The sequence below is a fragment of the Anomalospiza imberbis genome, unplaced genomic scaffold (genome assembly GCF_031753505.1).
Source record: "Anomalospiza imberbis isolate Cuckoo-Finch-1a 21T00152 unplaced genomic scaffold, ASM3175350v1 scaffold_94, whole genome shotgun sequence".
NCBI lineage: Eukaryota > Metazoa > Chordata > Aves > Passeriformes > Viduidae > Anomalospiza > Anomalospiza imberbis.
In genome coordinates this window covers 184471-249628 of record NW_027100560.1, presented here as the reverse complement: position 1 = coordinate 249628, position 65158 = coordinate 184471, and the positions used below count along the sequence as shown (strand labels likewise).

General features: G+C 50.7%; 1 protein-coding gene across 1 annotated transcript; it reads left to right on the top strand.

Moving 5' to 3' along the window:
• The first annotated feature begins 6030 nt into the window (after nucleotides 1-6030).
• Nucleotides 6031-62198, top strand: LOC137467991 (maestro heat-like repeat-containing protein family member 1). The gene is made up of 20 exons (XM_068179415.1): nucleotides 6031-6206; nucleotides 7746-7825; nucleotides 13270-13390; nucleotides 15048-15143; nucleotides 17204-17308; nucleotides 25032-25167; nucleotides 28544-28656; nucleotides 31452-31604; nucleotides 34726-34880; nucleotides 36938-37079; nucleotides 39464-39636; nucleotides 43797-43934; nucleotides 46511-46625; nucleotides 47431-47577; nucleotides 48379-48567; nucleotides 50938-51090; nucleotides 51175-51309; nucleotides 53803-53905; nucleotides 58456-58521; nucleotides 61991-62198. Exons 1-20 carry the CDS (start codon nucleotides 6066-6068, stop codon nucleotides 62074-62076), a joined length of 2547 nt encoding a protein of 848 aa, XP_068035516.1. The 5' UTR covers nucleotides 6031-6065; the 3' UTR covers nucleotides 62077-62198.
• Nucleotides 62199-65158: the final 2960 nt, after the last annotated feature.

The following is a 65158-nucleotide window of genomic DNA, read 5'->3' as shown; positions in this document are numbered from 1 at the left end:
GGAAATTTTCTGGGAATTTTCCAGGAAATTTCTGAGAATTTTCTGGAAATTTTCTGGGAATTTTCTGGATTTTTTCTGGGAATTTTCCACTAATTTCTCAGAAAGTTTCTGGGAATTTTCTGGGAATTTTCCAGGAATTTATTTGGAAATATTCTGGGAATTTTCCATTAATTTTCCAGGAATTTTCCAGGAATATCTTGGGAATTTCTGGGAATTTTTGGGGGATTTTTTCAGGAATTTTCTTGGAATTGCCCAGTAATTTTTTCAGGGATTTTCTGCAAAATTTGGGGAAATTTTTCCGGAATTTTCTGGGAATTTTACAGTAATTTTCCAGAAACTTTATGACATTTTTTGGGAATTTTTGAAATTCTTCCAGATATTTCCCAGGAATTTTTCAGGAGTTTCCTGGGAACTGTCTGAAATTTTTTGGGGAATTTCTTGGAAATTTTCCTGGAATTTTCTGGGAATTTTTCATGGATTTTCTGGGAATTTTCTGTGAATTTTCTGCGAATTTTCTGGGAATTTTCCAATTTTTTTTTTTTTTTTTTTAAATTTTCTTGGAGTTTTCAGGAAATTTTTCGTGATTTCCCGGGAATTTTCCAGGAATTTCTTGGGAATTTTCTGGGATTTCCCAGGAATTCTCCGTGAATTTCCCAGGAATTTTCTGGGATTTGGTGAGAGGTTTTCCCGAAAATTAAAAAAGGAAAGGGGCGGGGTCATTCCCGGGGTTTCGGCGGTTTTGAGATTGGCTTTCAGCCAAGGAAATTTGGGGAATTTTTTTTCTCCCTGGAATTTCGGGTTGGTTTTTTTTTTCCTGAGGGGATTTCGGATTTTCCAGTGGAATTTCATTTTTTTCCCAACGGGATTTTGGGTTTTCCCAATGGGATTTTTGGCTTTTTCCTGATGGAATTTTGGCTTTCCCCGACGGAATTTGGGTTTTCTCCCCCCCCGCCCCGGAATTTTGGGTTTTCCCAATGGGATTTTGGCTTTTTCCTGATGGAATTTTGGATTTCTCCGACGGAATTTGGGTTCCCCCCCCACCACCCCGGAATTTTGTTATTCCTGATGGGATTTTTTTTTTTTTTTTTCCCCGACGGAATTTCAGCTTTTCCCACTGGGATCGGCTTTTCCGACTGGAATTTTGGTTTTTCCCAATGGGATCTGGTTCTTTCCCCGCTGGGATTTGGGGTTTCCTGATGGAATTTGGGTTTTTTTCCAAGGGAATTTTGCTTTTCCCACGGGAATTTTGTTCCTTCCCTTTGGGATTTTCCTGATGGGAATTTTGGTTTTTCCGCCCGTTCAGGTTCTGGGAATCAAAGTAGAGACCAAGGTAGGGAATTTTGGGATTGGCCTTGGGATTTTCCCTCTTTCCGCCTTTTCCTCTCCTTCCGGGCTGGAAGCGCTTCTCAAGAAAACAACGGAATTCCCGGGGAAATTCCTGGGAAAACTCCCGGGAAAAAGGGATGGGAAAAAGGCCTTTCCTGGTGGGTGGGGCTGGACCCAGATGATCCCGGAATTCCACGGTCCCAGAATCCGAGAATTCTGTGATCCAAGAATTCCGCAAATCCACGATCCCGGAATTCCGCGAATCTTAAATCCCATGATTCCAGAAATTCCACGATCCCGGAATTCCATGAACTTCGTGAAGGCCACGATCCCTTGATTCTGGAATTCCGCTATCCCGTGATGCCGTGATCCCAGAATTCCGTGATTCCCCGGTTCCGGAATTCCACGGTTCCATAATTCAGGGATCTCAGAATTTCATAATTCTGGAATTTTGCAATCCAGCAACTCCAGAATTCCATGATCCCGAATGTCCTGGGGTGACTTTCCGCAATGCCATCAATTCCACGATCCTGGAATTCCCTGATCCCAGAATTCAGGAATTCCGTGATCCCAGAATTCACTAATTCCACGGTCCCGGAATTCCCTGAATTCATAATTCCACGATTCCATAAATTCCGTGATCCCGGAATTCCATCATTCCATAACTTCCACAATTCCGTGAATCTGGAATTCCATGATTCAGGAAATTGTATAATTCTGGAATTCCACAATCTCGTCATTCCATAAATTCCATGATTCCATGATCTCGGAATTCCGTAATTCCCAGATTCTGGAATCCCGTAACTCCATGAATCTGGAATCCCGTGATCCCATAATTCCATAAATCCCATCAATTCCACGATCCCATATTTCAGTAATTCCATTATTCTGGAATTCCGTGATCCCAGAATTCCGGAAAATCCCCTGGAATTCCCGATCTTCCCAAAGGCCTCCCCAGCCCTGGATCCATCCCAAAATCCCCCCAGGAGCTTCCCTCGGGATAAATCCCGAGGTTTTCCCCATCCCGGGGATTCCGAGGGCTGGGGTTGGGACATTCCCGGGGTTTTCCATGGAATTTTCCCGTCAGGAATCCTTCCTTGGGCTCCTCTAACGCCTCTCCCCTGCTGGCACTAACGGCTTCCGTAAAGAATTCCCAGACTTTTCCAGAATTCCCGGATTTTTTTCCGGGATTCCTGGATTGTTCTGGCATTCCTGGGTTTTGCTGGGATTCTCGGATTTTTCCCAGATTTTTGTTTTGTATTCCGTTCTGTTTCGTTTTGGTTTTATTTAGGTTTTATTTCATTCTATCCCAGACTTTTTAGCGTTGATCCCGGTTTCCAAGCTGATCCCAATCCCGATGATCCCAGTCCCACTGATCCCGGTTTCCAAGCTGATCCCGGTTTCCAGGATGATCCCAATCCCGATAATCCCAATCCCGCTGATCCCGGTTTCCAGGATGATTCCAATCCCGATAATCCCAATCCCGCTGATCCCGGTTTCTGGGCTGATCCCGGTTTCCAGGATGATCCTAATCCTGATAATCCCAATCCCGCTGATCCCGGTTTCGAAGATGATCCCGGTTTCCAGGATGATCCTAATCCTGATAATCCCAATCCCGCTGATCCCGGTTTCCAAGCTGATCCCAATCCCGATAATCCCAATCCCGCTGATCCCAGTTCTGGTCTGATCATGGTTTCCGGGATGATCCCAATCCCAATAATCCCAGTCCCACTGGTCCCGGTTTCCGGGATGATCCCAGTTTCCAAGCTGATCCCAATCCTGCTGATCCCGGATACTGGGATGATCCCAATCCCAATAATCCCAATCCCGCTGATCCCGGTTTCTGGGCTCATCCCAATGCCGATGATCCCAGTTCCAGGCTGATCCCAGTTCCTGGGCTGATCCCAATCCCGATGATCCCGGTTTCTGGGCTGATCCCAGTTCCGGGCTGATCCCGCTGATCCCGATCCCAGTTCTGGGCCAATCCCAGTCCCAGTTCTGGGCCAATCCCGCTAATCCTGATCCTGATGATCCTGATTCTGGTTCCGGGACAATCCTGCCAATCCCGATCCCAGTTCTGGGCTAATCCCGATCCCAGTTCTGGGCTAATCCTGATCCCAGTTCTGGGCTAATCCTGATCCCAGTTCTGGGCTAATCCTGCTGATCCCGATCCCAGTTCTGGGCCAATCCCGATCCCAGTTCTGGGCTAATCCTGCTGATCCTGATCCCAGTTCTGGGCCAATCCCGATCCCAGTTCTGGGCTAATCCTGCTGATCCTGATCCCGGTTCCAGGCCAATCCCGCTAATCCTGATCCTGATGATCCCGATTCTGGTTCCGGGACAATCCTGCCAATCCCGATCCCAGTTCTGGGCTAATTCTGCTGATCCTGATCCCAGTTCTGGGCCAATCCCGATCCCAGTTCTGGGCTAATCCTGATCCCAGTTCTGGGCTAATCCTGCTGATCCTGATCCCAGTTCTGGGCCAATCCCGATCCCAGTTCTGGGCCAATCCCGATCCCAGTTTCAGGCCAGTCCCGCTGATCCTGATCCCAGTTCTGGGTCCCGCTGATCTCGATGCTGGTTCCGGGCTGATCCCGATCCCATTTCGCGGCCGATCCTGCTGGTCCCAATCCCAGCTCCAGGCCAATCCCGCTGATCGTGATCCCAGTTCTGGGCCGATCCCAATCCTGGTTCTGGACCGATCCCAGTTCTGGGCCGATCCCAATCCTGGTTCTGGACCGATCCCGCTGATCCCGATCCCAGTTCTGGACTGATCCCAATCCTGGTTCCAGGCCGATCCCGCTGATCCTGATCCCAGTTCTGGGCAGATCCCAATCCTGGTTCTGGACCGATCCCGCTGATCCCGATCCCAGTTCTGGGTCCCGCTGATCTCGATGCTGGTTCCGGGCCGATCCCGATCCCATTTCTGGGCCGATCCTGCTGGTCCCAATCCCAGCTCCTGGCCAATCCCGCTGATCTTGATCCCCGTTCTGGGCCGATCCCAATCCTGGTTCTGGACCGATCCCAGTTCTGGGCCGATCCCAATCCTGGTTCCGGACTGATCCCGCTGATCCCGATCCCAGTTCTGGGCTGATCCCAATCCCGGTTCCAGGCCGATCCCGATGCCAGTTCTGGGCCAATCCCACTGATCCCAATCCCGGTTCCGGGCTGATCCTGATCCCAGTTCCAGACTGATCCCCACATCAGTTCTGGGCCGATCCTGCTGACCCCGGTGCCGGTTCTGGCCGATCCCGGTGCCAGTTCCAGCTGCCGGTCCTGCTGATCCTGGTGCCGGTTTCGGTTGATCCCGGTGCCGGTTCCAGCTGCCGGTCCCGCTGAGCCCGGTGCCGGTTCTGGCCAATCCCGGTGCCGGTTCCGGCCGATCCCGGTGCCGTTTCCGGCTGCCGGTCCCACTGATCCTGGTGCCGGTTCCGGTTGATCCCGGTGCCGGTTCCGGCCGATCCCGGTGGTGTTTCTGGCTGCCAGTCCCGCTGAGCCCAGTGCCGGTTCCGGTTGATCCCGGTGCTGTTTCCGGCCGATCCCAGTGCCAGTTCCGGCTGCCGGTCCTGCTGAGCCCGGTGCCAGTTCCGGCCGATCCCGGTGCCGGTTCCGGCTGATCCTGGTGCCGGTTCCGGCCGATCCTGGTGCCGGTTCCAGTTGCTGGTCCTTCTGACGCCTGTGCCGGTCCCGCTGAGCCCGGTGCCGGTTCCGGTTGATCCCGGTGCCGGTTCCGGCTGATCCCGGTGCCGGTTCCGGCTGCCGGTCCTGCTGATCCTGGTGCCGGTTCCGGCCGATCCCGGTGCCGGTTCCAGCTGCCGGTCCTGCTGATCCTGGTGCCGGTTCCGGCCGATCCCGGTGCCGGTTCCAGCTGCCGGTCCCGCTGATCCCGGTGCCGGTTCCGGTTGATCCCGGTGCCGGTTCCAGCTGCCGGTCCCACTGATCCTGGTGCCGGTTCCGGCTGATCCCGGCGCTGGTTCCAGTTGCCGGTCCCACTGATTGCGGGTGCCGGTTCCGGTTGATCCCGGTGCCGGTTCCGGCCGATCCCGGTGGTGTTTCTGGCTGCCAGTCCCGCTGAGCCCAGTGCCGGTTCCGGTTGATCCCGGTGCCGTTTCCGGCCGATCCCAGTGCCAGTTCCGGCTGCCGGTCCCGCTGATCCTGGTGCCGGTTCCGGCCGATCCCGGCGCCGGTTCCAGTTGCCAGTCCTGCTGAGCCCGGTGCCGGTTCCGGTTGATCCCGGTGCCGTTTCCGGCCGATCCCAGTGCCAGTTCCGGCTGCCGGTCCCGCTGATCCTGGTGCCAGTTCCGGCCGATCCCGGTGCCGGTTCCGGCCGATCCTGGTGCCGGTTCCAGTTGCTGGTCCTTCTGACCCCTGTGCCGGTTCCGGCTGATCCCGGTGCCGGTTCCGGCCGATCCCGGTGCCGGTTCCGGCTGCCAGTCCCACTGATCCTGGTGCTGGTTCTGGTTGATCCCGGAGCCGGTTCTGGTTGATCCTGGTGCCGGTTCCGGCTGCCGGTCCCGCTAATCCTGGTGCCGGTTCCGGCCAATCCCGGTGCCGGTTCCAGCTGCCGGTCCCGCTGATCCCGGTGCCGGTCCCACTGATCCCGGTGCCGGTCCCACTGATCCCGGTGCCGGTTCCGGTTGATCCCGGCGCCGGTTCCGGCCGCCGGTCCCGCTGATCCCGGTGCCGGTTCCGTCCCTCAGGACCCGGCGCTGAAGCTGAGCCTGGCCCGGAGCATCGCCATGATCGGCCGCGCCCTGGCCTGCGGCAGCGCCGGGAATTCTCCCGGGACTTTTGGGAATTTTCCCGGGAAATGTCCCGGGAACGGCCCCGGCGGCTGCGGCAGCATCGCCCACAAGGCCGAGCTGGTGGCGCTCATGGTGGTGAGACTGGGAGGGACTGGGATGGACTGGGAATGGATACTGGGAATGGACCGGGATGGACTGGGATGGACTGGGCTGGATACTGGGATGGACTGGGAATGGATACTGGGAATGGATACTGGGAATGGACCCGGATGGACTGGGATGGACTGGGCTGGATACTGGGATGGACTGGGAATGGATACTGGGAATGGATACTGGGAATGGACCCGGATGGACTGGGATGGACTGGGCTGGATACTGGGATGGACTGGGAATGGATACTGGGAATGGACCGGAATGGACCCGGATGGACTGGGATGGACTGGGCTGGACTGGGATGGATGCTGGGAATGGATACTGGGATGGACTGGGATGGACTGGGAATGGATACTGGGATGGACTGGGATGGACTGGGATGGACTGGGATGGACTGGGAGGGACTGGGAATGGATACTGGGAATGGACCGGGATGGACTGGGATGGACTGGGCTGGATACTGGGATGGACTGGGAATGGATACTGGGATGGACTGGGAATGGATACTGGGATGGACTGGGCTGGATACTGGGAGGGATACTGGGATGGACTGGGAGGGAACTGGGATGCATGCTGGGATGAACTGGGATGGACTGGGAATGGATACTGGGAATGGACCGGGATGGACTGGGATGGATGCTGGGATGGACTGGGAGGGAACTGGGATGGACCGGGATGGACTGGGAATGGATACTGGGATGGACTGGGAATGGATACTGGAATGGACCGGGATGGACCGTGATGGACTGGGATGGACTGGGAGGGACTGGGAATGGACTGGGATAGAACTGGGATGGACTGGGATGGACCGGGATGGATGCTGGGAATGGACCGGGATGTACTGGGATGGACTGGGATGAACTGGGATGTACTGGGATGGACCGGGATGGACTGGGATGGAACTGGGATGAACGGGGATGAACAGGGATGGGACTGGGATGGAACTGGGATGGATTGGGAATGGACTGGGAGGGACTGGGAGGGACTGGGAGGGACTGGGAATGGACTGGGAGGGACTGGGATGGACTGGGATGGACTGGGAATGGACTGGGATGGAACTGGGATGGACTGGGAGGGGACTGGGATGGACTGGGAGGGACTGGGAATGGACTGGGATGGAACTGGGATGGACTGGGAGGGGACTGGGAGGGACTGGGATGAACGGGGATGGGACTGGGAATGGACTGGGATGGACTGGGAATGGATACTGGGATGGAACTGGGATGGACTGGGATGGACTGGGATGTACTGGGATGGATACTGGGATGGACTGGGAATGGACTGGGAATGGATACTGGGATGAACTGGGATGAACTGGGATGGACCGGGATGGATGCTGGGAATGGACCGGGATGGACTGGGATAGACTGGGATGGACTGGGATGTACTGGGATGGACTGGGATGTACTGGGATGGACTGGTCTGGATGCTGGGATGGCTGACGGATTTCTCCGGAGCCCTCGGGATGCCCGTGGAACGTTCCGGAGGGGACATTCCAGAGCATTCCGTCCCCGTTCCCAGGAATTCCTCCGGGCGGAGCCTCCGGACGCGCTGCGGACGCGGCTGCGGCAGCGAGCGCTGAGCGCCTGCGCGCACCTGGTGTATCCTCGGGAACGCCGGAATCCCGGGAATTCCGGGACCGGGATTTGGGATTTGGGGTTTGGGGTTGGATCCTCGGGAACGCCGGAATCCCGGGAATTCCGGGACCGGGATTTGGGACTTGGGGTTTGGGGTTGGATCCTCGGGAACGCCGGAATCCCGGGAATTCCGGGATCGGGATTTGGGACTTGGGTTTGGGGTTGGATCCTTGGGAATCCCCAAAATCCGGCAATTCCAGGATTGGGATTTGGGATTTGGGGTTGGATCCTCGGGAACGCCGGAATTCCGGGTATTCCGGGATCGGGATTTGGGACTTGGGGTTTGGGGTTGGATCCTCGGGAATCCCCAAAATCCGGGAATTCTGGGATGTGGATTTGGGATTTGGGATTTGGGGTTGGATCCTCGGGAACGCCGGAGTCCCGGGAATTCTGGGATCGGGATTTGGGACTTGGGGTTTGGGGTTGGATCCTTGGGAACGCCGGAATCCCGGGAATTCCGGGATCGGGATTTGGGACTTGGGGTTTGGGGTTGGATCCTCGGGAACGCCGGAATCCCGGGAATTCCGGGATCGGGATTTGGGACTTGGGGTTTGGGGTTGGATCCTCGGGAACGCCGGAATCCCGGGAATTCCGGGATCGGGATTTGGGACTTGGGGTTTGGGGTTGGATCCTCGGGAACGCCGGAATCCCGGGTATTCCGGGATCGGGATTTGGGACTTGGGGTTTGGGGTTGGATCCTCGGGAATCCCCAAAATCCGGGAATTCTGGGATGTGGATTTGGGATTTGGGATTTGGGGTTGGATCCTCGGGAACGCCGGAGTCCCGGGAATTCTGGGATCGGGATTTGGGACTTGGGGTTTGGGGTTGGATCCTTGGGAACGCCGGAATCCCGGGAATTCCGGGATCGGTATTTGGGACTTGGGGTTTGGGGTTGGATCCTCGGGAACGCCGGAATCCCGGGAATTCCGGGATCGGGATTTGGGACTTGGGGTTTGGGGTTGGATCCTCGGGAACGCCGGAATCCCGGGAATTCCGGGATCGGGATTTGGGACTTGGGATTTGGGGTTGGATCCTCGGGAATCCCCAAAATCCGGGAATTCTGGGATGGGGATTTGGGATTTGGGATTTGGGGTTGGATCCTCGGGAACGCCGGAATCCCGGGAATTCGGGATCGGGATTTGGGACTTGGGGTTTGGGGTTGGATCCTTGGGAATCCCCAAAATCCGGCAATTCCAGGATCGGGATTTGGGATTTGGGGTTTGGGGTTGGATCCTCGGGAACGCTGGAATTCCGGGAATTCCGGGATCGGGATTTGGGACTTGGGATTTGGGGTTGGATCCTCGGGAATCCCCAAAATCCGGGAATTCTGGGATCGGGATTTGGGATTTGGGGTTTGGGGTTGGATCCTCGGGAACGCCGGAGTCCCGGGAATTCCGGGATCGGGATTTGGGACTTGGGGTTTGGGGTTGGATCCTCGGGAACGCCGGAATCCCGGGAATTCCGGGATCGGGATTTGGGACTTGGGGTTTGGGGTTGGATCCTCGGGAACGCCGGAATCCCGGGAATTCCGGGATCGGGATTTGGGATTTGGGGTTTGGGGTTGGATCCTCGGGAACGCCGGAATCCCGGGAATTCCGGGATCGGGATTTGGGATTTGGGATTTGGTGTTGGATCCTCGGGAACGCCCAAATCCCGGGAATTCCGGGATCGGGATTTGGGACTTGGGTTTGGGGTTGGATCCTCGGGAACGCCGGAATCCCGGGAATTCCGGGATCGGGATTTGGGATTTGGGTTTGGGTTTGGATCCTCGGGAATGCCGGAATCCCGGGAATTCGGGATCGGGATTTGGGATTTGGGATTTGGGGTTGGATCCTTGGGAATCCCCAAAATCCGGGAATTCTGGGATCGGGATTTGGGACTTGGGGTTTGGGGTTGGATCCTTGGGAATCCCCAAAATCTGGGAATTCTGGGATTGGGATTTGGGATGTGGGGTTGGATCCTCGGGAACGCCGGAGTCCCGGGAATTCTGGGATCGGGATTTGGGACTTGGGGTTTGGGGTTGGATCCTTGGGAACGCCGGAATCCCGGGAATTCCGGGATCGGTATTTGGGACTTGGGGTTTGGGGTTGGATCCTCGGGAACGCCGGAATCCCGGGAATTCCGGGATCGGGATTTGGGACTTGGGGTTTGGGGTTGGATCCTCGGGAACGCCGGAATCCCGGGAATTCCGGGATCGGGATTTGGGACTTGGGATTTGGGGTTGGATCCTCGGGAATCCCCAAAATCCGGGAATTCTGGGATGGGGATTTGGGATTTGGGATTTGGGGTTGGATCCTCGGGAACGCCGGAATCCCGGGAATTCGGGATCGGGATTTGGGACTTGGGGTTTGGGGTTGGATCCTTGGGAATCCCCAAAATCCGGCAATTCCAGGATCGGGATTTGGGATTTGGGGTTTGGGGTTGGATCCTCGGGAACGCTGGAATTCCGGGAATTCCGGGATCGGGATTTGGGACTTGGGATTTGGGGTTGGATCCTCGGGAATCCCCAAAATCCGGGAATTCTGGGATCGGGATTTGGGATTTGGGGTTTGGGGTTGGATCCTCGGGAACGCCGGAGTCCCGGGAATTCCGGGATCGGGATTTGGGACTTGGGGTTTGGGGTTGGATCCTCGGGAACGCCGGAATCCCGGGAATTCCGGGATCGGGATTTGGGACTTGGGGTTTGGGGTTGGATCCTCGGGAACGCCGGAATCCCGGGAATTCCGGGATCGGGATTTGGGATTTGGGGTTTGGGGTTGGATCCTCGGGAACGCCGGAATCCCGGGAATTCCGGGATCGGGATTTGGGATTTGGGATTTGGTGTTGGATCCTCGGGAACGCCCAAATCCCGGGAATTCCGGGATCGGGATTTGGGACTTGGGTTTGGGGTTGGATCCTCGGGAACGCCGGAATCCCGGGAATTCCGGGATCGGGATTTGGGATTTGGGTTTGGGTTTGGATCCTCGGGAATGCCGGAATCCCGGGAATTCGGGATCGGGATTTGGGATTTGGGATTTGGGGTTGGATCCTTGGGAATCCCCAAAATCCGGGAATTCTGGGATCGGGATTTGGGACTTGGGGTTTGGGGTTGGATCCTTGGGAATCCCCAAAATCTGGGAATTCTGGGATTGGGATTTGGGATGTGGGGTTGGATCCTTGGGAATCCCCAAAATCTGTCAATTCTGGGATCGGGATTTGGGACTTGATCCTCAGGAACCGCCAAAATCCCAAGAATTCTGGGATCGGGATTTGGGATTTGGGGTTGGATCCTTGGAAATTGCCAAATTCTGGGAATTCTGCGATTGGGATTTGGGATTTGGGGTTGGATCCTCGGGAATCCCCAAAATCCCGGGAATTCTGGGATCGGGATTTGGGACTTGGGATTTGGGGTTGGATCCTTGGGAATCCCCAAAATCTGGCAATTCCGGGATCGGGATTTGGGATTGGATCCTCGGGAACCACCGAAATCCCAGGAATTCTGGGATCGGGATTTGGGATTTGGGGTTGGATCCTTGGAAATTGCCAAATTCCGGGAATTCTGCGATTGGGATTTGGGATTTGGGGTTGGATCCTTGGGAATTGCTGAAATCCCAGGAATTCTGGGATCGGGATTTGTGAATGGGCTTGGATTTCGGATTTGGGGTTGGATCTGTGGGAATTGCCGAAATCCCGGGAATTCCAGGATCGGGATTTGGGATTTGGGGTTGGATCCGTGGAAACTGCCAAAATTTCAGGAAATCTGGGAATTCTGGGATTGGGATTTGGGATTTGGGGTTGGATTCTTGGGAATCCCCAAAATCCCGGGAACGCCGAGACTTCTTGGAATTGAATAATTCCCAATTAATTCCCAATAATCCCAAATAATCTGAAATAATTCCCAATAATCCCCAATAACTCCCATTAATCCCCAGCAATCCCCAATTAATTCCTAATAATTGCCAGTAATTCCCAATAATTCCCAATTAATCCCCAAAAATCCCCATTAATTCCCAATAACTCGTTAATAATTTCCATTAATTCCCATTAATTCCCAATAATCCCCAAGCATTCCAATTAATCCTTATTAATTCCCATTAATTCCCAATAATTCTCAATCATTCCAATTAATCCTTAATAACCTCCAATAATTCCCAATTAATCCTTAAAAATTCCAATTAATTTTCAGTTGATCCTTAATAATTCCCTTTAATTCCCATCAATCCCCATTATTTCCCCATTAATCCCCAATAATTCCCAATAACTCCTTAATAATTTCCATTGATTCCCATTAATCCCAAATAATCCCCAATCATTCCAATTAATCCTTAATAACCTCCAATAATTCCCAATTAATCCTTAAAAATTCCAATTAATTTTCAGTTGATCCTTAATAATTCCCTTTAATTCCCATCAATCCCCATTATTTCCCCATTAATCCCCAATAATTCCCAATAACTCCTTAATAATTTCCATTGATTCCTATTAATCCCCAATAATCCCCAATAATTCCAGTTAATCCCCAATAATTCCCAATAATTCCCAATTAATCCTTAATAATTCCCAATAATTCCCAATTAACTCCCATTAATTCCCAACTATCCTGAATAATTCAAATTAATCCCCAATAATCCCCAATAATTCCCAATTAATCTTTAATAATTCCCAATGATTCCCAATTGATCTTTAGTAATTGCCAATAATTCCCCAATAATTTCCATTAATTCCCAATAATCCCGAATAATTCCCAATAATTCCCATTAATCCCCAGTAATTCCCAATAATTCTCAATAATCCCCAATAATTCCAGTTAATCACCAATAATTCCCAATTAATTCCCAATTAATTCCTAATAATCCCTAATAATCCCCAGTAATCCCCAATAATTCCAATGAATCCCCAATAATTCCCAATTAATTCCCAATAATCCCTAATAATCCCCAATAAGTCCCAATTAATTCCCATTAATCCTCAATAATTCCTAAATAAATCCTAATTAATTCCTAATAATCGCTAATAATTCCCAATTAATTCCCATTAATCCTCAATAATTCCTAAATAAATCCCAATTAATTCCTAATAATCGCTAATAATTCCCAATTAATTCCCATTAATCCCCAATAACCCCCAATAATTTCAAATAATCCCTAATAATCCCCAATAATTCCCAATTAATTCCTAATAATCGCTAATAATTCCCAATTAATTCCCATTAATCCCCAATAATCCCCAATAATTCCAAATAATCCCGATATTCCCCGATAATTCCCAATTAATTCCCAGTAAATCCCCATTAATCCCTAATAATCCCCAATAATCCCCAATAATTCCCAATTAATCCTCAATCATTCCCGAAAATTCCCATTAATTCCCGTCCCTCGCTGCCGCTGGGGCTTCCCGTTGGCGGATTTTCCCTTATCCCGGATTTCCAGCGCCCTGGAGCCGCCGCTGAGCGATGCCGAGCGCTCCGAGCTGCTGGACGCGGCCCTGGCCTCCGTCCTGGGGCTGCCCCCGCCCGACTCCGGGAAAAGCCCGGAAGAGCCCGGAGCCCAGGTGGGAATGGCGCGGGATCTGGGGGGAGAAACGGGAATTCCGGGCAAGAAACGCCTCGGTTCCCATCCCGGTTATTCCCGGGGGACGATCCCGATGTTCCGGCTTCTTCCCGGAATCTTTGCTGGGGTGGGGCAGCCCTGGAATTTCTGGGAATTCACTCCCAGGTGGGAATTCCATGGGATTTGGGGGAAAAAAAAGGGAATTCTGGGAAAGAACCGTCGCAATTCCCATCCCATTCCGGTGGGATGATCCCGATATTCCGGCCTCTTCCTGGGGTGGGGCAGCCCTAGATTTTCCAGGAATTCTGTGGGATTTTGGGTGGAAAAATGGGGAATTCCGGTAAAAAAACCACCTCAATTCCCATCCCCGTTATTCCCGGGGGATGATCCCGATATTCCGGCCTCTTCCTGGGGTGGGGCAGCTCTGGAATTTCTGGGAATTCCAAGGGAGTTTTGGAGGAAAAACAGGAATTCCGGTAAAAATCCACCTCAATTCCCATCCCATTCCGGTGGGATGATCCCGATATTCCGGCCTCTTCCTGGGGTGGGGCAGCTCTGGAATTTCTGGGAATTCGCTCCCAGGTGGGAATTCCGTGGGATTTTTGGAGGAAAAAATGGGAATTCCGGTAAAAATCCACCTCAATTCCCATCCCGATTATTCCGGTGGGATGATCCCAGAATTCCGGCAGTTCTCCCCCCCCTTTCCCAAAATCCAGCAGCTGCTTCCCGGATTTCTCCCTGGAATTCATTAATTAATTATTCTAATTAATTCCGTGACCGGAATTAAGGGAATTTTAACGATGGGTGGGAGCACCGGGAAAACCGGGAAGGAAAATTCCAATTTTTTTTTCCCATTTTTTTGGAGCTTTTTTTGGAGATTTAATCCCAAAAAGGAAAAATCCTTGGATTGGGAATCCCTGCTCCGGACTTTGGGACGTGGGAATGGGACAGGTTTGGGGGTGCCTGATCCCGAAAAATTCCGGGGTTTTCCGGGATTTTATTCCTGCCCAAGATTTCCAAAGCCACATCCACGAGAAATCCCAAAAAAATCAGGAAAAATTCCAAAATTCCCATTTTTTTCTGGGATAACGCTGCCCTGGGATGGATTTGGGAATTCCAGGAATTTTTTCCGAGCCCAGAATTCTGGGATTTTCCAGGATTTTATTCCTGCCCAAGATTTCCAAGACCTCATCCGCAAGAAATCCCCCCCAAAGAAAACGGGATAAACCCCAAAATTCCCATTTTTTTCCCGGGATAACGATGCCCTGGGATGGGTCTGGGAATTCCAGGAATTTTTTCCGAGCCCAGAATTCCGGGATTTTCTCCTTTCCCAAAATATCCCAGAATTTCCAGAGCTCATCCACGAGAAATCCCAAAAAATCGGGAAAAATCCCAAAACTCCCATTTTTTTTCTGGGATAACGACGCCATTGCATGGATTTGGGAATTCCAGGATTTTTTTCCAAGCCCGGAATTCCGGGATTTTCTCCTTTCCCAAATTATCCCAGGATTTTTCAGGGTCTCTTTCAAAGGAATCCCCCCCAAAAAATCGGGATAAACCCCAAAATTCCCATTTTTTTTCCGGGATAGCGCTGCCCTGGGATGGGTCTGGGAATTCCAGGAATTTTTTCCGAGCCCGGAATTCCGGGATTTTTCCAGGACCTGCTGGGGGCGGCGCTGGCGGCGCTGGCGGAGCTGCTCCAGGGAATTCTCCGGCGGCGCCTGAGCCCCTGCGGCCTCCAGGAGATCTTTGCCGTGAGTGCCATCGGCTCGGCGATTCCGGGAGTTATCCGCGGAACTCCGGGAATCATCCGCGGAATTCCGGGAATTATCTGGGGAATTCCGGGAATTATCCGCGGAATTCCTGGAATTATCCGCGGAACTCCGGGAATTATCCGGGGAGTTTCAGGAATTATCTGGGGAATTTCGGGAATTTTCTGGGGAATTCTGGGAAATATCTGGTGAATTTCGGGAATTATCTGGGCAATTCCGGGAATTATCTGGGGAATTCCGGGAATTATCCGGGGAATTTTGGGAATTATCTGGGGAATTTTGGGAATTATCTGGGGAATTCCGGGAATTATCCAGGGAATTTCGGGAATTATCTGGGGAATTCCGGGAATCTGGGGAATTTCGGAAATTATCCGGGCAATTCCGGGAATTATCTGGGGAATTTTGGGAATTATCCAGGGAATTTCAGGAATTATCTGGGGAATTTCGGAAATTATCCGGGCAATTTGGGGAATTATCTGGGGAATTTTGGGAATTATCTGGGGAATTTCAGGAATTATCTGGGGAATTCCGGGAATTATCCGGGGAATTTTGGGAATTTTCTGGGGAATTTCGGGAATTATCTGGGGAATTTCAGGAATTTTCTGGGGAATTCTGGGAATTGTCCGGGGAATTTCGGGAAGCGCGAGGCGACTCCGGGACCGGTTGAGGTCAGGGGGAAATTCGGAGGGATGGGATTCATGGGAATCGTGGGAAGGGAAAATTTGGGAATGGGAGAATTCCGAGGAATGGGAGATTAGGAATTCTGGGAATTCTGGGAAATCTGGGAATTCCAGGAGTGGGGAACGGGAAATTTGGGAATGGGAATCATGGGAATAATGGGAATAATGGGAAGGGAAAATTTGGGAATGGGAATGGGAGAATTCCAAGAAATGGGAGATTGGGAATTCTGGGAATTCTGGGAATTCCAGGAGTGGGGAATGGAAAATTTGGAATGGGAAGAATGGGAAGAATGGGAATGGGAGAATTCCAAGGAATGGGGAATTGGGAATTCTGGGAATTCTGAGAAATCTGGGAATTCGAGAAGTGGGGAACGGAAATTTGGGAGTGGGAATCATGGGAATAATGGGAAGAATGGGAATAGGAAAAATTTGGGAATGGGAATGGGAGAATTCTAAGGGATGGGGAATTGGGAATGGGAATTCTGGGAATTCTGGGAATTCTGGGGCTGGGAAATTGGGAACGGGGAAATTCCAAGGATCAGCTCTGGGGCTCATCCCTGAGAAAAGCGGGATCGATCCATCCCTAAGGAGCAGCCTCTCCCCAAGGCTTTTCCCGCCAGAATTCCCAGATTTTCCCCGCAGAATTCCAGGATTTCCCAGCCAGAATTCCAGGATTTTCCTGTTAGAATCCCAGCATTTCCCGGCAGAATTCCAGCATTTTCCTGTTAGAATCCCAGCATTTTCCCAGTCAGAATTCCCAGATTTCCCGGCAGAATTCCATCATTTTCCTGGCAGAATTCCAGGATTTCCTGGCAGAATTCCCAGATTTTCCCCCATTCCAGCATTTTCCCAGTCAGAATTCCCGGATTTCCCGGTCAGAATTCCCGGATTTCCTGCCGGAATTCCAGGATTTTCCTCCATTCCAGCATTTTCCCGGCAGAATTCCCGGATTTCCCAGCAGAATTCCCCGATTTCCTGCCAGAATTCCAGGATTTTCCCCCGTTCCAGCATTTTCCCAGCCAGAATTCCCAGATTTCCCAGTCAGAATTCCCAGATTTCCCTGCCAGAATTCCCGGATTTCCTGCCGGAATTCCAGGATTTTCCCCCGTTCCAGCATTTTCCCGGCAGAATTCCCGGATTTCCCTGCCAGAATTCCCGGATTTCCTGCCGGAATTCCAGGATTTTCCCCCGTTCCAGCATTTTCCCAGCCAGAATTCCCAGATTTCCTGCCAGAATTCCCGGATTTCCTGCCGGAATTCCAGGATTTTCCCCCGTTCCAGCATTTTCCCGGCAGAATTCCCGGATTTCCCGGCAGAATTCCCGGATTTCCTGCCGGAATTCCAGGATTTTCCCCCGTTCCAGCATTTAGGCCGCTGGATCCGGTCCCCGCGGGAGCCGGAGCGGGAGCGCGGCCTCGGCATCGGCAAATCCCTGCTGGAATTCTTCCTGGAGCAGCTCCACGTCCGCGTGAGTTCCCCCGCCGGAAGGGAGCGGCAAAATCCTCAGGGCAATTAATAGATCTCCACAAATTAATTAATCCTAATTAATATGCAGGATTACAATTGGTGCGTAACGAGTGACGATACAGCGACGATTCAAACGGGCGGATTGCGGTCGGCTCCCCGGCGTTCCCGGCTTCTCCCGAGCTCTGGGGAAAGGGATAATCAATATTTAATTAACAATATTTAATTAAGAGTTTATATTTAATAACAGCATTTAAAATATTTAATGTGAAATTTTGTTTAAAACAAATGAATAAATTATAATTATTCTGTAATATAAAATACCGGAGCTCAATCCGCTCCCCGGCGTTCCGGCCTCTCCCGAGCTCTGGAGAAAGGGATAATCAATATTTAATTAACAATATTTAATTAACAATTAATATTTAATAACAACATTTAAAATAACGTAAAATTTTGTTTAAAACAACTGAATAAATTATAATTATTCTGTAATATAAAATACCGGAGCTCAATCCGCTCCCCGGCGTTCCGGCCTCTCCCGAGCTCTGGGGAAAGGGATAATCAATATTTAATTAACAATTAATATTTAATAACAATGTTTAAAATATTTAAAATATTTAACGTGAAATTCTGTTTAAAACAAATGAATAAATTATAATTTTTCCGTAATATAAAATAACGGAACTCCCCGGCGTTCCCGCCTCTCCCGAGCTCTGGAGAAAGGGATAATAAATATTTAATTAACAATATTTAATTAAGAGTTAATATTTAATAAGAATATTTAAAATATTTAAAATATTTAAAATATTTAATGTGAAATTATGTTTAAAATAAATGAATAAATTATACTTAGTCTGTAATATTAAATAACGGAACTCAATCCGTTCCCCGGCGTTCCCGCCTCTCCCGAGCTCTGGGAAAAGGGATAATCAATAATCAGGAATAATCAGAAATAATAATTAATAAATTAAGAAATGAATGCAATTTGAATATTAAAAAAATTGTGGACGGTCAAATTGCGAATAATAATTAATCGGTAATGCGGAAGAGCGCGGATCGATCCGCTCCCCGGCGTTCCCGCCTCTCCCGAGCTCTGGAGAAAGGGATAATCAATATTTAATTAACAATATTTAATTAAGAGTTAATATTTAATAACAATATTTAAAATATTTAAAATATTTAATGTGAAATTATGTTTAAAACAAATGAATAAATTATACTTAGTCTGTAATATAAAATAATTGAAATCAATCCGTTCCCCGGCGTTCCCGCCTCTCCCGAGCTCTGGAGAAAGGGATAATCAATATTTAATTAACAATATTTAATTAACAATTAATATTTAATAACAACATTTAAAATAACGTAAAATTTTGTTTAAAACAAATGAATAAATTATAATTATTCTGTAATATAAAATACCGGAACTCAATCCGTTCCCCGGCGTTCCGGCCTCTCCCGAGCTCTGGGAAAAGGGATAATCAATATTTTATCAACAATTAATATTTAATAACAATATTTAAAATATTTAAAATACTTAATGTGAAATTCTGTTTAAAACAAATGAATAAATTATAATTTTTCCGCAACGTAAAATACCGGAACTCAATCCGCTCCCCGGCGTTCCCGCCTCTCCCGAGCTCTGGAGAAAGGGATAATCAATATTTAATTAACAATATTTAATTAGCAATTAATATTTAATAACAACATTTAAAATATTTAAAATATTTAACGTGAAATTCTGTTTAAAACAAATGAATAAATTATAATTTTTCCGCAATGTAAAATAACGGAACTCAATCCGCTCCCCGGCGTTCCCGCCTCTCCCGAGCTCTGGGGAAAGGGATAATCAATATTTAATTAACAATATTTAATTAAGAGTTAATATTTAATAACAATATTTAAAATATTTAAAATATTTAACGTGAAATTCTGTTTAAAACAAATGAATAAATTATAATTATTCCGTAATATAAAATAACGGAACTCCCCGGCGTTCCCGCCTCTCCCGAGCTCTGGAGAAAGGGATAATCAGTATTTAATTAACAATATTTAATTAAGAGTTAATATTTAATAACAATATTTAAAATATTTAAAATATTTAACGTGAAATTATGTTTAAAATAAATGAATAAATTATACTTAGTCTGTAATATAAAATAACGGAACTCCCCGGCGTTCCCGCCTCTCCCGAGCTCTGGAGAAAGGGATAATAAATATTTAATTAACAATATTTAATTAAGAGTTAATATTTAATAAGAATATTTAAAATATTTAAAATATTTAATGTGAAATTTTGTTTAAAACAAATGAATAAATTATAATTTTCCCGCAATGTAAAATACCGGAACTCAATCCGTTCCCCGGCGTTCCCGCCGCTCCCGAGCTCTGGGAAAAGGGATAAACAAATAATCAGGAATAATCAGAAATAATAATTAATAAATTAATAAATGAATGCAATTTGAATATTAAAAAAATTGTGGACGGTCAAATTGCGAATAATAATTAATCGGTAATGCGGAAGAGCGCGGATCGATCCGCTCCCCGGCGTTCCCGCCTCTCCCGAGCTCTGGAGAAAGGGATAATCAATATTTAATTAACAATATTTAATTAGCAATATTTAATAACAACATTTAAAATATTTAACGTGAAATTTTGTTTAAAACAAATGAATAAATTATACTTAGTCTGTAATATAAAATAACGGAACTCAATCCACTCCCCGGCGTTCCCGCCTCTCCCGAGCTCTGGAGAAAGGGATAATCAATATTTAATTAACAATATTTAATTAAGAGTTAATGTTTAATAACAATATTTAAAATATTTAAAATATTTAACGTGAAATTTTGTTTAAAACAAATGAATAAATTATAATTATTCTGTAATATAAAATACCGGAACTCAATCCGTTCCCCGGCGTTCCCGCCTCTCCCGAGCTCCTGGGAAAGGGATAATCAATATTTAATTAGCAATATATAATTAACAATTAATATTTAATAACAACATTTAAAATAATGTAAAATTTTGTTTAAAATAAATGAGTAAATTATAATTATTCTGTAATATAAAATAACGGAACTCAATCCCTTCTCCGGCATTCCCGCCTCTCCCGAGCTCTGGAGAAAGGGATAATCAGTATTTAATTAACAATATTTAATTAAGAGTTAATATTTAATAAGAATATTTAAAATATTTAAAATATTTAATGTGAAATTATGTTTAAAATAAATGAATAAATTATACTTAGTCTGTAATATTAAATAACTGAAATCAATCCGTTCCCCGGCGTTCCCGCCTCTCCCGAGCTCTGGGAAAAGGGATAAACCAATAATCAGGAATAATCAGAAATAATAATTAATAAATTAATAAATGAATGCAATTTGAATATTTAAAAAATTGTGGACGGTCAAATTGCGAATAATAATTAATCGGTAATGCGGAAGAGCGCGGATCGATCCGCTCCCCGGCGTTCCCGCCTCTCCCGAGCTCTGGAGAAAGGGATAATCAATATTTAATTAACAATTAATATTTAATAACAATATTTAAAATATTTAACGTGAAATTTTGTTTAAAACAAATGAATAAATAGTAATTAGTCTGTAATATAAAATAACGGAACTCAATCCACTCCCCGGCGTTCCCGCCTCTCCCGAGCTCTGGAGAAAGGGATAATCAATATTTAATTAACAATATTTAATTAACAATTAATATTTAATAACAACATTTAAAATATTTAAAATATTTAATGTGAAATTTTGTTTAAAACAAATGAATAAATTATAATTATTCTGTAATATAAAATATCGGAACTCAATCCGTTCCCCGGCGTTCCCGCCTCTCCCGAGCTCTGGGGAAAGGGATAATCAATATTTAATTAACAATATATAATCAACAATTAATATTTAATAACAACATCTAAAGTATTTAATGTGAAATTCTGTTTAAAACAAATGAATAAATCATAATTTTTCCGCAGTGTAAAATAACGGAACTCAATCCGCTCCCCGGCGTTCCCGCCTCTCCCGAGCTCTGGAGAAAAGGGATAATCAATATTTAATTAACAATATTTAATTAGCAATTAATATTTAATAACAACATTTAAAATATTTAATGTGAAATTTTGTTTAAAACAAATGAATAAATTATAATTTTTCCGCAATATAAAATATCGGAACTCAATCCGTTCCCTGGCGTTCCCGCCTCTCCCGAGCTCTGGGGAAAGGGATAATCAATGTTTAATTAACAATATTTAATTAGCAATCAATATTTAATAACAACATTTAAAATATTTAATGTGAAATTCTGTTTAAAACAAATTAATAAATTATAATTATTCTGTAATATAAAATAACTGAACTCAATCTGTTCCCCGGCGTTCCCGGCTTCTCCCGAGCTCTGGGGAAAGGGATAATCAATATTTAATTAACAATATTTAATTAAGAGTTAATATTTAATAGCAATATTTAAAATATTTAAAATATTTAATGTGAAATTTTGTTTAAAACAAATGAATAAATTATAATTTTTCTGTAATATAAAATAACTGAACTCAATCCGCTCCCCGGCGTTCCGGCCTCTCCCGAGCTCTGGGAAAAGGGATAAACAAATAATCAGGAATAATCAGAAATAATAATTAATAAATTAAGAAATGAATGCAATTTGAATATTAAAAAAATTGTGGACGGTCAAATTGCGAATAATAATTAATCGGTAATGCGGAAGAGCGCGGATCGATCCGCTCCCCGGCGTTCCCGCCTCTCCCGGGCTCTGGAGAAAGGGATAATCAACATTTAATTAACAATATTTAATTAACAATTAATATTTAATAACAACATTTAAAATATTTAATGTGAAATTTTGTTTAAAACAAATGAATAAATTATAATTATTCTGTAATATAAAATACCGGAGCTCAATCCGCTCCCCGGCGTTCCCGCCTCTCCCGAGCTCTGGAGAAAGGGATAATCAATATTTAATTAAGAGTTAATATTTAATAACAATGTTTAAAATATTTAAAATATTTAATGTGAAATTCTGTTTAAAACAAATGAATAAATTATAATTTTTCTGTAATATAAAATACCGGAACTCAATCCGCTCCCCAGCGTTCCCGCCTCTCCCGAGCTCTGGGAAAAGGGATAATCAATATTTTATCAACAATTAATATTTAATAGGAATATTTAAAATATTTAAAATATTTAACGTGAAATTTTGTTTAAAACAAATGAATAAATTATGATTTTTCCGCAATGTAAAATAACGGAACTCAATCCGCTCCCCGGCGTTCCGGCCTCTCCCGAGCTCTGGAGAAGCGGGCGAATAAATGATCTGAATTAATTAACAATAAATTAATGAATCAATGCAATTTGAATATTAAACAAGACGAAATGTAAAAGTCAGCGGTTTGTGGAGCCGCGCGGGATTCCGAGGATCGCGCATTAAAAACCCCGGCCCCATTTCCGCCCCCGGAGTCCGTCCCCGAGTTTCATTCCTGCTCTTTTTTCCCGGATTTCAATCCCGGATTCCATTCCCAAATTCCATCCCCGGATTTCAATCCCGGATTCCATTCCCAAATTCCATTCCTGGATTCCATTCCTGAGTTTCATTCCTGCTCTTTATTCCCGGATTCCATCCCCGGATTCCGTCCCCGATTTTCATTCCTGCTCTTTGTTCCCGGATTTCAATCCCGGATTCCATTCCCAAATTCCATTCCCGGATTCCATTCCCGGATTCCACTCCCAAATTCCATTCCCAGATTTCAATCCCAGATTCCATTCCCAAATTCCATTCCCGAGTTTCAATCCCGGATTCCATTCCCAAATTCCATTCCCGAGTTTTATTCCTGCTCTTTGTTCCCAGATTTCAATCCCGGATTCCATTCCCAAATTCCATTCCCAGATTTCAATCCCGGATTCCATTCCCAAATTCCATTCCCCTATTTCAATCCCAGATTCCATTCCCAAATTCCATTCCCGAGTTTCAATCCCGGATTCCATTCCCAAATTGCATCTCTGCATTCCGTCCCCGAGTTTTATTCCTGCTTTTTATTCCCGGATTCCATTCCCGGTTTTCATTCCCAAATTCCAGTCTCAATTTCCATTCCTGGATTCCATTGCCAAATTCCATTCCCGGATTCCATTCCCAATTTTCACTCCCGGATTCCATTCCCAGTTTCCATCCCTGATTTCCGTTCCCAGTTTCCATTCCCAGATTCCATTCCTGGTTTTCATTCCCAAATTCCATTCCCAGATTTCAATGCCAGATTCCGTTTCCAGATTCCATTCCTGGATTCCATTCCTGGATTCCATCTGCAGTTTCCATTCCCAATTTCCATCCCCGGTTTCCATTCCCGGTTTTCATTCCCAAATTCCATTCTCAATTTCCATTCCTGGATTCCACTGCCGGATTTCTTTCCCAGTTTCCATCCCCAGTTTCCATCCCCAATTTCCATTCCCAAATTCCATCCCTGGTTTCCGTTCCCATTTCCATTCCCGGATTCCACTCCCAGTTTCCATCCCTGATTTCCATTCCCAGTTCCCATTCCCAATTTTTATTCCTGGATTCCATTCCTGGATTCCATTCCTGGTTTTCATTCCCAAATTCCAGTCTCAATTTCCATTCCCAGTTTTCATTCCCAATTTCCATTCCCAATTTTTATTCCTTGATTCCATTCCCACTTTCCATTCCCTGATTTCCATCCCCAGTTTCCATTCCCAGTTTCCATCCCTGATTTCCATTCCCGTTTTTTCTCCCCGGTTTCCATCCCTGATTTCCATTCCCGGTTTTTTCCCCAGTTTCCATTCCCAATTTTTATTCCTGGATTCCATTCCCAGATGCCATTCCCAGATATCATTCCCAAATTCCAGTCTCAATTTCCATTCCCAAATTCCATCCCCAGTTTCCATTCCCAATTTCCATTCCCAGTTTCCATCCCAGATTTCCATCCCTGATTTCCATTCCCGGTTTTTCTCCCCAGTTTCCATCCCCGATTTCCATTCCCAGATTTCCATTCCCAATTTCCATTCCCAGTTTCCATCCCTGATTTCCATCCCCAGTTTCCATTCCCAGTTTCCATCCCTGATTTCCATTCCCGTTTTTTCTCCCCGGTTTCCATCCCTGATTTCCATTCCCGGTTTTTCTCCCCGGTTTCCATCCCTGATTTCCATTCCCGGTTTTTTTCCCCAGTTTCCATTCCCAATTTTTATTCCTGGATTCCATTCCCAGATTCCATTCCCAGATATCATTCCCAAATTCCGGTCTCAATTTCCATTCCCAAATTCCATTCCCTGATTTCCATTCCCAATTTCCATCCCCAGTTTCTATCCCTGATTTCCGTTCCCGGTTTTTCTCCCCAGTTTCCATCCCTGATTTCCATTCCCAGTTTTTATTCCTGGATTCCATTCCCGGTTTCCATTCCCGGTTTTTCTCCCTGGTTTCCATTCCCAGATTTCCATTCCCAATTTCCATCCCCAGTTTCCATTCCCAGATTTCCATTCCCAATTTCCATCCCCAGTTTCCATCCCCAGTTTCCATTCCCAGTTTCCATCCCAGATTTCCATCCCTGATTTCCATCCCCAGTTTCCATTCCCAGTTTCCATCCCTGATTTCCATTCCCAGTTTTTATTCCTGGATTCCATTCCTGGTTTCTGTTCCCGTTTTTTCTCCCTGGTTTCCATTCCCGCTTATTTCCGGGAATTCCCAGAATTCCCAGAATTCCCTCTTCCCGGCAGGCGCTGACCCCGTTCCCGGCGCTGGCCCCGCTCCTGGCGCTGCTGGCGCCGCGCTGCTCCGACAGAATTCCCCAAATCCGCGCCGATTCCCTGGATTGCGTCTGCGCCCTGCTGCGCATCCAGCTCTGCTACCAAGGTGGGAGCCGCAATTCCGGACGGAAGAATTCCCGACGGGGAAAATTCCCATTTTTCTGGGGATCCCCAGCAGTGATTTTTGGGATTTTGGGGTTTTTGGGAATGGTTTGGCCTGAGGATTTGGGGGATTTTTGGGAAGGGTTTTCCCGAGGTTTTTGAGCGTGGAGTTCTCATTTTGTCCAGCAGGGGGCGCTGCTTCCCTTTGGAATTTTGGGATTTTTGGGATTTTTGGGAAGGGTTTTCCGGAGATTTTTTGGGAGTTTGGGAATGGTTTTCCTGAGGATTTTCGGGATTTTTTTGAGGAAGGGTTTTCCCAAGGTTTTTTGGGAGTCTGGGGGAATTTGGGAAGGGTTTTCCTGAGGAGTTTTGGGATTTTTGGGAAGGGTTTTCCCGAGGTTTTTTTTGGGGTTTTGGGGAGTGTGGAGTGCTCGTCTTGCCCAGCAGGGGGCGCTGCTTCCCTTGGGAATTTTTGGGATTTTTGGGATTTTTGGGAAGGGTTTTCCGGAGATTTTTTGGGAGTTTGGGAAGGGTTTTCCTGAGGATTTTCAGGATTTTTTGGGGAATGTTTTTCCCAAGGTTTTTCGTGATTTTTTGGGAAAAACATTCCCAAGTTTTTTTGGGAGTTTGGGGGATTTTGGGAAGCGTTTTCCTGAGGAGTTTTGGGGTTTTTGGGAATGGTTTTCCCGAGATTTTTTTGGGATTTTGGGGAGTGTGGAATTCTCGTCTTGTCCAGCAGGGGGCGCTGCTTCCGTTGGAATTTTGGGATTTTTGGGATTTTGGGGCATGGTTTTCCCAAGGATTTCTGGGATTTGGGATTTTTGGGAATGGTTTTCCCAAGGATTTTTGAGGTTTGGGATTTTTGGGCATGGTTTTCCCGAGGATTTTTGGGTTTTGGGATTTTTGGGAATGGTTTTCCCAAGGTTTTTTGGGGTTTTGGGGAGTGTGGAGTTCTCATCTTGCCCAGCAGGGGGCGCTGCTTCCCTTGGGAATTTTGAGATTTTTGGGATTTTTGGGAAGGGTTTTCCGGAGATTTTTTGGAAGTGTGGGAAGTGTTTTCCTGAGGATTTTTGGGATTTTTTGGGAATGTTTTTCCCAAGGTTTTTTGGGAGTTTGGGGGATTTTGGGAAGGGTTTTCCTGAGGAGTTTTGGGATTTTTGGGAATTGTTTTCCCAAGGTTTTTTTTGGGGTTTTGGGGAGTGCAGAGTTCTCGTCTTGTCCAGCAGGGGGCGCTGCTTCCCTTGGGAATTTTGGGATTTTTGGACATGGTTTTCCGGAGATTTTTTGGGAGTTTGGGAAGGGTTTTCCTGAGGATTTTTGGGATTTTTTGGGGAATGTTTTTCCCAAGGTTTTTTGGGAGTTTGGGGGAGGTTGGGAAGGGTTTTCCTGAGGAGTTTTGGGATTTTTGGGAAGGGTTTTACCAAGGATTTTTGGGATTTGGGATTTTTGGGCATGGTTTTCCCGAGGATTTTTGGGATTTGGGATTTTTGGGAATTGTTTTCCCAAGGTTTTTTTTGGGGTTTTGGGGAGTGCAGAGTTCTCGTCTTGTCCAGCAGGGGGCGCTGCTTCCCTTGGGAATTTTGGGATTTTTGAGAAGGGTTTTCCGGAGATTTTTTGGGATTTTGGGAAGGGTTTTCCTGAGGATTTTTGGGATTTTTTGGGGAATGTTTTTCCCAAGGTTTTTTTGGAGTCTGGGGGATTTTGGGAAGGGTTTTCCTGAGGAGTTTTGGGGTTTTTGGGAAGGGTTTTCCCGAGGTTTTTTGGGATTTGGGATTTTTGGGAATGGTTTTCCCGAGGTTTTTTTGGGGTTTTGGGGAGTGTGGAGTTCTCGTCTTGCCCAGCAGGGGGCGCTGCTTCTCTTGGGGATTTTTGGGATTTTTGGGAATGGTTTTCCGGAGATTTTTTGGGAGTTTGGGAAGGGTTTTCCTGAGGATTTTCGGGATTTTTTGGGGACTGGTTTTCCCAATGGTTTTTGGGAGTTTGGGGGATTTTGTGAAGCGTTTTCCTGAGGAGTTTTGGCGTTTTTGGGAATGGTTTTCCTGAGGTTTTTTTGGGATTTTGGGGAGTGTGGAGTTCTCGTCTTGCCCAGCAGGGGGCGCTGCTTCCCTTGGGAATTTTGGGAAGAGGCTCTTGGAGAGGGAATTCCGTGGAATCCCGGGAGTTTTGGGCTTCCATCCCATCCAATTCCAGCCTTGCCAAACTTTCAGAGAGGGAATTCCGTGGAATTCCGGGAAATTCCAGGAGTTTTTGGGTTCAATCCCGGAGAGAGAATTCCATGGACTCCTTGGAGTTTTGAGCGTTCGATCCCATCAAATCCTGCCTTTTCCAAGCTGCCAAGCCGGGAATTCCACGCAATTCCGGGAGTTCTCGGGGATTTTTGGGATCGCGGGGTTCTCGCGTTCTCCAGCTGGGGGCGCTGCTTCCCGTTGGAATTTTGGGAAGCGCCCGGAGTGGGAATTCCGTGGAATTCCGCCATTTTGGGGTCTGAACCGAAGCGGGGAATTCCAGGGAATTTCTCCTTTCCCGAACTTCCTTGGCATTTTCAACTCCTCCCCCACAAGAATTTGCCTCAAATATCGGAAAAAGGCCAAAATTCCCGGATTTTTTATGGGATACGATGGCCGTGGGTGAATTTGGTGCCTTCCAAGGGGTTTTTCCAAGCCCAGAATTCTGGAATTTTCTCATTTCTCGAATTTTCCTGGGATTTTCCAGGGGCTTCTTCTGGATTTTAGGGCTGAAATTGGCCCAAAAATGGGAAAAAATCCCAAATTCCCTCCGGAATTCCAAGGCTTGGCTGGACTCAGTGACTCCCAAGGGTTTTTCCAAGCCCAGAATTCCGGATTTTTCCCTTTTTCCCGAATTTTCCTGGGATTTTCCAGGGGCTCCCTACCGATTTTAGGGCTGGAATTGCCCCAAAATCGGGAAAAATCCCGAATTTCCTCCGGAATTCCATCTCCGGGTCATCCCCAGGGGTTTTTCCATGGCCAAAAATCCAGAATTTTCCCTTTTTCCCGAATTTTCCTGGGATTTTCCAGGGGTTCCTTCCCGATTTTAGGGCTGGAATTGCCCCAGAAATGGGGAAAAATCCGGAATTCCATCTCCTCATCACCTCCAGGTTTTTCCAAGCCCAGAATTCCGGAATTTTCCCTTTTTCCCGAATTTTCCTGGGATTTTCCAGGGGTTCCTTCCCGATTTTAGGGCTGGAATTGCCCCAGAAATGGGGGGAAAAAAATCCCGAATTCCCTCCAGAATTCCAAGACCTTGTCACCTCCAGGTTTTTCCAAGGCCAGAATTCCGAAATCCCGGGATTTCTCCTCCCCCGCGTTCCCCGGGGGTGTTGGCGGGGGGAAATCCCGGGATTCTCCCTCCTCGCCCCGCAGGCTTCTCCGGGCAGCTCCGGGACGCGGCGCTGGAGGAGCTGCGGGCGCCGGAGGCGGCAGCGGAAAACGCGGACGCGGACGCGCTCTTCCGCAACTGCGGCCGCCTGGCAGCCGTGAGCCCTCCTGGAAACCGGGAATGGCGGGATTGCGGGATTAAGGATTGCGGGATTGGGGGATTGTGGGATTGGGAATTGGGATTGGGGATTGGGGGATTGGGGATTGGCGATTTGGGATTGGGGATTTGGGATTGGGGATTTGGGATTGGGGATTGGGGATTGGGAATTGGGGGATTGGGATTTGGGATTTGGGATTGGGGATTAGGGATTGGGGATTGGGGATTGGGGTTTGGGATTGGGGGATTTGGGATTGGGGATTGGGGATTGGGGGATTGGGGATTTGGGATTGGGATTTGGGATTTGGGATTTGGGATTTGGGATTTCGGATTTGGGATTGGGGATTGGGGATTATGGAATTGTGGGATTAAGGATTGGGGATTAAGGATTAGGGGATTGGGGATTTGGGATTGGGGATTAGGGGATTGGGAATTGGGGGATTGGGGGATTGGGACTGGGGATTTGGGATTTGGGATTTGGGATTTGGGATTGGGGGATTGGGGATAGGGGATTGGGGGATTGGGGATTTGGGATTGGGGATTGGGAATTGGGGCATTGGGGGATTGTGGGATTGGGGGATTGGGGATTGGGGATTTGGGATTGGGGGATTGCGGATTTGGGATTGGGGATTTGGGATTTGGGATTGGGGATTGGGGATTTGGGGATTGGGGATTTGGGATTGGGGATTGGGATTTGGGATTGGGGATTGGGGATTGGGGATTTGGGATCGGGGATTGGGGAATGGGGATTGGGGATTGGGGATTGGGGATTGGGGATTTGGGATTGGGGATTTGGGATTTGGGATTGGGGAATTGGGGATTGGGGGATCGGGGATTGGGGATTTGGGATTGGGTGTTCGGGATTGGGGATTGGGGATTTGGGATTGGGGATTGGGGATTTGGGATTGGGGATTTGGGATTGGGGGATTGGGGATTGGGGATTGGGATTGGGGGATTTGGGATTGGGGATTGGGGATTGGGGATTTGGGATTGGGGATTGGGGATTTGGGATTGGGGATTGGGGATTTGGGGATAGGGGATTGGGGGATTGGGGGATTGGGGATTGGGGATTGGGATTTGGGATTGGGGATTGGGGATTGGGGATTTGGGATCGGGGATTGGGGAATGGGGATTGGGGATTGGGGATTGGGGATTGGGGATTTGGGATTGGGGATTTGGGATTTGGGATTGGGGAATTGGGGATTGGGGGATCGGGGATTGGGGATTTGGGATTGGGTGTTTGGGATTGGGGATTGGGGATTGGGGATTGGGGATTGGGGGATCGGGGATTGGGGATTTGGGATTGGGGATTGGGGACTGGGATTGGGGATTTGGGATTGGGGGATTGGGGATTGGGGATTTGGGATTTGGGATTTGGGATTGGGGATTTGGGATTGGGGATTTGGGATTGGGGATTGGGGATTGGGGATTTGGGATTGGGATTGGGGATTGGGGATTTGGGATTGGGAATTGGGGATTTGGGATTGGGATTGGGGATTTGGGATTGGGGATTTGGGATTGGGGATTGGAAATTGGGGATTGGGGATTGGGGATTGGGAATTGGGATTGGGGATTGGGGATTGGGGATTGGGGGATTGGGGATTTGGGGGATTGGGAATTGGGATTTGGGATTGGGGATTGGGGATTTGGGGGATTGGGAATTGGGATTTGGGATTGGGGATTGGGGATTTGGGATTGGGGATTGGGATTGGGGATTGGGGATTGGGGATTGGGATTGGGGATTGGGGGATTTGGGATTGGGGATTGGGGATTGGGGATTGGGGATTGGGATTTGGGATTGAGATTTGGGATTTGGGATTGGGGGATTGGGGATCTGGGATTTGGGATTGGGGATTGGGGATTGGGGATCTGGGATTTGGGATTGGGGATTGGGGGATTTTGGGGGGATTTTTGGGGGGAATTTTGGGGGGGATTTTGGGAATTTGGGAATTTTGGGGATTTGGGTATTTGGGAATTTAGAGGATTTTTATGGGGGGGATTTTAAGGGATTTCATGGATTTTTTTTAATTTTGGGGATTGTTATGGATTTTTAAGGGATTTTTGGGATTTTTTGGGTTTTTTTGGGGATTTTAGGGGTTTTTTTTGGTGGGATTTTTTAGGGATTTTGGGGATTTTGGGGGGATTTTTTGGGGGATTTGTTAGGAATTTTGTGGATTTTTTTGGGATTTTTCTGCTGGGATATTTTGGGGATTTGTGGGTTTTTGGGGGGATTTTGTGGGATTTTGCGGGGGATTTTTTAGGAATTTTGGGGGTTTTTGGGGTTTTTTGGGGGAATTTTTGGGAATTTTGGGTGAGTTTTTTGGATTTTTATGGATTTTTTTTATTGTTTGGGGGATTTTTATGGGTTTTTTTTGGAATATTGGGGATTTTTGGGGATTTTAATGGATTTTTGGGGGATTTTTGGGGATTTTTTGGGGGATTTTTTAGGAACTTTAGGGGGATTTTTGGGGGATATTTTTGATTTTTCAGGAGTTTGGGGAATTTTGGGGGGATTATGGGGGATTTTTATGGATTTTTCGGGGATTTTTTGATTTTTCAGGAGTTTGGGGGATTTTGGGGGGGATTATGGGGGATTTTTATGGATTTTTTTGGGGATTTTGGGGGGATTTTTTTGAATTTTTTTGTGAATTCCTTAGGAATTTTATGGATTTTTTGGGGATTTTTTTGGGATTTTTATGGAATTTTTTTTTAATGGATTTTTTGGGGGGATTTTTTGGGATTTGGGGGTTTCCGGAATTCCCAATTTTCCCATTTTTTTTTTCCCCCCCCTTGCAGGTGCTGGCGAGGCGAATCCCCCCGGAGCAGCTGCCGGAGCTGCTGCTGGCGCTGCTGGAGGCCTGGGAGGATCCCGAGCGGAATTGCGGCCGCGCCGCCGCCGCGCTCGGCAACGCGCTGCTCCGGGAACGGGGCGGGATCCTGCACGAGCAGGTCGGAATTCCCAAAATTCCCAAAATTCCCAAAATTCCCAAAATTCCTGCTCCGGGAACGGGGCGGGATCCTGCACGAGCAGGTCGGAATTCCCAGAATCCCCAAAATTCCCAACATTGCTGCTCCGGGAACGGGGCGGGATCCTGCACGAGCAGGTGGGAATTCCCAGAATTCCCAAAATTCCCAAAATTCCGGCTCCGGGAACGGGGCGGGATCCTGCACGAGCAGGTCGGAATTCCCAAAATTCCCAAAATTCCCAATATTCCTGCTCCGGGAATGGGGCGGGATCCTGCACGAGCAGGTCGGAATTCCCAGAATTCCCAAAATTCCCAACATTCCTGCTCCGGGAACGGGGGCGGGATCCTGCACGAGCAGGTCGGAATTCCCAGAATCCCAAAAATTCCCAACATTCCTGCTCTGGGAACGGGGCGGGATCCTGCACGAGGAGGTGGAAATTCCCAGAATTCCCAAAATTCCCAACATTCCCAAATTCCTGCTCCGGGAACGGGGCGGGATCCTGCACGAGCAGGTCGGAATTCCCAGAATTCCCAAAATTCCCAACATTCCCAAATTCCTGCTCCGGGAACGGGGCGGGATCCTGCACGAGCAGGTGGGAATTCCAGAATCCCCAAAATTCCCAAAATTCCTGCTCCGGGAACGGGGCGGGATCCTGCACGAGCAGGTTGGAATTCCCAAAATTCCCCAAATTCCTGCTCTGGGAACGGGGCGGGATCCTGCACGAGCAGGTCGGAATTCCCAGAATCCCCAAAATTCCCAAAATTCCGGCTCCGGGAACGGGGCGGGATCCTGCACGAGCAGGTCGGAATTCCCAGAGTCCCCAAAATTCCCAAATTCCTGCTCCGGGAACGGGGCGGGATCCTGAACGAGCAGGTCAGAATTCCCAGAATCACAGAGCTCTTGATTCCCTTTTTTCCGAGGTATCCCAAGGATCCCACCCCTCTTTTCTGGGGCTCTTTATTCCCACTTTCCCAGGTTATCCCAAGGATCCCACCCCTCTTTTCCGGGGCTCTTTATTCCTTTTTTCCCAGTCTTATCCCAAGGCTCCCATCCCTCTTTTCCCGCCATCCCCGGGCTTCCAAGGGTTTTTCCAGGCCCAGAATTCCAGGATTCCTGGTTTCCCCAGGTTATCCCAAGGATCCCATCCCGCTTTTCCCAAGCTCTTTATTCCCACTTTTCCCAGGTTATCCAAGATTCTCACCCCTCTTTTCCAGAGCTCTTGATTCCCTTTTTTCCGAGGTTATCCCAAGGATCCCACCCCTCTTTTCCGGGGCTCTTTATTCCCATTTTCCCCAGGTTATCCAAGGCTCCTATCCCTGTTTTCCCGCTATTCCCAGGCTCCGGATTCCCGTTTTTCCCAGGTTATCCAAAGGATCCCATCCCTCTTTTTCCCGCCATTCCTGGGCTATTTCTCACCATTCCCGGGGCTTCCAAGGGTTTTTCCAGGCCCGGAATTCCAGGATTCCTGGTTTCCCCAGGTTATCCCAAGGATCTCATCCCGCCTTTCCCAAGCTCTTTATTCCCACTTTTCCCAGGTTATCCCAAGATTCTCATCCATTTTTTCCAGAGCTCTTTATTCCCACTTTTCCCAGGTTATCCAAGGATCCCACCCCTCTTTTCCCTCTTTTCTGGGGCTCTTTATTCCCATTTTCCCCGGGTTATCCCAAGGCTCCCATCCCTGTTTTCCCGCTATTCCCAGGCTACGGATTCCCGTTTTTCCCAGGTTATCCAAAGGATCCCATCCCTCTTTTCCCGCCATTCCTGGGCTATTTCTCACCATTCCCCGGGCTTCCAAGGGTTTTTCAGGCCCAGAATTCCAGGATTCCTGGTTTCCCCAGGTTATCCCAAGGATCCCATCCCGCCTTTCCCAAGCTCTTTATTCCCTTTTTCCCAGTCTTATCCCAAGGATCCCACCCCTCTTTTTCAGAGCTCTTTATTCCCATTTTTCCCAGGTTATCCCAAGGATCCCACCCCTCTTTTCCAGAGCTCTTTATTCCATTTTCCCAGGTTATCCCAAGGATCCCACCCCTTTTTTTCCCTCTTTTCCGGAGCTCTTTATTCCCATTTTCCCCGGGTTATCCCAGGCTCCCACCCCTCTTTTCCCTCTTTTCCGGGGCTCTTTATTCCCATTTTCCCAGGTTATCCCAAGGATCCCACCCCTCTTTTCCAGAGCTCTTTATTCCCACTTTTCCCAGGTTATCCCAAGGATCCACCCCTCTTTTCCAGAGCTCTTTATTCCCACTTTTCCCAGGTTATCCCAATGATCCCACCCCTCTTTTCCGGGGCTCTTTATTCCCACTTTTCCCAGGTTATCCCAAGGATCCCACCCCTCTTTTCGAGAGCTCTTGATTCCCTTTTTTCCCAGGTTATCCCAAGGATCCCACCCCTCTTTTCTGGGGCTCTTTATTCCCACTTTTCCCAGGTTATCCCAAGGATCCCACCCCTCTTTTCCCTCTTTTCCGGGGCTCTTTATTCCCACTTTTCCCAGGTTATCCCAAGGATCCCACCCCTCTTTTCCGGGGCTCTTTATTCCCACTTTTCCCAGGTTATCCCAAGGATCCCACCCCTCTTTTCCCTCTTTTCCGGGGCTCTTTATTCCCACTTTTCCCAGGTTATCCCAAGGCTCCCACCCCTCTTTTCCCTCTTTTCCGGGGCTCTTTATTCCCACTTTTCCCGGGTTATCCCAAGGATCCCACCCCTCTTTTCCCTCTTTTCCGGGGCTCTTTATTCCCATTTTCCTGGGTTATCCCAAGGCTCCCATCCCTGTTTTCCCTCTTTTCCAGAGCTCTTTATTCCGATTTTCCCAGGTTATCCCAAGGATCCCACCCCTCTTTTCCGGGGCTCTTTATTCCCATTTTTCCCAGGTTATCCAAGGATCCACCCCTCTTTTCCAGCTTTTCCTGGCTCTTGATTCCCATTTCTCCCGGTTTATCCCAATTATCCCACTCCTCTTTTCCCTCTTTTCCGGGCCCTCTTTTCCGGGGCTCTTTATTCCCATTTTCCCCAGGTTATCCAAGGCTCCCACCCCTCTTTTCCCGCCATCCCCGGGCTCCCAAGGGTTTTCCCCCAGGCCCGGAACTCCAGGATTCCCGGTTTCCCCCAGGTGCCGGAGCTGCTGGCGGCGATCCGCGCGCGGCTGGCGCTGGGGCCGGAGCCGCAGCTGCGGCGGGCGGCGCAGCGCGCCGTGCTGCTCCTGGCGCTGCAGCACCCCGAGCGCGTCGTCCGCAGCCTGCTGGGCAGCGCCCTGCCCTTCGACAGGTGGGCAGCGCTCCCGGCGCAATTCCCGGCCCCGGACCCCGACCCCGATCCCGAATCCGGGCCTACATCCCAGCCCTGATCCCAAATCCAGCCCTAAATCCCAGCCCCGATCTGGATCCAGCCCTAAATCCCAGCCCTGATCCCGAATCGGGCCTAAATCCTGCCCTGATCCTGGATCCAGCCCTAAATCCCAGCCCTGAACCTGGATCCAGCCCTAAATCCCAGCCCTGATCCCGATTCCTGCCTTAATCCCAGCCCTGATCCTGATTCCTGCCCTAATCCCAGCCCCGATCCCGAATCCGGGCCTAAATCCTGCCCGATCCTGGATCGGGTCTAAATCCTGCCCCGATCCTGGATCCGGGTCTAAATCTCAGCCCTGGTCCCGATTCCTGCCCTAATCCCAGCCCTGATCCCGAATCCAGCCCTAAATCCTAGCCCTGATCCCGAATCCGGGTCGAGATCCCAGCCCTGGTCCCAAATCCAGGCCTAAATCCTGCCCCGATCCTGGATCCAGCCCTAAATCCCAGCCCTGATCCCGAATCCAGGCCTAAATCTCAGCCCTGATCCCGATTCCTGCCCTAATCCCAGCCCTGATCCCGAATCCGGCCCTACATCCCAGCCCTGGTCCCGAATCCGGGACTAATCCCAGCCCCGATCCTGGATCCGGCCCTAAATCCCAGCCCTGATCCCGAATCCAGGCCTAAATCCTGCCCCGATCCTGGATCCGGGTCTAAATCCCAGCCCTGGTCACCAATCCGGCCCTAATCCCAGCTCTGATCCCGAATCCAGGCCTAAATCCTAGCCCTGATCCCGAATCCGGCCCTACAACCCAGCCCCGATCCTGGATCCAGCCCTACAACCTAGCCCCGATCCCGAATCCGGGTCTAAATCTCAGCCCTGGTCACCAATCCGGCCCTAATCCAGCCCCAATCCCAAATCCGGGCCTTAAATCCTGCCCCGATCCTGGATCCAGCCCTAAATCCCAGCCCTGATCCTGGATCCAGCCCTAAATCCTGCCGTGATCCTGGATCCAGCCCTAAATCCCAGCCCTGACCCTGGATCCAGCCCTAAATCCCAGCCCTGATCCTGGATCCAGCCCTAAATCCTAGCCCTGATCCCGAATCCGGGTCAAGATCCCAGCCCTGGTCCCGAATCCAGGCCTAATCCCAGGCCTGATCCCGAATCCTGCCCTAATCCCAGCCCTGATCCCGAATCCGGGTCTAAATCTCAGCCCTGGTCACCAATCCTGCCTAATCTCAGCCCTGATCCCGAATCCGGCCCTACATCCAGCCCCGGTCCCAAATCCGGGACTAATCCCAGCCCCGATCCTGGATCCAGCCCTAAATCCCAGCCCTGATCCCGAATCCAGGCCTAAATCCTGCCCCGATCCTGGATCCAGCCCTACAACCCAGCCCTGATCCCGAATCCGGGACTAATCCCAGCCCCGATCCTGGATCCAGCCCTAAATCCCAGCCCTGATCTCCGAATCCGGGTCTAAATCTCAGCCCTGGTCACCAATCCAGCCCTAATCCCAGCTCTGATCCTGAATCCTGCCCTAAATCCCAGCCCTGATCCCGAATCCGGCCCTAAATCCCAGCCCCGATCCCGATTCCTGCCCTAATCCCAGCCCCGATCCCGAATCCGGGCCTAAATCCTGCCCCGATCCAGGATCCAGCCCTAAATCCCAGCCCTGATCCCGAATCCGGGTCTAAATCACAGCCCTGGTCACAAATCCGGGCCTAAATCCCAGCCCCGATCCCGATTGGAGACCTGATCCCGAATCCGGGCCTAAATCCTGCCCCGATCCCGAATCCATCCTGATCCCTTTCCTTCTATTCCGTTCCTAAAAATCCCTTTCTTATCCCATTTTTATCCCGTTTTAATCCCGTTTTTATCCCAGAAATTCCCATTTTTATCCCTTTTTATCCCCAGAAATTCCCATTTCCATCCTAAAAATTCCCATTTGTATCCCGTTTTCATCCCGTTTTTATCCCAGAAGTTCCGGGAATTCCCAGAAATTCCCGGAAATTCCCGGAAATTCCCTGTTTTTCCCGCAGCCCCACCTGCGCCATGTGGAGGGCGCTGGGCACGGAGCCTTCCCTGACTTCCCAAATCCTGGAGCAGCTCCTGGAAAAGCTGAGCCGGGAAATTCCCTTCAAGGAGAGCAAATCCTTCCTGCTGGGCAGCGCCTCCGAGCGCGTGGCCACCCGCCCCGCCCCTGGCCGTGAGTATCCACGGAATTCCCACGGAATTCCCGGAGAATTCCCACCAAAAATTCCCACCAAAAGCCCCCCCCCAAAAAGTTCGGCTTTGGGATGCCTGGGGTCCAAAATAAGGGATGGATTTGGGGTGGGAAAATGTTCCAGGGTGGGGGGGGGGAAAATTCCCAGCGGGGAAAAAATTCCCGGTGGGAAATGTTCCCGGTGGGAAAGAATTCCTGGCTGGGGAAAATATTCCCAGGCAGGAAAAAATTTCCAGGTGGGAAAATATTCCCGGGTAGGAAAAACCTTTCCAGTTGGGAAAAAATTCCAGGGTGGGAAAAGATTTCCAGGTGTTAAAAATTCCCGGGTGGAAAATATTCCCAGTGGGAAAAATATTTGTGGATGGGAAAAAAATTTCCGGGTGGAAAAATTATTCCCAGGTGGGAAAGAATTCCTGGGTGGGGGAAATATTTCCAGGTGGAAAAAGTTCCCAAGTGGGAAAATCCTTCTCGGGATCCTTCCCCAAAATCCAGGGAAATTCCAGCTGGGAAAACCCCAAACCTGTGGGAATTCCAGCAGGAAAAATCCCAAATCCATGGAGAAAACCCCAAATCTGTGGGAATTCCAGCAGGAAAAACCCCAAATCCATGGGAATTCCAAAAGGAAAAACCCCAAATCCCAGAGAGAAAACCCCAAATCGACGGGACTTCCAGCAAGAAAAACCCCAAATCCATGGGAGAAAACCCCAGACCCACGGGAATTCCATCAGGGAAAACCCCAAATCCGTGGGAAAATACCCCAAATCCACGGGAATTCCATCAGGAAAAAACCCCAAATCCACGGGAATTCCAGCAGGAAAAACCCCAAATCCCTGGGAGAAAATCCCAGATCCGTGGGAATTCCATCAGGAAAAACCCCAAATCCCTGGGAGAAAACCCCAGATCCGTGGGAATTCCGACAGGAAAAACCCCAAATCCCTGGGAGAAAACCCCAAACGCATGGGAATTCCGGCAAGAAAACCCCACACCCACGGGAATTCCAACAGGAAAACCCCAAATCTGTGGAAAATACCCCAAATCCATGGGAATTACATCAGGGAAAACCCCAAATCCCTGGGAGAAAACCCCAAATCCACGGACATTCCATTGCAAAACAACCCAGATTGGTGGGAATTCCAGCAGGAAAAGCCCAGGATCCGTGGAAGAAAACCCCAAATCCACGGGAATTCCATCAGGAAAAACCCAAATCCCTGGGAGGAAAACCCAGATCCGTGGGAATTCAGCAGGAAAAACCCCAAATCCACGGGAGAACACTCCAAATCCACGGGAATTCCATCGAAAAAAACCCCAAATCCCTGGGAGAAAACCCCAAACGCATGGGAATTCCGGCAAGAAAACCCCACACCCACGGGAATTCCAGCAGGGAAAACCCCCAAATCCCTGGGAGAAAACCCCAGATCCGTGGGAATTCCTGCAGGAAAAACCTCAAATCCACCGGAGAACACCCCAAATCCACGGGAATTCCATCGGAAAAAAACCCCAAATCCATGGGAATTCCGACAGGAAAAACCCCAGATCCGTGGGAATTCCAGCCGGAAAAACCCCAAATCTATGGAATTTCCAGCCGGGAATACCCCAAATCCCTGGGAGAGAAAACCCCAAATCCACGGGAATTCCATCAGGAAAAACCCCAAATCCACGGGAGAAAACCCCAAATCCCTGGGAGAAACCCCAAATCCATGGAAATTCCATCGGAAAAAAAACCCCAGATCCCTGGGAGAAAACCCAAATCCATGGAAATTCCATCCGAAAAAAAAAACCCAGATCCTTGGGGGAAAACCCCAAATCCACGGGAATTCCATCGGAATAACCCAAATCCCTGGGAGAAAACCCCAAATCCGTGGGAATTCCTGCAGGAAAAACCCCAAATCCACGGGAGAACACCCCAAATCCACGGGAATTCCATCGGAAAAAACCCCAAATCCCTGGGAGAAAACCCCCAAACGCATGGGAATTCGGCAAGAAAACCCCACCCCCACGGGAATTCCAACAGGGAAAACCCCAAATCCGTGGGAATTCCAACTGGAAAAACCCCAAATCCACGGGAGAACACCCCAAATCCACGGGAATTCCATCGGGAAAAAACCCCAAATCCATGGGAATTCCAGCAGGAAAAGCCCCAAATCCCTGGGAGAACACCCCACATCCATGGGAATTCCATCGGAAAAAACCCCAAATCCCTGGGAATTCCAGCAGGAAAAGCCCCCGATCCGTGGACTCTCGGCAGGGGGTTAAACTCGGGCGGCGGGGAAGGGGCGGAAAACCCAAAACTCCCTTTTTTTTTCCGGAGTTTTCCCGGGAGATTCCCGCTTTTCCCTGGCAGGCCACGCGCGCCCTGGATGAGCTCATGTCTGCGCCGGAGGCGGCGGGCCCGCGGTCCTGGGAGCGATTCCCGGAGCTTTTCCAGGGGCTCCTGCTGCGCCTCGGCTGCTCCGTGGGGGTCCAGCTCCCGAAATCCCTGCAGGGCCGGGAAAAGAGGAACCTCCAGCCCTGCAGGTGAGGGGGGCAGGGGGATTCCCGGGGGGAAAAGGGGGGAATTCCTGGAAAAGGAGGGAATTCCCCTGGGGGAAAAGGGGGATTTTGTATAGAAAAGGTGGGAAGTCCGCGGGGAAAAGGGGAATTTTTGTGTAGAAAAGGTGGGAATTCCATGGAAAAGGTGGAATTCTGCAGGGAAAGGGGGAACTTTGTGTAGAAAAGGTGAGAATTCCATGGAAAAGGTGGGGATTCCCTGGGGAAAAGGGGGAATTCCAAGGAAAAGGTGGGAATTCTGTGGAGGAAAGGGGGAATTTCATGGGGGAAAAGTGGGAATTTTGTGGGGGGAAGTGGGAATTCCATGGAAAAGGTGGGAATTCTGTGGGGGAAAATGGGAATTTTGTATAGAAAAGGTGGGAATTCCCTGGGGAAAAGGGGAATTCCATGGAAAAGGCGGGAATACTGTGGGAGAAAAGGGGAATTCTGTGTAGAAAAGGTGGGAATTCCATGGAAAAGGCGGGAATTCTGTGGGGAAAAGGGGGGAATTCCCTGAAAAAGGAGGGAATTCCCTGGGGAAAAGGGGATTTTGTATAGAAAAGGTGGGAATTCCGCGGGGAAAAGGGGAATTTTTGTGTAGAAAAGGTGGGAATTCCATGGAAAAGGTGGGAATTCTGTGGAGGAAAGGGGGAATTTCATGGGGGGAAAAGTGGGAATTTTGTGGGGGGAAGTGGGAATTCCATGGAAAAGGTGGGAATTCTGTGCGGGAAAATGGGAATTTTGTATAGAAAAGGTGGGAATTCCCTGGGGAAAAGGGGGAATTCCATGGAAAAGGCGGGAATACTGTGGGAGAAAAGGGGAATTCTGTGTAGAAAAGGTGGGAATCCATGGAAAAGCGGGAATTCTGTGGGGGAAAATGGGAATTCTGTGGAGAAAAGGTGGGAATTCCATGGAAAAGGTGGGAATTCTGTGGGGAAAAGGGGCAATTCTGTGGGAATTCCATGGGGCAAGAGGGTGTTGGAATTCCCGGGGAAAAAGGGGGAATTTCGTGGGGGAAAATGGGAATTTTGTGGAGAAAAGTGGGAATTCTGTGGGGGGGAAGGGGGAATTCTGTGGGAATTCTGTGGGGGGAAGGGGGAATTCTGTGGGAATTCCCTAGGGAAAAGGGGGAATTCCATCGGGGGGGAATGGGAATTCTGTGGAGAAAAGGTGGCAATTCCATGGGGGAAGAGGGTGGGAATTCCCTAGGGAAAAGGGGGAATTCTGTGGGGAATTCCCTGGGAAAAGGGTGGAAATTCCATGGGGAAAGGGCTGGAATTCGATGGGAATTCCATGGGGAAGAGATGGGAATTCTATGGGGGAAAGACAGAAATTCTGTGGGGAAATGTGGGAATTCTGTGGGGGGAAAAGATGGGAATTCCATGGGGGAAAAAAGTGGGCATTCTGTGGGAAAAGGTGGAATTCTGTGGGAAAAGGTGGGAATTCTGTGGGAAATTCCATGGGAAAAGTGGGGGGGAAATGGGGTGGGGTGATGGATTTGTGGGATGATGGGATCATGGGATGGGATGGAGAGGATGGGATTGCTGGGATTTGTGGGATGCGATGGATGGGATTTATGGGAATTATGGGAATTGTGGGATGGATTTATGGGATGGAATGGGATGGGATTTGTGGGGTTTATGGGTTTATGGGATGGAATAATGGAATAATGGGATGGGATAATGGGATAATGGGATAATGGGATGGGATGGGATGGAAGCCAAGGGTTGGGATCCCAGGCTGGGATTGGGAATTTGGGAAGCAGGAGTGGGATGGAGTATCCAGAGCTGGGTCTGGATGTGGGAGCGGATTCCCAAAAAAGAGAGGAGTGGGAGGGTGAATTCCAGGGAAACCGAGGCAGCTCCATCCCTGGAATTGTCCCATCCTGGGATAGCGAGAAGCGTCCCATGGAAAAAGTGGGAATGGGATGATCCCAAAATTCCCTCCATCCCAAACCAGTCCGGAATTCCGTGGACATCCCTGGAATTGTCCCGTGGGAATGGGATCATCCTTAAATCCCCCCCCATTCCCACCCCACTCCCGCATCCCCGGGGTTTCCCAAGCGCGGCAGATCCCGAGCTTTCCTTAATTAGTCTTGAATTAACCCCGGAGGCTCCGAGGCCTCTCTGGCACTCCAGGTTTTTTCTTTTTTTTTCCCCCCCCCGGAATTTTGCCATTCCCATTCCTTGTCCCACTTTCCCCTCGGCCATCCAAGACAGGGAAAGCTCCACCGGGAACTTTCCAGATCCTCTGGGTTTTTGGTGTTTTTTTTTTTGGGAAAACTCCCGGATTTTCCATCGCGAATCCACCTTTGGGCCTCTCCCTTGGGTTTTCCCCGTGGGATCCTGGATCCTTTGGAATCATGGAATGGCCGAGGTTGGAAAACCTCTGGGATGGTCCCATCCCGTCCAGCCGGGAATCCAAGGATGCTCCAGATCCCAGGGAATGTTTTCCAGGGCAATTCCCGTGTTTGGGATCCATTTTCCCTTGTTATTCCAAATTTCCAGCATTCCAGAGGCTGTCCTGGCATCCTTGGGATTCTCCCACCCCCACAAATTCCGGGGGAATGGGACAAATCCCCATGGGGAGATCTGGGACAGCAGCTCCGAAGGCCAATCCCGAATCCCGGATTTCCTTCGTGTGTGGGATCCCCGTTCCGACAGCCGGGATTTATCCCTGGCTCCCCTTCCCGGTGTTTTGACGGGATAACGGATGTTTTCCAGATGTTGCTCCGCGGCAAAACAATCCCAAGCCTATAAATCGTTCATTCCATGAAAAAAATCCCTTCAAGTAGCTCCGGAGTTTTTCCCTTCCCATTTTTTTGTCTTTGATCCCGTTCCCGGTGTGCTGGGATGGCTCCAACTCCGGCATTCCCAGCGTCCCCGGGCACGGAATTCCCTTGGGATATCCTGGATGGAGCCAGAGCCAAACTGAATCCAATCCCAAACCCAATCCCAAATCCAATCCTGAATCCAGTCCCGAAACCAATCCTGAATCCAACCCAAATCCAGTCCCAGATCCAATCCCAAATCCAATCCTGAATCCGGTCCCGAATCCAATCCCAAACCCAGTCCCAGATCCAATCCTAAACTCATTCAGAATCCAATCCCAGATCCAATCCCAAATCCAATCCTGAATCCAATCCCAGATCCAATCCCAAACCCAATTCCAAATCCAATCCCAAATCCAACCCAAATCCAATCCCAGATCCAATCCCAAATCCAATCCTGAATCCAATCCCAAATCCAATCCTGAATTCAACCCAAATCCAATCCCGAATTCAACCCAAATCCAATCCCAGATCCAATCCCAGATCCAAACCCAAATCCAATCCCAAACCCAATCCCAAACCCAAATCCAATCCCAAATCCAATCCTGAATTCAACCCAAATCCAATCCCGAATCCAGCCCAAATCCAATCCCAGATCCAATCCCAAATCCAATCCCAGATCCAATCCCAGATCCAAACCCAAATCCAATCCCAAACCCAATCCCAAATCATATCCAATCCCAAATCCAATCCTGAATTCAACCCAAATCCAATCCCGAATCCAGCCCAAATCCAATCCCAGATCCAATCCCAAATCCAATCCCAAACCCAATCCCAAATCCAATTCTGAATCCAACCCAGATCCAATCCCAGATCCAATCCCAAATCCAATCCTGAATTCAACCCAAATCCAATCCCGAATCCAGCCCAAATCCAATCCCAGATCCAATCCCAAATCCAATCCCAAACCCAATCCCAAATCCAATTCTGAATCCAACCCAGATCCAATCCCAGATCCAATCCCAAATCCAATCCTGAATTCAACCCAAATCCAATCCCGAATCCAGCCCAAATCCAATCCCAGATCCAATCCCAAATCCAATCCCAAACCCAATCCCAAATCCAATTCTGAATCCAACCCAGATCCAATCCCAGATCCAATCCCAGATCCAATCCCAAACCCAATCCCAAACCCAAACCCAATCCCAATCCCAAATCCACCCCAGATCCAATCCTGAATCCAGTCCCGAATCCAATCCCAAACTGAATCTGAATCCAATCCCAGATCCAATTCCAGACCCAGTCTTGAACCCAATCCTGAATCCCACCCCAGATCCCATCCCAATCCCGATCCCAATCCCAATCCCGAATTTTCCAGCTGTGCCGTGCAGACGCTGAAGGCGATGCTGGCGCGGGCCGGGAACGACAACGTCGTCCGGGACGTGGGAAGCGCCGGGGGCTGGGAACTGATGGAAATTCCCGAGCGGCACCACGATGGAATCGCCCTCCTGGCCGGGTAGGGAATTCCAGGGGCGCTTCCCGGGGAATTCCGGGGGTTTTGGGTGGGGCGGGATCGTTTTGCCGTTTTGCTCCGGGAATGTGGAGGGGTGGGTGCAGCCGGAGCTGGAAGTTGGTACCGCTGTGGAATTCCCGGTGTCTCCAGTCCCAGTATGGAATTCCCAGTGCCTCCAATCCCAGTATGGGATTTCCGGTGTCTCTGATCCCAGTATGGAATTCCCAGTGTCACTGATCCCAAAATGAGATTCCTGGTGTCATTGATCCCAGTATGGAACTCCCAGTGTCTCAGATCCCAGTATGGAATTCCCGGTGTCACCCATCCCAAAATGGAATTCCCAGTGCCTCCAATCCCAGTATGGAATTCCCAGTGTCATTGATCCCAGTATGGAATTCCCAGTGCCTCCAATCCCAGTATGGAATTCCCAGTGTCATTGATCCCAGTATGGAACTCCCAATGTCTCAGATCCCAGTATGGAATTCCCAGTGCCTCGGATCCCAGTGTGGAATTCCCAGTGCCTCGGATCCCAGTATGGAATTCCCAGTGTCATTGATCCCAGTATGGAATTCCCAGTGCCTCCAATCCCAGTATGGAATTTCCAGTGTCACTGATCCCAGTATGGAATTCCCAGTGTCTCAGATCCCAGTATGGAATTCCCAGTGCCTCCAATCCCAGTATGGAATTCCCAGTGTCACCCATCCCAAAATGGGATTCCCGGTGTCTCCAGTCCCAGTATGGAATTCCCAGTGCCTCGGATCCCAGTATGGAACTCCCAGTGTCACCGATCCCAGTATGGAATTCCCAGTGCCTTGGATCCCAGTATGGAACTCCCAGTGCCTCGGATCCCAGTATGGAATTCCCAGTGCCTCCAATCCCAGTATGGAATTCCCGGTGTCACCCATCCCAAAATGGGTCTCCAGTCCCAGTGTGGAATTCCCAGAGTTGTTGATCCCAATATGGAATTCCCAGTGTCACCCATCCCAGAATGGGATTCCTGGTGTCTCCAATCCCAGTATGGAATTCCCAGTGTCTCCAGTGCCACTCTGGAATTCCCAGCGCCATTGATCCCACTATGGAATTCCCACTGTTACCGACCCCACTGTGGCATTCCTGGTTTCTTCGATCCCACTGCGGAATTCCCGACGCGATTGAGATCCCACTGCGGAATTCCAATGCCATGGATCCCAGTGCAGAATTCCCAGTGCTTCCAGTCCCACTGCGGAATTCCCGGTGCTGTGATCCCATGTCGTGATCCCACTCTGGACTTCCTGCTGCCACTGATCCCACTGTGGAATTCCTGGTGTCTCCAGTTCCCTGTGGAATTCCAGTGCCACCACTCCCAGCGTGGAATTCCAGCGCCATCAACCCCAGTGTGGAATTCCCAGTGTTTTCAGTCCCAGTGTGGAATTCCCGGTGTTGCCAATCCCACTATGGAATTCCGGTGTCTCCAATCCCACTGTGGAATTCCCAGTCTCCAATCCCAGTGTGGAATTCCAGTATCTCCAATCCCAGTGTAGAATTCCCGGAGTCTCTGATCCCATTGTGGAATTCCAGTGCCATTGATCCCACTGTGCAGTTCCCAGTGTCTCCAATCCAGTTCCTGTGGAATTCCTGTTGTTATCAGTCCACTCTGGAATTCCATTATCAGAGATCCCACTGAAGAATTCCCAGAGTTTCCAACCCCACTGCACAATTCCAGTGCTGTTGATTCCACTGCGGAATTCCCGGTGCTTCCAATCCCACTGCAGAATTCCTGCTGTCTCCGATCCTACTGTGGAATTCCCACCATCACCGATCCCACTGTGGAATTCCAGTGTCCCCAGTTCCACTGTGGAATTCCAGTGTCTCCAATCCCACCGTGGAATTCCTGGTGTCGCCAGTCCCACTGTGGAATTCCTGGTGTTGCCAGTCCCACTATGGAATTCCAGCGTCACCGATCCCAGTGCGGAATTCCCGATGTCCCCAGTCCCACTGCGGAATTCCAGTGTCTCCAATCCCAGTGTAGAATTCCAGTGTCACCGATCCCAGTGCGGAATTCCAGTGTCTCCAATCCCAGTGCAGAATTCCCGGTGTCTCCGATCCCACTGTGGAATTCCAGTGTCTCCAGTCCCACTGTGGAATTCCCGGTGTCTCCGATTCCACTATTTCCCACCCATCCCGTGTTTCCCATCATTCCCATGGCCAGGCTCATTCCCTTCCCCAATCCTGCCCCACTTCCGTGGGATCCCAGAGGTCCCCATGGAAAACTCCTCCCTTTTCCTGCTGCATCCCTGGGATTCCTGGAGTATCCTGGTGCATCCCATCCCGTCATTCCTGGGAAATCCCCATTGCCAAGGGGTGGCCAGGACCCCATCCCAAAATCTTCCGGGAACAACCCCCGGGTTGGGATTGGGATTGGGATTATCCAACTTTTGGGGAGCTCATCCCAAAGAAAACCCGGATGGGGTGTCCGGGATGCCCCAGATCCTTCCCTGTGGGTCAGTCCCAGTTTTCCGTGCTGGGTGTTGTCCTGCCCGGGGACAGGGATTCCCGGGATTCCTGGGATTCCCGGGATTCCGAGTGCTGTTCCCACCCAGGGCCATGGCTCGGCTCTGCGGGCCCCGGCTGCCGCCGATCGTCCGGAGCCTCATCCCGGTGCTGGGAAGCGCCCTCGAGTGCCAGAGGGTGACCAGCAGCGCCTTCCTGGCCGAGGTGAGCGGGAAATACGGGAATGTCCGGCTGGTCTGCTCTCCGTGGATCCACGGATCCATCCCTCCATGGATCCATCCATCCATGGATCCATCCACCCATCCATCATCCATCCATCTATCACTGGATCCATCCCTGGATCCATCCATCCATCCACCCCATGGATCCATCCCTGGATCTATCCACAGATCTATCCATCCATGGATCTGTGGATCCATCCATCCATCCATCCATCCATCCATCCATCCACCCCATGGATCCATCCCTGGATCTATCCACAGATCTATCCATCCATGGATCTGTGGATCCATCCATCCATGGATCCATGGATCCATGCATCCATCCATCATCCATCATCCATCCCTCTATCCATCCCTCCATCCATCCCTCCATCCATCCATCCATCCATCCATCCCTCCATCCATCCATCCATCCATCCAAACCCCATCCCAAATTCCCAGCTGCTCCTGGAGCCCATCCCAGAATCCGGAGCGTGCTTGAATCTCGGCGGGTTTCAAATTCCAGCCGGAGCTGAGGGGAAGGAGAAGAGAATTCCGGCGGATCCGCAGGATGAGGGGAAATTCCAGACCCACAGTGGCTCTTTGGAGCCCAATCTTCCCAAAAATTCCCAAATTTTCCCAATCCTGCATCAAAACCATTCCAGGACCCCAAATCCCAGCCCGGGCTGAGTTTTCCCTGGATTATCCCAGAGCTCTCCAACCACGGCTCTTCCTGGGAATTCCAGCTCCCCCCTCATCGATCCGGGGGGTTTTTCCCAGCGTATCCCGAGGTTTTTTCCCTTCTCCAGCTCCTCAGCCACAAGGTGGTGAACGACCTGGTCCTGCTGGAGCCGATCCTGGACGCGCTGACGGCTCTGGAGAAGGATTCCTGCCTCCTGGTGCGGGTCCTGGCGCTCCGGGGGCTCGGGAACGTGGCCTCGGGATCCCCGGAGAAGGTGGGAGCAGCTCCGGGGATCTGGGATTTGGAGGGAGACGGGAAGGGCAGGACACAGGGAATGGATTCCACAGGGAAGGGTTGGAATTGCCTCCAAAACAATGGGATGAGGTTTTGTGGGACGGGGAGGAAGCTCCAGGGATTGGGATGCACCGGGAGGCTCCGAACCCTAAAAATCCCAGTTTTCTGGAGCCATTCCCGGGAATGCTGGGAAGTGCCGGAGCCTTTCCCAGCAGGGGGATCCTCCCCAGCCCCATTCTCCGGGGATCCCCGGGAACATTTCCTGGAGCCGCAGGAATTCCAGCTGGGATCGGCCCCTTTTCCCAGCTTCTCCTGGGAATCGCCACCCTCAGTCCCCGCCCTGCTTCCCGAGGCCTGAAATCCCAGAATTCCAGCCCTTTCCAGGGGAATGCTCCCGAAAATCCTAACCCGAGGCCATTTCCCAGCTCCTGTCCCCGTTCCCTGGGAGCAGATCCCGCCCTGGATCCCCCTGGATCCCTTCAATCCCGCTTTTCTCCGGGATGAGCCCCTGCAGCTCCCTCAGCCGCTCCCAGGAATTCCCCAATCCCATCCCAACCCTGGACCCACCAAATCCCTGCTTGTCCTCAATTCCAGGGGAATATCCCCAAAAATCCCAACTTGGAGCCGTTCCCTCTTCCTCCATCCCTTTTTCCCTCGGAGCTGATCCCAAACTCCCTCTGGATCCCCTCAATCCCACTTTTCTCCGGGATGACCCCCCCCAGCTCCCTCCCGGGACTCCGTATCCCGGTTTTCCCGGCTGCGATCCCGGTTTTCCTGGCAGATCCGGAGGCACGGCTCGCAGCTGCTGGCCTCCATGGTCAACGGCATGGACGACAAGGACGATCCCAGCAATCTGCTGGCGCTGGAGGCCATGTCCAGCCTCTCCAAAATCCTGGATCACCTGGAAGAGCGGGACGTGCAATCCATGCTGCTCCACGTCGCCATCCGCATCCGGCCCTTCTTCGACAGCGTGAGGAAGCCAGCCCGGAATTCCCGGAGCGCTGGGAACGGGGTTGGGGCGTGGCGGGCGCCTCTCCAGGGGGCCATCCCGTGGGGTTTTCCCTTCCCAGATTTCTCCCTTGGGCTGGGATTTCTCCTGGATCCTCGCCTGTGCTCCTGTGCTGGGCTGAGGGTCCCACTGGGATTGGTCCATCGGGATTTTCCCATCGGGATTTTCCCACTGGATATTTCCCACTGGGATTTTCCCACTGGGATTGGTCAATTGGGATTGTCCCATCGGGATTTTCCCTCTGGGATTGTCCCACTGGGATTGGTCCATCGGGATTTTCCCATCGGGATTGGTCCATTGGGATTGACCCATCGGGATTGGTCCATTGGGATTGGTCCATCAGGATTGTCCCATTGGGATTGGTCCACTGGGATTTTCCCACTGGGATTGTCCCACTGGGATTGGTCCATCGGGATTTTCCCTATGGAATTGTCCCACTGGGATTGGTCCATCGGGATTGGTCCATTGGGATTTTCCCACTGGGATTAGTCCATCGGGATTGTCCCATCAGGATTTTCCCATTGGATTTTTCCTACTGGGATTTTCCCACTGGGATTGGTCCATCGGGATTTTCCCATCGGGATTGGTCCATTGGGATTTTCCCATCGGGATTGGTCCATTGGGATTGGTCCATCAGGATTGTCCCATTGGGATTGTCCCACTGGGATTTTCCCACTGGGATTGTCCCACTGGGATTGGTCCATCGGGATTTTCCCATCGGAATTGGTCCATTGGGATTTTCCCACTGGGATTGGTCAATTGGGATTGTCCCACTGGGATTAGTCCATCGGGATTGTCCCATCAGGATTTTCCCACTGGATTTTTCCTACTGGGATTAGTCCATCGGGATTGTCCCATCAGGATTTTCCCACTGGATTTTTCCTACTGGGATTTTCCCACTGGGATTGGTCCATCAGGATTGTCCCATCGGGATTGGTCCATTGGGATTTCCCATTGGGATTGTCCCACTGGGATTGGTCCAGTGGGATTTTCCCACTGGGATTAGTCCATCGGGATTGTCCCATCAGGATTTTCCCACTGGATTTTTCCTACTGGGATTGTCCCGCTGGGATTGGTCCATCAGGATTGTCCCATTGGGATTTTCCCATTGGATTTTTCCTACTGGAATTGTCCCACTGGGATTGGTCCATCAGGATTGTTCCATCGGGATTGGTCCATTGGGATTTTCCCATTGGGATTGTCCCACTGGTATTGTCCCATCGGGATTGTCCCATCGGAATTTTCCCACTGGGATTGTCCCATAGGGATTTTCCCATTGGGATTTGCCCCTTGGGATTCTTCCGTTGGGATTTTCCCACTGGGATTGGCCCATGGGGATTGGTCCATTGGAATTGGCTCACTGGGATCATTCCATTGGGATTGTCCCATTGGAATTTGTCCCACTGGGATTGTCCCATCGGAATTGTCCAGTTGAAATTGTCCCACTGGGATTGGTCCATTGGAATTTCCCCACTGGAATTCTCCCACTGGGATTTTTCCATTGAGATTTTCTCACTGGAATTTTCCCATTGGATATTTTTGACTGAAATTGTCCGACTGGGATTGGTCTGTTAGGATCATCCCATCGGAATTGTCCCCCTGGGATTGGTCCCATTAGGGTCATCCCATTGGAATTGCCCCATCGTGATTTTCCCATTGGATTTGTCCCACTGGAATTGTCCCACTGGGATTTTTCCATTGGATTTTCCCCACTGGAATTGTCCCACTGGGATTGTCCCCTGGTGCTTGGGACAATGGGAATGGTGGGATCACAGGGCGGGAATTTTGGGTTCACAGGACGAGGATTTTGAGATCCCAGGATGGGAATTTTGGGATTACAGGGTGGGAATTTTGGGATCCCAGGATGGGGATTTTGGGATTACAGGATGGGGATTTTGGGATCACAGGACGGGAATTTTGGGATCAGAAGATGGGATCTCGATCACGGGATGGGAATGGTGGGATTACAGGGTGGGAATTTTGGGATCCCAGGATGGGGATTTTGGGATCACAGGATGGGGATTTTGGGATTACAGGATGGGGATTTTGGGATCCCAGGACGGGGATTTTGGGATCCCAGGATGGGAATTTTGGGATTACAGGATGGGGATTTTGGGATCAGAGGATGGGGATTTCGGGATCACAGGACGGGAATTTTGGGATCAGAAGATGGGATCTCGATCACGGGATGGGAATGGTGGGATTACAGGATGGGAATTTTGGGATCACAGGACGGGGATGGCGGGATCACAGGACGGGCATTTTGGGATCCCAGGGTGGGGATCTTTGGGATTTTCCCCCCGTGATTCCTGCTTTTCCCCGTTTTCCCAGGAACACGCGGAGCTCCGGCACTCGTCCATCGTCCTCTTCGGGAACCTGTCCCGCTTCGGCCGCACCGACTCCGAGGTTTTCTGGGAGCAGATCCTCAACGGGCTCGTGACGCTCCTGCTGCACCTGCAGGACCCGCAGCCCGACGTGGTCAAGGTGAGATTCCCGGGAATCCTGGGGGGATCCCCAGGGAGTTGGGGGATCCCCGATGCCGAATTCCCGGCGTTCCCGGTTTCCCAGGCGTGCAAGTTCGCGCTGCGGATGTGCGGGCCCAGCCTGGGCTGCGAGGAGCTGCGGGAAATGTTCGGGAATCACCTGCGGGAAGAGCGGGGGCTGCACTACGGGGAGTTCATCAACGACGTCTGCAAGTTCCTGGTGGGACATCACTGGGATATCGGGATATCACCGGGATATCACCGGGATATCACCGGGATATCAGGATGTTGGGACATTGGGACATTGGGATATTGGGACATTGGGATTTAGGGATGTGGGGGGCTGCACTACGGGGAGTTCATCAACGACGTCTGCAAGTTCCTGGTGGGACATCACTGGGATATCGGGATATCACCGGGATATCACCGGGATATCAGGACATTGGGATATTGGGACATTGGGATATTGGGATATGGGGATATTGGGATATGGGGACATTGGGATATTGGGACATTGGGACATTGGGATATTGGGATATTGGGACATTGGGACATTGGGATATTGGGATATTGGGATATTGGGATATCGGGATATTGGGATATTGGGACATTGGGACATTGGGATATTGGGATATTGGGATATTGGGATATCGGGATATTGGGATATTGGGACATTGGGACATTGGGACATTGGGATATTGGGATATTGGGATTTGGGGATGTGGGGGGCTGCACTACGGGGAGTTCATCAACGACGTCTGCAAGTTCCTGGTGGGACATCACTGGGATATCGGGATATCACCGGGATATCACCGGGATATCACCGGGATATCACCGGGATATCAGGATGTTGGGACATTGGGACGTTGGGATATTGGGACGTTGGGATATTGGGACGTTGGGATATTGGGACATTGGGATATTGGGATATTGGGACATTGGGACATTGGGACATTGGGATATTGGGATATTGGGATATTGGGATATCGGGATATTGGGATATTGGGACATTGGGACATTGGGATATTGGGACATTGGGATATTGGGATATTGGGACATTGGGACATTGGGATATTGGGATATTGGGATATTGGGACATTGGGACATTGGGATATTGGGATATTGGGATATTGGGATATTGGGACATTGGGACATTGGGACATTGGGATATTGGGACATTGGGACATTGGGATATTGGGACATTGGGACATTGGGATATTGGGATATAGGGACATTGGGATATTGGGACATTGGGATATTGGGACATTGGGATATTGGGATATTGGGATATTGGGATATTGGGATATTGGGATATTGGGACATTGGGACATTGGGACATTGGGATATTGGGACATTGGGACATTGGGATATTGGGACAGTGGGATATTGGGATATTGGGATATTGGGATATTGGGACATTGGGAACGTGGGATGCTGTTGGCATTGGGATGGGGACACCGTGGTCGTTCTGGGTTCTCCCGCGTCCCTGTGTGCCCAGAGCGTCCCCATGCCCCTATCCCAGCGTCCCCCAATCCCCTCCGCGTCCCCCGCGTCCCCAACTTCCCCAATCCCCCCGTGTCCCCAGTGTCCCCAGTGTCCCCTCAATGTCCCCAGTGTCCCCAATGTCCCCAATGTCCCCAGTGTCCCCAATGTCCCCAATGTCCCCAGTGTCCCCCACTGTCCTCCAGTGTTCCTCAGTGTCCCTGATGTCCCCAATGTCCCCAAATGTCCCCAGTGTCCCCTGTGTCCCCAACATCCCTGATGTCCCCAGTGTCCCCAATGTTCCCAGTGTCCCCCATATCCTCAGTGTCCCCAATGTCCCCACTGTCTGCAACGTCCCTGCTGTCCCCCATGTCCTGCTGTCCCCGATGTCCCCAACGTCCCCATCGTCCCCCATGTCCCTGATGTCCCCAATGTCTCTGATGTCCCCAGTGCCCCATATCCCAAACATCCCCGCTGTCCCCAACGTCCCCAACGTCCCCAATGTTCCTGCTGTCCCCAATGTCCCCGCTGTCCCCAATGTCCCCAATGTCCCCAACATCTCTGATGTCCCCAGTGCCCCCATGTCCCCCATATCCCCAGTGTCCCCCATGTCCCCGCTGTCCCCAACGTCCCCCATGTCCCCGCTGTCCCCAACGTCCCCAACGTCCCTGCTGTCCCCCATGTCCCCGCTGTCCCCAACGTCCCCGCTGTCCCCAGTGTCCCCAACGTCCCCAACATCCCCAACGTCCCCATCGTCCCCCATGTCCCCAACGTCCCCAACGTCCCCAACGTCCCTGCTGTCCCCCATGTCCCCGCTGTCCCCAATGTCTCTGATGTCCCCAGTGCCCCCAGTGTCCCCCATATCCTCAGTGTCCCCAACGTCCCTGCTGTCCCTGCTGTCCCCGATGTCCCCAACATCCCCACTGTCCCCAACGTCCCCGCTGTCCCCAACATCTCTGATGTCCCCAGTGCCCCCAGTGTCCCCCATATCCCCAACGTCCCCAACGTCCCTGTTGTCCCCCATGTCCCCCTGTCCCCCATGTCCCCGCTGTCCCCAACGTCCCCGCTGTCCCCAGTGTCCCCAACATCCCCAACGTCCCCATCGTCCCCCATGTCCCCGACGTCCCCGCTGTCCCCCATGTCTCCGCTGTCCCCAATGTCTCTGATGTCCCCAGTGCCCCCAGTGTCCCCCATGTCCCCGCTGTCCCCAACGTCCCCGCTGTCCCCGCAGATGCGCAGCCACCCCGCGCTGCTGGGCCGCCTCATCTCCACCAACCTCTTCTACTTCAAGAGCCCCTGGCGGGAGCTGCGGGCGGCGGCGGCCATGTCCGTCGGTGAGGGACGGGGACACCGCGGTGGCCTTTGTCACCGGGGGGGGGCGTCACCCACGGGGGTCCCCAGGGGGGTTTGGGGCCGGTTCCGGGCGCCCTCGGATGATTTTTTGGGTAATTCGGAAGGCTTTGGGGTCTCCGGTGATCCCAGTCTTGGGTTCTGCCCTGGTTCTGTCACCTCGCGGGGTCACAGCGGTGGCTTTTGTCACCAGGGGGTGACATCAATCCTGGAGGTCCCCAAGGGAGTTTGGGGCAGTTTTGGATGATTTTTGGGGTAACTCTGAAGGTTTTGGTGTCCCTGGTGACCCTAAAGTTGTCCCCTGGTGGACTCAGGTCCTGGCCCCCCTTGGGGTCACAGGGGTGGCTTTTGTCACCAGGGGTGACATCAGCCCTGGAAGTCCCCAATGGGTTTTTGGGTGCTTTTGGATGATTTTGGATGATTTTGGATGATTTTTGGGGTAACTTTGAAGGTTCTGGGGTCTCTGGTGACCCCAATCTTGTCCCCTGGTGGACTCAGGTCCTGTCAGCCCTTGGGGTCACCACAGTGGCCTTTGTCACCAGGGGTGACATCAGCCCTGGAGGTCCCCAAGGGGTTTTTGGTTGTTTTGGGTGATTTTGGATGATTTTTGGGGTAATTCTGAAGGTTTTGGGGTCCCTGGTGACCCTAAAGTTGTCCCCTGGTGGACTCAGGTCCTGTCATCTCCTGGGGTCATCACAGTGGCCTTTGTCACCAGGGGTGACATTGCTCCTGGAGGTCCCCGAGGGGTTTTTGGTTGTTTTGGGTGATTTTGGGTGATTTTGGATGATTTTTGGGGTAACCTTGAAGGTTCTGGGGTCCCAGTGGTGACCCCAGTCTTGTCTCCTGGTGGACTCAGGTCCTGTCAGCTCCTGGGGTCACCACAGTGGCCTTTGTCACCAGGGGGTGACATCGGCCCTGGAAGTCCCCGAGGGGCTTTTGGTTGTTTTGGGTGATTTTGGGTGATTTTGGATGATTTTTGGGGTAATTCTGAAGGTTTTGGGGTCCCTGGTGACCCCAAAGCTGTCTCCTGGTGGACTCAGGTCCTGTCAGCTCCTGGGGTCACCACAGTGGCCTTTGTCACCAGGGGGTGACATCGGCCCTGGAAGCCCCGAGGGGTTTTTGGTTGTTTTGTGTGATTTTGGGTGATTTTGGATGATTTTTGGGGTAACTTTGAAGGTTCTGGGGTCTCTGGTGACCCCAAAGTTGTCTCCTGGTGGACTCAGGTCCTGTCAGCTCCTGGGGTCACCACAGTGGCTTTTGTCACCAGGGGGTGACATCAGCCCTAGAGGTCCCCAAGGGGTTTTTGGTTGTTTTGGGTGATTTTGGATGATTTTGGATGATTTTGGATGATTTTGGATGATTTTTGTGGTAATTGTGAAGGTTCTGGGGTCTATGGTGACCCCAGTCTTGTCCCCTGGTGGACTCAGGTCCTGTCAGCTCCTGGGGTCACCACAGTGGCCTTTGTCACCAGGGGTGACATCACTCCTGGAGGTCCCCAAGGGGTTTTTGGTTGTTTTGGGTGATTTTGGATGATTTTTGGGGTAATTCTGAAGGTTTTGGGGTCCCTGGTGACCCCAAAGCTGTCTCCTGGTGGACTCAGGTCCTGTCAGCTCCTGGGGCCACCACAGTGGCCTTTGTCACCAGGGGTGACATCGCTCCTGGAGGTCCCCGAGGGGTTTTTGGTTGTTTTGGGTGGTTTTGGATGATTTTGGATGATTTTTGGGGTAATTCTGAAGGTTTTGGGGTCTCTGGTGACCCCAAAGTTGTCCCCTGGTGGACTCAGGTCCTGTCAGCTCCTGGGGTCACCACAGTGGCCTTTGTCACCAGGGGTTGGCGTCGCTCCTGGAGGTCCCCAAGGGGTTTTTGGTTGTTTTGGTTGTTTTGGGTGATTTTGGATGATTTTTGGGGTAATTCTGAAGGTTCTGAGGTCTCTGGTGACCCCAGTCTTGTCCCCTGGTGGACTCAGGTCCTGGCCCCCCTTGGGGTCACCACTGTGGCCTTTGTCACCAGGGGTGACATCAGCCCTGGAAGTCCCCAAGGGGTTTTTGGTTGTTTTGGGTGGTTTTGGATGATTTTTGGGGTAATTTTGTAGATTCTGGGGTCCCTGGTGACCCCAAAGTTGTCCCTTGGTGGAATCAGGTCCTGACTGTCAGCTCCTGGGGCCACCACAGTGGCCTTTGTCACCAGGGGGTGACATCAGCCCTGGAGATCCCCAAGGGGTTTTTGGTTGTTTTGGGTGGTTTTGGATGATTTTGGATAATTTTTGGGGTAATTCTGAAGGTTCTGGGGTCTCTGGTGACCCCAGTCTTGTCTCCTGGTGGACTCAGGTCCTGCCTGCTCCTGGGGTCACCACAGTGGCATTTGTCACCAGGGGTGACATTGCTCCTGGAGGTCCCCAAGGGGTTTTTGGTTGTTTTGGGTGATTTTGGATGATTTTGGATGATTTTTGGGGTAACTTTGAAGGTTTTGGTGTCCCTGGTGACCCTAAAGTTGTCCCCTGGTGGACTCAGGTCCTGGCCCCCCTTGGGGTCACCACAGTGGCCTTTGTCACCAGGGGTGACATCAGACCTGGAAGTGCCCAAGGGGTTTTTGGTTGTTTTGGGTGATTTTGGATGATTTTTGGGGTAACTTTGAAGGTTCTGGGGTCTCTGGTGACCCCAAAGTTGTCCCCTGGTGGACTCAGGTCCTGTCATCTCCTGGGGTCACCACAGTGGCCTTTGTCACCAGGGGTGACATCAGCCCTGGAAGTCCCCGAGGGGTTTTTGGTTGTTTTGGTTGTTTTGGATGATTTTGGATGATTTTTGGGGTTATTCTGAAGGTTCTGAGGTCCCTGGTGATCCCAGTCTTGTCTCCAGGTGGACTCAGGTCCTGTCAGCTCCTGGGGTCACCACAGTGGCCTTTGTCACCAGGGGGTGACATCGGCCCTGGTTTTTGGTTGTTTTGGGTGATTTTGGATGATTTTGGATGATTTTTGGGGTAATTATGAAGGTTTTGGTGTCCCTGGTGAACCCAAAGTTGTCTCCTGGTGGACTCAGGTCCTGTCAGCTCCTGGGGTCACCACAGAGGCCTTTGTCACCAGGGGTGACATCAGCCCTGGAAGTGCCCAAGGGGTTTTTGGTTGTTTTGGGTGATTTTGGGTGATTTTTGGGGTAATTGTGAAGGTTCTGGGGTCTCTGGTGACCCCAAAGTTGTCCCCTGGTGGACTCAGGTCCTGTCAGCTCCTGGGGTCACCACAGTGGCCTCTGTCACCAGGGGGTGACCTCGCTCCTGGATGTCCCCGAGGGGTTTTTGGTTGTTTTGGGTGATTTTGGATGATTTTTGGGGTAACTTTGAAGGTTCTGGGGTCTCTGGTGACCCCAATCTTGTCCCCAGGTGGACTCAGGTCCTGGCCCCCCTTGAGGTCACAGTGGTGGCTTTTGTCACCAGGGGGTGACATCGCTCCTGGAAGTCCTCAAGGGGTTTTTGGTTGTTTTGGGTGATTTTGGGTGATTTTGGATGATTTTTGGGGTAATTCTGAACGATTTGGGGTCTCTGGTGACCCCAAAGTTGTCTCCTGGTGGACTCAGGTCCTGTCATCTCCTGGGGTCATCACAGTGGCCTTTGTCACCAGGGGGTGACATCAGCCCTGGAAGTCCCCAAGGGGCTTTTGGTTGTTTTGGGTGATTTTGGATGATTTTTGGGGTAACTTTGAAGGTTTTGGTGTCCCTGGTGACCCTAAAGTTGTCCCCTGGTGGACTCAGGTCCTGCCTGCTCCTGGGGTCACCACAGTGGCCTTTGTCACCAGGGGTGACATCAGCCCTGGAAGTCCCCAAGGGGTTTTTGGTTGTTTTGGTTGTTTTGGGTGATTTTGGGTGATTTTGGATGATTTTTGGGGTAATTCTGAAGGTTCTGGGGTCTCTGGTGACCCCAATCTTGTCCCCTGGTGGACTCAGGTCCTGTCAGCTCCTGGGGTCACCACAGTGGCCTTTGTCACCAGGGGGTGACATCAGCCCTGGAGGTCCCCGAGGGGTTTTTTGGGCGGTTTTTGTTGGGTTTTGGGCAGTTTTTGTTGGGTTTTGGGCGGTTTTTGTTGGGTTTTGGGCGATTTTTGTTGGGTTTTGGGCGTTTTTTGTTGGGTTTTGGGTGATTTTTGTTGGGTTTTGGGTGATTTTTGTGGCGTTTTGGGCGGTTTTTGTTGGGTTTTGGGCGATTTTTGTTGGGTTTTGGGCGATTTTTGTTGGGTTTTGGGCGATTTTTGTTGGGTTTTGGGCGATTTTTGTTGGGTTTTGGGCGGTTTTTGTTGGGTTTTGGGCGATTTTTGTTGGGTTTTGGGCGATTTTTGTTGGGTTTTGGGCGATTTTTGTTGGGTTTTGGGCGGATTTTGTTGGGTTTTGGACGGTTTTTGTTGGGTTTTGGGCGGTTTTTGTTGGGTTTTGGGCAGTTTTTTTCGGTTTTGGGCGATTTTCGTTGGGTTTTTTTTTTTTTGGGGGGGGATAACTTTGGGGTTTTTAGGGAATATTCCCGTCCCAGTCCCTGATCCCGGAATTCCCTCCAGGATTCCTGGTGCTCCACACGGACGAGGAGCAGGGCCAGCAGGTGGACCTGGACCAGCTCATCTCCGGTGAGTGCGAATTCCCAAATTCCCGACTTCTAAGGGTAAAAAAAATAAATCTACATTTTGTAGGACCTGGACTACAATTTTGGGGGAAATCCTGTGTTTTTAGGGCCGAATTCCTCATTTTTAGAGGGAAAAAAAAATCCCATTTGTAGGGAAAAAAAATCATTTTAGGGTCTAAACTTCAATTTCTAGGGCCAGATTCCTCGGTTTTAGAGCAAAATTCCATTTTTTAGGATCTAAACTTTCATTTTTTTGGTAGAATCCTACATTTTTAGGGCCAAATTCCTCATTTTTAGGGAAAACAATCCCATTTTTAGGATCTGAACTTTCATTTTTTTTGGAAAACCCCGCATTTTTAGGGCAATTTTTCCATTTTTACAATTTAAACTTCAAATTGTTTAGGGCCAAGTTCCTCGTTTTTAGGGCCAAATTCAACTTTTTTGGTCAGAAAACTTTGGGACGTTTTCTAAACTTTCATTTTTTTGGGGGAAATTCCAGACTTTCAGGGCCAAATCCCTCATTTTTATCCGCAAAAAATCCCATTCTTGCGATCTAAACTCTCATTTCTGGGGAAAACACCACATTTTTAGGGCCGAATTCCCTGTTTTTAGGGGCAAACCGCATTTTTAGGGGGTGGAAAAAAAAAATCTACATTTTGTAGGGCATAAACTTCAATTTTTTGGGACAGCCCCTCATTTTTAGGGCAGAATTCCTCATTTTTGGGGCAAAAAAAAAAAAAAAAAAATCCCATTTTTTTTCAGGCCAAAGCTGCTGATTTTTCGGGCTGTTGGGATTTTGGGGTCGGAATTCGGGGATTCGGTGGCCGGAGGGACCCGAACCTCCCGGGAAGGGCCCTCTTGGCGCCCCGGCAGCGGGATGAGGTCACTTTTTTGGATTTCAGGGATTTTTTCCCCTTCTCACCGCTGACCTCATCCCGTGGAGCCGAGCCCGGAAAATTCCCGAGCTTTCCAAGGGAGCCGCAAAAAAACTCTAAAAAAGGGAAAAAAGTCGCTTTTCCGCCGGCTCCGAGGGCCCTGCCAGGAGAAAAAGGGGGGAGCCGGAATTCGCCCGGAATTCGGGGAATTTTTGGGAGCCTGGGGCTGGGCTCTGATCCCAAGGGGAATGAGGGAAAATCTCCAGGAATGTGGGATAAACAAGGAAAAAAACTTGGGAAAAAAGCCCGGATGCGATCCCGGCTCCCGGGAGCCGCTCCAGGATTGGGGAATGGGGGCTGGGAGAGGTTTGGCCGGGAAAATCCCGTGGGATCCGCTCCCAGTCCAGCCCCAAATTCCCGGGATCAAAGGGCCCTGAGACTTTACTTCTCGTTTGAATCTTTTTGGGATCATCCCAAGCTTTTAATTTTTTGGGATCATCTTGAGCCTTTCATTTTAATTTTAGAGTTTTTGGGATCATCCCGAGCCTCTCCTCTAAATTTTTTTTTTGGGATCGTCCAGGGCCTTTTCTTTTAATTTTGAGTTTTTTTTTTTTTTTGGGGGGGGGATCATCACAAACACTTAATTTTAATTTTTTTTTGGGGACCATCCCGCACCTTTAATTTTAGGGTTTTTGGGATCATCCCGAGCCTTAACGCCAGACTTATTTGGGATCATCATGAACATTCCGTAGTTTCAATTTTTCTCGGGATCATCCCGCCGAGCCTTTCATTTAAATTTCATTCCACTCCAAGTTCTGCTCTTCCCACCAAAAAAAAAAAAATCCTGGGACAAACAGGGAGAAAGAAGGAGCCGAGCTGGGAAAATCCTGAGTTTTCCTCCCTTTTTATCCCACTTTTCTCCCACCAGCACCTTTCCCTGTCAGTCCTCAAATCCTGCAGAACAATAGGAATGAAATCCTCGTTTTTTTGGGACACAATCCATGAGAATTCCCCCAGATCCCGCAAATCCAGCAGGACTGAGAATTCTGGGATGGGGGCTTGGAAGCTCCTGGGAGCGCTGGGAATCCGGGGCTGGATTGGGAGCGGATCCCACAGGGTTTCCCCGGCCAAACCTCTCCCAGCCCCCGTTCCCAAATCCTGGAGCGGCTCCTGGGAGCTGGGAATTGATCCAGGGGGAATGCAGCGAAATTCCAGTGGGAATGCAGCAGGAATGCAACGGGAATGTGGTGGGGGAAAAGTGGGAATGCAGCGGGAATAAAGCAGGAATCCAGTGGGAACGCCATGGGAGCAATGGGAATGCCACGGGAATATGGTGGGAATCCCTGGGAATTCCGGGTGTTTCCATGGCCACATCCCAGGCTGGGGCATCTTGATCCTGATCCCGATCCCTATCCCGATCCCGATCCTGATCCTGATCCAAATCCTGATCCCAATCCTGACCTTGATCCTGATCCTGATCCCGATCTCAGTCCTGACCCTGATCCCAGTCCCGATCCCAATCCTGATCCTGATCCTGACCTTGATCCTGACCCTGATCCCAGTCCTGATCCCAATCCTGATCCTGATCCTGATCCCAATCCTGACCCTGATCCTGATCTCAATCCTGACCCTGATCCCAGTCCCGATCCCAATCCTGACCCTGATCCTGATCTCAATCCTGACCCTGATCCCAGTCCTAATCCCAATCCCGATCCTGATCCTGACCTTGATCCTGATCCTGATCCCAATCCTGACCCTGATCCTGATCCTAATCTCAATCCTGACCCTGATGCCAGTCCTAATCCCAATCCTGATCCTGACCTGATCCCAATCCTGACCTTGATCCTGATCCTGATCTCAGTCCTGACCCTGATCCCAGTCCCAATCCCGATCCCGGTCCTGATCCTGATCCCGATCCCAATCCTGACCTTGATCCTGACCCTGATCCCAGTCCTGATCCCAATCCTGATCCTGATCCTGATCCCAATCCTGACCCTGATCCTGATCCCAATCCTGACCTTGATCCTGATCCTGATCTCAGACCTGACCCTGATCCCAGTCCCGATCCCAATCCCGATCCCGATCCTTATCCCAATCCTGACCTTGATCCTGATCCTAATCTCAGTCCTGACCCTGATCCCAGTCCCAATCCCGATCCCGATCCTGACCTGATCCCAATCCTGACCTTGATCCTGACCCTGATCCCAGTCCTGATCCCAATCCTGATCCTGATCCTGATCCCAATCCTGACCCTGATCCTGATCCCAATCCTGACCTTGATCCTGATCCTGATCTCAGACCTGACCCTGATCCCAGTCCCGATCCCAATCCCGATCCCGATCCTTATCCCAATCCTGACCTTGATCCTGATCCTAATCTCAGTCCTGACCCTGATCCCAGTCCCAATCCCGATCCCGATCCTGACCTGATCCCAATCCTGACCTTGATCCTGATCCTGATCTCAGTCCTGATCCCGATCCCGATCCTGATCCTGATCCCAATCCTGATTCTGGTCCTGACTCCACTCCTGATCCTGATCTTGATCCTGACCCTGTTGCCGATCCCGATCCTGACCCCATCCCTGCTCTGCCGTTCCAGCCCTGAAGCTGCTGCTGAAGGATCCCGTTCCCACCGTGCGGATCAAGGCGGCCGAGGCCCTGGGACGCCTCGTGCGCCTCCTCTGAATCCCGGAATTCCCGGAATTCCCTGGAATTCCCAGCTCCGAGACGCTGGGACGCTTCATCCACCTCCTCTGAATCCCAGAATTCCCGGAATTCCCAGCTCCGAGACGCTGGGACGCCTCATCCACCTCCTCTGAATCCTGGAATTCCCGGAATTCCCAGCTCCGAGACCCTAGGATGCCTCATCCACCTCCTCTGAATCCCGGAATTCCCGGCTCCGAGACCCTGGGACGCCTCATCCACCTCCTCTGAATCCTGGAATTCCCGGAATTCCCAGCTCCGAGACCCTAGGATGCCTCATCCACCTCCTCTGAATCCCGGAATTCCTGGAATTCCCGGCTTGGCTCAGCAATACCCCGAGGGATCCCAATCCAGTCTCCGAGGGATCCCAATCCATGGGAAAAGTCTTCCTGCACCTTCATCCTTGGGAACGCCGGCACCTTTCCAGACACGGGGGCAAAAAAATTGGGAAAACGGCCGGAATTTGGGATGGGATCCGACTGCGGCATCCCGGGATCCGCAGGGAGCCCGATCCCACCCCTCCAGCTGCTTCCCCATGATCCGGGATCTATTCCCATCCCTCCGCTCCCCATCCCACTCTGCTGCTTCCTGGTGGATAATGGGATCCGTTCCCAAAATTCCCACCCGGAACCCCCACCATACAGAGACCTATTTTTAAATAAAGCTTTCGGCTCCTGATCCCACTCTGGAATTCTGGGATTCCTCGGGATCTGGGGGATGGGAAGGGGGGGATCCCACCCGTGTCTCCATGGGGAGGATCCGGGGGTTGTTCCCAGCCTCTCATCCGGAGGGAAAACCTTGGAATTCCTGGCTGGTCCTGCCCCGTTTCTGTCCCACCTTCGGTTTTTCCTTTGGGATCCCGGTCCAGATCCCATTCCAGGTCCCATTCCAGGTCCCGGTCCAGATCCCGGTCCAGATCCTACTCCAATTCCCATTCCAGATCCCATTCCAGGTCCCATTCCAGGTCCCGGTCCAGATCCTACTCCAATTCCCATTCCAGATCCCATTCCAGGTCCCGTTCCAGATCCTATTCCAGGTCCCATTCCAGATCCTATTCCAATTCCCATTCCAGATCCTATTCCAATTCCCATTCCAGATCCCATTCCAATTCCCATTCCAATTCCCATTCCAGGTCCCATTCCAGATCCTATTCCAATTCCCATTCCAGATCCCATTCCAATTCCCATTCCAATTCCCATTCCAGGTCCCATTCCAGATCCTATTCCAATTCCCACTCCAGTTCCCATTCCAGACCCGACTCCAGATCCTATTCCAGGTCCTGCTCCCTCCCAGGGCTCCTTTTTTGGGATATCCCGGATGCCGGGAATCCCATTTTCCATCCTTCTGCCATTCCCCGCCTGTCTCACCCCTTTCCCTTTGCCCGGGGTGGGTCTGGAGGTCCCTGGAATATCCCTGGAAAACCCTGGGAAGCTCCCGGGAATGCCAGCTGGGAGCTCCCAGTGGGAGTGATGGGGATCCCCCCCCCCCTTCCCGCGGAGGTCGAGTTGGGAATTCAGGACACAAGGAGCTGGGATTCTGTCCCAAAAAATCTTCCACTGAGCCCCGGGAATCCTGGGAATGCGACGTGTAGGGAATGTGGGGATGGGACTGGGATGGGGAGCCCCGGGAATGTGGGAATTGGGATGGGAATGGGGATCTTGAGGGATGTGGGAAGGGGAACATTGGGGAATTCAGCGCACGAAGAGCCTGGGATCGTATCCCAAAAAAAAACCTTTACTGAGCGCGGTGAATTCCGATGGCGGCGGATCCCGGCGGATCCCGGCAGATTCCCACGGGAACGTCAGGCGTAGGGAATGTGGGAATGGGACTGAGGACACTGGGAAACTGAGGACACGAAGATCCCGGGATCGTATCCCAAAAATGCCTTTACTGAGCGCGGTGAATTCCGCAGGCGGCGGATCCCGGCGGATCCTGCTCGATCCAGTTGGATCCCGGCAGATTCCCACAGGGAATGTCAGGTGTAAGGGATGTGAGGATGGGATTGGGGATATAGAGATGTGGGAATGGGAATTCGGGGGAATTCAGAACACCAAGATCCCGGGATCGTATCCCAAAACAATCCTTTATTGAGCGTGGCGAGTTCCACAGGCGGCGGATCCCGGTGGATCCCGTTGGATCCCGGGGGATCTCCCTGGGCGGGTCAGGTGTAGGGAATATGGGGATGGGAATGGGAACTCCGGGGAATTCAGCACACAAAGATCCGGGGATCGTACTCCAAAACAAGCCTTTATTGAGCGCGGCGAGTTCCGCAGGCGGCGGATCCCGGTCGGATCGCGTCGGATCCCGTGGGATCCGTCGGATCTCCGCGGGCGGGTAAGGTGTAGGGAATATGGGGATGGGAACTCCGGGGCATTCAGCACACGAAGATCCGGGGATCGTATCCCAAAACAAGCCTTTATTGAGCGCGGCGAGTTCCGCAGGCGGTGGATCCCGGCGGATCCTGCTCGATCCCGGGGGATCTCCCTGGGTGGGTCAGGTGTAGGGAATATGGGGATGTGGGAATGGGAACACCGGGGAATTCAGCACACAAAGATCCGGGGATCGTACTCCAAAACAAGCCTTTATTGAGCGCGGCGAGTTCTGCAGGCGGCGGATCCCAGTGGATCCTGCTGGATCTCTGTGGGTGGGTCAGGTGTAGGGAATATGGGGATGTGGGAATGGGAACTCCGGGGAATTCAGCACACAAAGATCCCGGGATCGTACTCCAAAAAATGCCTTTATTGAGCGCGGCGAGTTCTGCAGGCGGCAGATCCCGGTCGGATCCTGCTGGATCTCTGTGGGCGGGTCAGGTGTAGGGAATATGGGGATGGGAATGGGAACACCGGGGAATTCAGCACACAAAGATCCCGGGATCGTACTCCAAAAAATGCCTTTATTGAGCGCGGTGAGTTCCGCAGGCGGCGGATCCTGGTGGATCCCGTGGGATCCTGTCGGATCATGGCGGGCAGGTCAGGTGTAGGGAATATGGGGATGTGGGAATGGGAACACCGGGGAATTCAGCACACGAAGATCCCGGGATCGTACTCCAAAAAATGCCTTTATT

Bases quoted from the DNA above. Each gene is read 5' to 3' on its own strand.
- LOC137467991 (XM_068179415.1), top strand. From the start codon at position 6,066: ATGATCGGCCGCGCCCTGGCCTGCGGCAGCGCCGGGAATTCTCCCGGG. The intron at 47,578-48,378 runs GTGGGAGCAGCT...TTTTCCTGGCAG, and splicing joins CCTCGGGATCCCCGGAGAAG to ATCCGGAGGCACGGCTCGCA. The intron at 48,568-50,937 runs GTGAGGAAGCCA...CCGTTTTCCCAG, and splicing joins TCCGGCCCTTCTTCGACAGC to GAACACGCGGAGCTCCGGCA.